Source organism: Salvelinus fontinalis, chromosome 7 (genome assembly GCF_029448725.1).
Source record: "Salvelinus fontinalis isolate EN_2023a chromosome 7, ASM2944872v1, whole genome shotgun sequence".
Lineage (NCBI taxonomy): Eukaryota > Metazoa > Chordata > Actinopteri > Salmoniformes > Salmonidae > Salvelinus > Salvelinus fontinalis.
Window position 1 is genome coordinate 48506035 of NC_074671.1, and position 71670 is coordinate 48577704.

Genomic DNA, 71670 nt, shown 5'->3' on the forward strand with positions numbered 1-71670 from the left:
CACACAGTTGAAGTCGGAAGTTTACATATACTTAGGTTGGAGTCATTAAAACTCGTTTTTCAACCACCACACATTTCTTGTTAACAAACTGTTAATTAGTTAACAAACTGTAAAAAAAAAAAAAAACGCCATAAAAAAGCTAGACTACGGTTTGCAACTGCACATGGGGACAAAGATCGCACTTTTTGGAGAAATGTCCTCTGGTCTGATGAAACAAAAATAGAACAGTTTGGCCATAATGACCATCGTTATGTTTGGAGGAAAAAGGGGGAGGCTTGCATGCCGAAGAACACCCTCCCAACCGTGAAGCACGGGGGTGGCAGCATCATGTTGTGGGGGTGATTTGCTGCAGGAGGGACTAGTGCACTTCACAAAATAGATGGCATCATGAGGGGGGGAAATGATGTAGATATATTGAAGCAATATCTCAAGACACCAGTCAGGAAGTTAAAGCTTGGTTGCAAATGGGTCTTCCAAATGGACAATGACACCAAGCATACTTCCAAAGTTGTGGCAAATTGGCTTAAGGACAACAAAGTCAAGGTATTGGAGTGGCCATCACAAAGCCCTGATCTCAATCCTATAGAACATTTGTGGGCAGAACTGAAAAAGTGTGTGCGAGCAAGGAGGCCTACAAACCTGACTCAGTTACACCAGCTCTGTCAGGAGGAATGGGCCAAAATCCACCCAACTTTTTGTGGGAAGCTTGTGGAAGGCTACCTAAAACGTTTGCCCCAAGTTAAACAATTTAAAGGCAATGCTACCAAATACTAATTGAGTGTATGCAAACTTCTGATCCACTGGGAATGTGATGAAAGAAATAAAAGCTGAAATAAATCATTCTCTACTATTATTCTGACATTTCACATTCTTAAAATAAAGTGCTAATCCTAACTGACCTAAATCAGGGAATTTTTACTAGGATTAAATGTCAGGAATTGTTAAAAACTGAGTTTAAATGTATTTGGCTAAGGTGTATGTAAACTTCCGACTTCAACTGTATATAAGCATAAATGTTAATGCAAAGGTATAACTTATTTCACTATAATTGATGCAGAGGCCTCTTTTATCATGCTCTTCTGTCACGCCCTGACCTTAGAGAGCTGTTTTATTTCTCTATTTGGTTAGGTCAGGGTGTGATTTGGGGTGGGCATTCTGTGTTGTTTGTTTCTATGTTTTGGCCGGCTATGGTTCTCAATCAGGGACAGCTGTCTATCGTTGTCTCTGATTGGGAATCATACTTAGGCAGCCTTTTTTCCTTTGTATTTTGTGGGTAGTTATCTTTGTTAGTGGCACTATAGCCCTAGTGAGCTTCACGGTCGGTTCTTTGTTTCTTGTTTTGTTGGCGACATTTACATAAATAAAGGAAAATGTACGCTCACCACGCTGCACCTTGGTCCGGTCATTTCCACCCTGACGACGATCGTGACATCTTCTTTAAACACATTGGGGCCGATTCCAACCCGAGTTAAGTGCAGGTAAATGGAACGTTCTTCCCTTTGTTTATTCTGACCTTGAACTTAAGCGTGAGAATAGCATGCATGCTATTCACCCGCTATTCGTTTTGGGTGGAGATTGAATAAATAAAGGTGTGGCGGAGGTGTCTACAGATACTCTATATTCTGACCTTGACTTCATTACCTAATTATTCCACCACATTTACGTGTGAGGAAACCATGAATAAGGTCTAGCGAACCTACCAGTTTCAAGTGGGAAAAAGCATCTACTTAATTTCCCCCAATAGAAATAACATTCTCCATGCACTGTAATTTACAACTTGATAAGAGCTATTGATAAGAGCTAGGTAAATTACTAATCTGTGTGGAGAAGGGAATTGTAAATATAAATGACACTTGTTTTAGATCTATTTGACCTTATAAATCGCTGGAGACATGTGAAACCAGTCATATGGCAGCAAACTGAAGCATATTTGGTTAGGAGCCTATAAAACAGCAGCCATCCCCTCTTGCGCCATTATATATTAGCCACTATCAGTATCAACCGTCAGTAGGCCTAATAACCAAACATATTCAACTGCCAGTTTACTGTTAGTTCCCTTCAGTTGGTACAGCGTACATTCATTTGCTTCCTCTGTAAACGCTGTCACTGACGTGTGATTGTTGATGAGGATCATTAGTAAAAGTTGATAGTATAGAGAAAAAACAATGCAGGCTAATGAAAATGAAGCGGAGCGCAGACCAATCTGTGACGGTTTGAACCCGATGCATGGCGGTGTCGTCACACAGTTTCATTGTTAGTGCAGGCAATAGACGAGCGCATATTCTTGCTATTATGATTCTATGTACACTAATTTTCAAACATTACCCTGGGTCGAACTGAATGTCGCATTTTCTTTTTTCCATTTTCAGAATTAATCAAAAAGGCTCTCGTGTGTAACGGCTCTCCGAACTTGTTTTTTATGATTCATTATTACTTTCCTGAACCTAAATAATATACAATATAAGAGTATTTTTTTATCTACCAATTGGTGCTGAAACAAAGACGAATATGCATATATTTAGATGGATTTTTTTCATTGATACCTAATATTCTGAATCCGTTCTCTCGATATGTTCTGGTGAGTCTGTCGACAAAATTCTAGCTAAAAGGTACACCGTATTTAAAGGGATGGCTTAAGATAAATCAATCAATCAATCAATTTTATTTTATATAGCCCTTCGTACATCAGCTAATATCTCGAAGTGCTGTACAGAAACCCAGCCTAAAACCCCAAACAGCTAGTAATGCAGGTGTAGAAGCACGGTGGCTAGGAAAAACTCCCTAGAAAGGCCAAAACCTAGGAAGAAACCTAGAGAGGAACCAGGCTATGAGGGGTGGCCAGTCCTCTTCTGGCTGTGCCGGGTGGAGATTATAACAGAACTATGCCAAGATGTTCAAAAATGTTCATAAGTGACAAGCATGGTCAAATAATAATCATGAATCATTTTCAGTTGGCTTTTCATAGCTGATCATTAAGAGTTGAAAAACAACAGGTCTGGGACAGGTGGCGGTTCCATAACCGCAGGCAGAACAGCTGAAACTGGAATAGCAGCAAGGCCAGGCGGACTGGGGACAGCAAGGAGTCACCACGGGCGGCAGTCCCGACGCATGGTCCCAGGGCCCAGGTCCTCCGAGAGAAAGAAAGAGAGAAGGAGAAAATTAGAGAGAGCCAAGATTTTCAAAATGTTCATAAATGACAAGCATGGTCAAATAATAATCAGGCATAAATCTCAGTTGGCTTTTCATAGCCGATCATTAAGAGTTGAAAACAGCAGGTCTGGGACAGGTAGGGGTTTCGTAACCGCAGGCAGAACAGTTGAAACTGGAATAGCAGCAAGGCCAGGCGGACTGGGGACAGCAAGGTGTCAGCATGCCCGGTAGTCCTGACGTATGGTCCTAGGGCTCAGGTTCTCAGAGAGAAAGAGAGAACGAGAGAATTAGAGAGAGCATACTTAAATTCACACAGGACACTGGATAAGACAGGAGAAGTACTCCAGGTATAACCAACTGACCCTAGCCCCCCGACACATAAACTACTGCAGCATAAATACTGAAGGCTGAGACAGGAGCGGTCAGGAGACACTGTGGCCCCATCCGAAGAAATCCCCGGACAGGGCCAAACAGGAAGGATATAACCCCACCCACTTTGCCAAAGCACAGCCCCCGCACCACTAGAGGGAAATCCTCAACCACCAACTTACAATCCTGAGACAAGGCCGAGTATAGCCCACAAAGGTCTCCACCACAGCACAAACCAAGGGGGGGCGCCAACCCAGACAGGAAGATCACGTCAGTAACTCAACCCACTCAAGTGACGCACCCCTCCTAGGGACGGCATGAAAGAGCACCAGCAAGCCAGTGACTCAGCCCCTGTAACAGGGTTAGAGGCAGAGAATCCCAGTGGAGAGAGGGGAACCGGCCTGGCAGAGACAGCAAGGGCGGTGTCAAAGGCAGCACTAAGGTCTAGTAGCACGAGGACAGATGCAGAGCCTCGGTCTGACGCCATTAAAAGGTCATTTACCACCTTCACAAGTGCAGTCTCAGTGCTATGATGGGGTCTAAAACCAGACTGAAGCATTTCGTATACATTGTTTGTCTTCAGAAAGGCAGTGAGTTGCTGCGCAACAGCTTTTTCCAAAATTTTTGAGAGGAATGGAAGATTCGATATAGGCCGATAGTTTTTTATATTTTCCGGGTCAAGGTCTGGCTTTTTCAAGAGAGGCTTTATCACTGCCACTTTTAGTGAGTTTGGTACACATCCAGTGGATAGAGAGCTGTTTATTATGTTCAACATAGGAGGGCCAAGCACAGGAAGCAGCTCCTTCAGCAGTTTAGTAGGAATAGGATCCAGTATGCAGCTTGAAGGTTTAGAGGCCATGATTATTTTCATCATTGTGTCAAGAGATATAGTACTAAAACACTTAAGTGTCTCTCACGATCCCAGGCCCTCGCAGAGCTGTGCAGATCCAGGACAGCTAAGCCCTGGAGGAATACGCAGATTCAAAGAGGAGTCCGTAATTTGCTTTCTAATGGTCATGATCTTTTCCTCAAAGAAGTTCATGAATTTATTACTGCTGAAGTGAAAGCCATCCTCTCTTGGGGAATGCTGCTTTTTAGTTAGCTTTGCAACAGTATCAAAAAGAAATTTGGGATTGTTCTTATTTTCCTCGATTAAGTTGGAAAAGTAGGATGATCGAGCAGCAGTGAGGGCTCTTCGGTACTGCACGGTACTGTCTTTCCAAGCTAAATGAACTGGAACCACTATTCAATGAAAACTCCATGAGAAAATCTGTTGCCAGCAAGTGGGAGGGTTTTCAGCAGTTGAATTAAAATTATTCAGAACACAAGATAAGAGCTGGTACCACACCTGGTACCACACCTGGTAGCCACACCACACCTGGTAGCCACACCCGTTCTCTCGATATGTTCTAGTGAGTCTGTCGACAGCCACACCAAATACTGAGAAGGGCGTAGGAAAGGCGTATATTACTATATCTGAATTGCCCTCCCAGTGACAGACTGTTACCTATTGGAAACAGGTCACTCATCACTGTCTTGTTAGCATTTGATCTGAGAGCTCCTCTCTCTCCTTTAAGAGAGAGGAGAGAGCGAGAGGAGGAAAGAGAGAAAACGAGAGCGAGGAGTTGGGGTAGGATCCCACCGTACAGACCACCTTATTGGTGGAATGACATGAGATTAGATATGTGATGAGATGATTAATTGCTGCAATACTTTGTGATTGACATTGAAAAGCCTTGTTGGATGTCATTGTCAACACCAGGGGGAACATTGTGGATGATAAACATTTTGAGGTCAGGGCTTAATTGTATGGCTTTGAAAATGGCATTAGGCCAACATAGGTTACACACACACACACAACATCTAACAGCATTTGTCAACATCTAATAGACCACAGGGAGGAAGAGGGTTTTGGTACACTTCAGCTTTCATCAATTTAGCATTCACAGCCTGTTTAAAAGGGCCTGTATTCTGTTCATATGACTCTAGGCTTTCTCCAACACAAGAATGTACTCGGTTGCCCTTTTTAAAAGGGGATTAATCGTAATATGGATAAATGAAAGGTTCAGTTATCAATTGATTGTACCCGTGACTCACTCTACGGGCCGGAATCAATCGTTATCGCGGAAGTATTGCGTAAGATCCGCATTCAAATGTAAAGGTCATTTCCGATGCAGCGTTCACCGTGCAGCATTTACTGTGAATGCAGTCTCCGCAAACGCGGGAACATTGCCTTTAAATTTCAATCGAGCGATACTGATTGGATCTAGCCGTAAAACAAGTTAGGGTACTGCCAGCGATGCAGCTAGCAGATGGTTATTTGATTTTTTTTTTTTTTTTCCATGACTGAAAATACTAATATAATCATTGAAGCCTTTAGCACAAGCTCGTTTGAATAATAAGAACGGTAAGGTAGCTTCAAAACACACAGGGATCTTTCTCCCAACTCTGCTTCATTTTCTGCTTGATTTTAATCGCACTCTTGCACAAATATGATGAATGAATCAATAAAAAGCCTGAATGAATAGCACAGGGTTTAATCAGTCCTATGTTCTCAGTAGGGCTCAAATACAGCCTTGCTCTTGCTGTTTTGTAATTAAAAACATGAATCGGAGCAAATCGCCAACATCCACTCATACACAACAGCCATATTAATAATCATTAACAGCGCCAACAGCCAAACAATACATCAGGACCCCTTTCCTGCAGTCAAATGACCTAGTGGCCTCATGGGTGAAATGTTATTAATATTTATTTTTTTAAACGGCCAAAATCCAGTGTTTCTATGTCAAATGGTTTTGTTATATTTCAGTTTTCTGTGATGTATATAAAGTGTAATATTGGGATGCAAACTCAAAATGAAATACCTTTCAACTCTATATCTGATATGATACAGGTGTCTTCTTTTTTAAGCCCATAACCATGTGTGTGAGGTGTATACTTCTGTTTCAAAGTAGATTTGTTTAAGACTACCAAGAAACACTCTGGGTGACCCTGATTTAGCCCACTGCAGTTAACAGGTTGAGCAATTCATGATAGTCACCACACTCTTTGCAGGTATGTACTGTACAACTTAAACCTTAACCCAACCCTAAATTTACCCCTTACCCTAATCTAGCCACATGGACAATGCATCACCTTTTTTCCCTGGACTTTGATTGAGCAAGAAACCTCACGGTAGAAGCACAGCTCCATGTCCACATCTCAGTTCAACCCTAACCATAGATTCATGTCCACATCTCAGTTCAACCCTAACCATAGATTCATGTCCACATCTCAGTTCAACCCTAACCATAGATTCATGTCCACATCTCGGTTCAACTCTAACCATAGATTCATGTCCACATCTCGGTTCAACCCTAACCCGAGCTCCATGTCCACATCTCGGTTCAACCCTAACCATAGATTCATGTCCACATCTCGGTTCAACCCTAACCATAGATTCATGTCCACATCTCGGTTCAACCCTAACCATAGATTCATGTCCACATCTCGGTTCAACTCTAACCATAGATTCATGTCCACATCTCGGTTCAACCCTAACCCGAGCTCCATGTCCACATCTCGGTTCAACTCTAACCATAGATTCATGTCCACATCTCGGTTCAACCCTAACCATAGATTCATGTCCACATCTCGGTTCAACCCTAACCCGAGCTCCATGTCCACATCTCAGTTCAACCCTAACCATAGATTCATGTCCACATCTCAGTTCAACCCTAACCATAGATTCATGTCCACATCTCAGTTCAACCCTAACCCGAGCTCCATGTCCACATCTCAGTTCAACCCTAACCATAGATTCATGTCCACATCTCGGTTCAACCCTAACCCGAGCTTCATGTCCACATCTCGGTTCAACCCTAACCATAGATTCATGTCCACATCTGTTCAACCCTAACCATAGATTCATGTCCACATCTCAGTTCAACCCTAACCCGAGCTCCATGTCCACATCTCAGTTCAACCCTAACCATAGATTCATGTCCACATCTCGGTTCAACCCTAACCATAGATTCATGTCCACATCTCAGTTCAACCCTAACCATAGATTCATGTCCACATCTCAGTTCAACCCTAACCATAGATTCATGTCCACATCTCAGTTCAACCCTAACCATAGATTCATGTCCACATCTCGGTTCAACCCTAACCATAGATTCATGTCCACATCTCAGTTCAACCCTAACCATAGATTCATGTCCACATCTCAGTTCAACCCTAACCATAGATTCATGTCCACATCTCAGTTCAACCCTAACCATAGATTCATGTCCACATCTCGGTTCAACCCTAACCATAGATTCATGTCCACATCTCGGTTCAACCCTAACCATAGATTCATGTCCACATCTCAGTTCAACCCTAACCATAGATTCATGTCCACATCTCGGTTCAACCCTAACCATAGATTCATGTCCACATCTCAGTTCAACCCTAACCATAGATTCATGTCCACATCTCGGTTCAACCCTAACCATAGATTCATGTCCACATCTCAGTTCAACCCTAACCATAGCTCCATGTCCATATCTCGATTCAACTCTAACCATAGCTCCATGTCCACATCTCGGTTCAACCCTAACCATAGATTCATGTCCACATCTTGGTTCAATTTTAACCATAGATTCATGTCCACATCTCATTTCAACCCTAACCCGAGCTCCATGTCCACATCTCAGTTCAACCCTAACCCGAGCTCCATGTCCACATCTCAGTTCAACCCTAACCCGAGCTCCATGTCCACATCTCAGTTCAACCCTAACCCGAGCTCCATGTCCACATCTCGGTTCAACCCTAACCATAGATTCATGTCCACATCTCGGTTCAACCCTAACCCGAGCTCCATGTCCACATCTCGGTTCAACCCTAACCCGAGCTCCATGTCCACATCTCAGTTCAACCCTAACCATAGATTCATGTCCACATCTCAGTTCAACCCTAACCATAGATTCATGTCCACATCTCAGTTCAACTCTAACCATAGATTCATGTCCACATCTCGGTTCAACCCTAACCATAGATTCATGTCCACATCTCAGTTCAACCCTAACCAGAGATTCATGTCCACATCTTGGTTCAATTCTAACCATAGATTCATGTCCACATCTCGATTCAACTCTAACCATAGATTCATGTCCACATCTCGGTTCAACCCTAACCCGAGCTCCATGTCCACATCTCGGTTCAACCCTAACCCGAGCTCCATGTCCACATCTCGGTTCAACCCTAACCATTGATTCATGTCCACATCTCGGTTCAACCCTAACCCGAGCTCCATGTCCACATCTCGGTTCAACCCTAACCCGAGCTCCATGTCCACATCTCAGTTCAACCCTAACCATAGATTCATGTCCACATCTTGGTTCAATTCTAACCATAGATTCATGTCCACATCTCAGTTCAACCCTAACCATAGATTCATGTCCACATCTTGGTTCAATTCTAACCATAGATTCATGTCCACATCTCAGTTCAACCCTAACCCGAGCTCCATGTCCACATCTCAGTTCAACCCTAACCATAGATTCATGTCCACATCTCAGTTCAACCCTAACCCGAGCTCCATGTCCACATCTTGGTTCAATTCTAACCATAGATTCATGTCCACATCTCAGTTCAACCCTAACCCGAGCTCCATGTCCACATCTCGGTTCAACCCTAACCATAGATTCATGTCCACATCTCAGTTCAACCCTAACCCGAGCTTCATGTCCACATCTCGGTTCAACCCTAACCATAGATTCATGTCCACATCTCGGTTTTAACTCTAACCCTCAACCTTAACTCAAGCCCTACACCAAAAGTGAAATAAGAAAATAACGTCATTCTTAATAAGACATCTGTCTTTCCCCCGCATAATCCTCTGGAGTTGCCAGCTATTTCAACCACGCAATATGAATGAAGCTGACAGAGCCAGATGTGCTTCCCTGTGGCTCTGGCTACATTGCTAATGCTAACTAGCCCCCAGTGCCTAAGCCGTCACTTAACCCCTTTTTACATTTTTAAGCTCTTCTACGGTACAGTTCACAGAGGCAAGTTAACTCTGTGACTGCTAAATAGTTAACTAGGGGACACTCTTTAGGGCCAAACGATTGGTCTCTGTGAATTGGATTTTATCGTTATTCAGATACATACCACATATGTGTATAATCCCTGCGGGACTTGAACCCACAACCTTTTGCGTTGCTAACGCCACACTCTGAGCCACACGGGACCACATGGAGCATATTACCTAGCTGAGGTGCCCCAGGGCCTGGTTTTATCTACGCTGACTAACAGGTCTGCTGGAACGACCGCAGGGAACAAGAGGATGTCCTGTACATATATAACTAGAGATGGCTGACTTCCCCCAAATCACTGCAGTCAAGGAAATGCTATTCAGTACTCACTATATATCACACAGCAACATAGAAACACATCTGAACACGGGGTTAGTGATCTTGCGGCTCTTAATCTTTAGCTATCTGTTTGAGACTGTAATAAATTGCATTGACGCAAAATAAAAGCGCTAGGAAAAGATGCAACCTGATGCAGAGCTAAGGGTGGAAGCGTTGTCTCCGTAACACACGCAAGGGATCACAACGACTTTCTTTTTGCTCAGACCTGATGCAATTCTTTCTTATTAAAAAAAAAAAAAAAGCAGAAGAAAAAGGAAAACATGACGATAATTGACTCTTCATCCTCTGGCCATTGAGACATGGGCTGTGCTGCTGAGGCCGGCCCAGTATACTTTATAGATTCACACTGATAAGACTCTCCTCTCCCAGCATGGATTTATAGAAGAGCCTTACCCAATCTCAGGAATAATATGGAAACAGAGACATGGTAAAAAAAAAATCCTTGTGTAACTCGTGAATAAAACATTGGATTCCCCAATGTGTGTGTGGTCTACTCTACTCATGGTGCCTGAAGAGCACAGTGTTCTAAGTCGTCCACTTTGACACACATTAGGTATGACGCGCTAGCCTGAAGAAGGACAGATTGGTTTGTCAGATGCTTCGAAAAGACTGAGGCCCTGCTTGCAAGCTGTAGGGGTATTACTTCCACACAGTAACATAATAAATGTCATGGCCTGTCCACGACTGTGTGTGTGGGTGTGTGTGCGCGTGCGTGTCCGTGGTTATGAGAGTAACTGGATCCTTCTTACTTACCTAATGCATATATACACAGAATGAGTGTCCTTGAATGAATCATCTCCCATCATTCTGACAGTGCCTGTGTTTGACGTGAACCAGATTCCCCCCCCCCCCCCTTTTGTCAACCATTACGCATTACTGTACACAGTAGATTTAAGATAATAGGCAAAACAAAGCTGTGGATAGCAATTCATTTACAATAGATTTTATTTAGATGTGTGTCCCATGTGGACCTCCTTCTCTATGCTATGAGTGAGGACAACACAGTCACATCTAAGAATCACACAATGACTAGAAACTCAAATGAATAACTACTTCATTATTTAGTACAGTACAACTAAAGAAAACTTGGAAAAGCAAGGCATCGTTCACAGTGATTGTGGTAATACAATGAATAACCTAATTACTTCAGATTAAAATGTCCTACTGAAATGTTTACATCTTGATGTATTATATTTCATGTTTATGTTGTTTGTGTTATTCTTATCTCTTATTTTTAATTTTTTTTATAGATATTTTCTTAACTGCATTGTTGATTAAGGGCTTGTAAGTAAGCATTTCACTGTATTCGGCACATGTGACAAATAACATTTGATTTATGTCTGCCTTTATCCAGCATTAGACTCATAACACATTTTGTATTACAACAAAAGCAGATGGAAGCTTGGAGAAGAGTCCTCTTCTCTTCAACCTTCCTCATTAGTACTCTAAGGAGCATTTGAGTATTGGCACTGTTGTTATTGAATAACTATCGTCTGGGGCATGTACCAAACTGAACCTTACACTGCTTGAGGCATGCATACACATACAGTACTTGAACACAAAACACTTAGACAAAACATTGACGATATCCTGTATGAGAATGTTGACACGCATACTTCAAATGGATTGGAGACACCTAGAAGAAGCACAGTTAGATAATGAAGATGTGCCCATCTTAATTAAAAAGATGTCATAGCAAGTGTTTGTAATTCAAGCGGCCCTCCAACCCGAGCACAAATGTCAAGTAGCACCCAAGTTAGAACTCTCTACACTAGAAACCTCTTATCATGAGAACCACTTAGTCATTTAAAGATTCGGAATCTTCTAGTCAGATGAAAATGGCGAAAACATGAAAATATGATCCATTAACATGTTAACTACTGTTTCAGGACATTTAAAGATGAGCATCATTTTGTTATCACGGTATGGCACAGAGACATCAAAGATCACGACGACATTTCACATCAGTCACAGTGAAGTGGCGATAGCAGGGCAGAACATCCCCTCTGGGCACAGGGAGTCAAACAAGGCAAAGGCATCTACTGTACTATTAGGAAGCTTGCTGTCAGTTTTTTTGTCCTTGATGATTACAACAATAGGGATTGGACACACGCATTAAACGAGGCAAGTGCAAATGAAGCTGGAATAAGGCTAACCAAGTTTGAGTCTCATGGTTGTCATTGTTAGCCCTTCACCAAAGCATATTTGACATTATATTTTTGATCACAGCTATGAGGCGGTACATCTACAGATATATGGTCCAGTCCTTGATGGGAGTTAGGGTTGGACTAGGACCAGGAATTGCCTCTGGCATTATTTTAACGCAACGGCCAATTTCTTTTTCCTTGAGGCCCCCATTATTAAACAGATAAGAAAAAATTTGTTACACAGGCCCACTAGACTAAAAATGGAGCAGCCCATCTGGCATTTACCCGAAATGCCAGATGGCCAGTCCGCCCCTGATGGGAGTCCAAGTAGAAGAAAGAAGAATGGACAGAGGGTCCTATTTTAGGCAGGAAAAAAAGATGGCGCTGGTTCAAAGCGATATTACTAGCTCCGAGGCACTACTAGCTCCGATGTTGATCCTTGTGTCTTTCAATGTTTTGTTATCTGCGATTCCAGAAGAGGGAGCTACAGTACAAAAGCTTCATAAATTTGGCAGCAGAACTGGTATTGCAATATAAAAAACAAATTCCATCACTCAATGTGCAGTTCAGCATGTGTTTAATAGTGCTTGTCGCATGGTAGAATGGATGTCTTCAGAACTGTCTTTGCGGAGGAGAAGATATGATATGCTGGAGAGTTGATTCCAATGCTGATGTGTTATGCAGTACTATGAGGACAGAGGTCAAGAGAGGACAGTTACAGTAGAGGCAACAACCAAAGTTTTTGCTGTAGCTAGATATTGCTAAGTAATCAGGAAGCCTAAGTCCACAGGCTGTTGCTCTATATAGTGCTGGCTGGGGCTGACTTGGGCTGTATCCCGATACTACTAAAGTACGCACTTGTGCTCTCCTCCCTATGAATTTAAAAGCATTGGATTGGTGTCAGCCTAGGCTAGAGGAAGTTGCTACCATATTTCCTATAGCAGTGCTTTAAGATCCATGAAGGGAAGGGAACAAGTGCACACTTAGGGCCGAAGGGAAGGGTTGAGAATTGGGACGCAGCTTGGTTGTTGTTGACGCTGGAGGGAGGTGTCATGCCGTTGATCTTGGCATACTTCTAAGATCATGGTTCCTGGTTCCTCCTCTAGGCCTCCTGAAGACCAACCAGCACACAGCTCTGTTTCCACAGCTCAGCCCTCACGTTGTGATCGTAAGTAATGTCAGCGGATTCAGCTCTCTCCCCGTTATAGAAGTAGCAGCCTCCGACCCCCTCCAGCTGAGACGCAGTGGCAGCCAGGATAGCTGTAGACGCTCCCTCGGCTGGGGTCTGGAGATGACACAGAAATAACACTTTAAAAAAAAGAATGGCAGGGACAGGCATGTTCTTCAGAAACATCGTGGTCCTCTGTTCCATTTTCAAAATTGTAAACAAAGCCCAGTTCTGTCAATCATTCGAAACGGCAACATTAACGCTTTCATAAACAGGACGCAAATACATTTCACAACTGACTTGCTAAGCAGGTTCAGTTAGTTACACCTTGTCCCCAGGCTCAGTTGCTAGAGAGGCGGCTGGGCGGACGAGATTAGAATTAGGCTATTTAGATAAACGACAAACAGTTGTTACAGCAATCTAAGGCGGCTGTGAGCTCTCAGGTGAACTAACACGTCTGTCTGGCAGCAGCAGCCTGTGGTGAGTGATGTGCAGCAGGCCGGGCAGCAGCAGGCAGGTTAAGTGAAAGAGGTTAGAGAGGAGGAAGCAGAGCCAGACTGATCTATTGCAGGCCATGCCTACTGCTCTGGAAAGCCCAGAGCTTATATAAGGCGCATATGGGTGCTCCTAAATGGGCCCACTGCACTGGAGGTGAAACAAATGCCAACACAGAGCATTTAAAACACTACACTCGCTGCCCGTGGGAATCTGAATTCACGCCCCTCGTTTAAACACACAAACACAATCGACAACACACAGAGTGTGAATGTCTTTGCTGATGGGAACTTCGAAGAGTTCAGAAGAATTTGCTCCCCACAATATATTTGGTCTAGAGGTGAGGTTTTTGTAATCCCAATTGTTGTATGGCCAAAAACAGAGTCAATGTGATTAACATTGAGGATGTTCCTTGAATGGAAAATGTGAATGAAGACACTGGCAGACAGGCCCGGCTTGATTTTCGAAACAGCAGATGTGAAATAGCCCCTAATGAAATCCGTCGACAGATGGGCCACAAGACCACCAGTCCAGAAATGTGTACACACGTCTTGGAGAGCACACATAGATGTCTCACTTATAAAAGAAAACACTCGTAGAGAAAGGAAAAGTGACAAACATTGTACAAAACAATATTTCATGCATTTTCATATTTCTTCGGGTGATCACTTGTAATATGGACATAGGATTGAGCAACCATCTGTGGCCAGTGGGCATCACATAGCTGCCCTCCATATTGCAGTCAGTTGGCAATACAAATGCTGCAATACAAAAGGCTGCAATACTTGGCAATCCAAACCTCAGTGGATATGAGACATCTTTCCAAACACACAGAACCCGAACGATCAGACTGATAATGATTCGGCACTAGACCCCAGTTCCAAGATAAAAGCCTCCGAAAGGAAATTATGACTGAGATAAACATCAATATAAACTCTCATTATCTTTGTGGAATATGAGTATTGAGGAAATTAAATTCAGATATTTGTCAGGCTATCTTTATATTGTCACCCTTGAAATACTGTATTTTTTTTTTGAACACTTAAAGCCCAACTAGGTAAGGCTTAATTTCCCAGCACATTTCTCTGTGTTAGAGGACACGGTCATCTTAAACTATTCAGGCAAACAAGCAAATTGGCGACACGACACTGCCCCTATTAGAATGCCCTAATACAGAATCAATCTGTGACCATGTAATGTGACATTTTAGATGCAGATTCAAAGGTGATTTAAATAATTAAGAAATAAAAAAAATAACATTACTGACACATGCATTTCGCTTGCAGCTAAATTGTTGATTGCCCTAAAATTATAAGCAGGTTGAAGTTTATTGGAACGAGTCTTGTCTTTAAGGCAGAATTGAGCGATCTCTGCTAGATGGGCCAGTTGCAAAGTCAAAATTGTTTATTTTTGTTCTTAATTTAAGGATAGGGTAAGGCATTAGGTTGAGCAGTGTGGTTAAGGTTAGGTTTTAGATGACTTGATGATTTTGTTCCAACTAGTGACCACTCTGCAGAGCTGCCTCCAGAACAAGATTCATGACGAGAAATGCTAACCTGCTAATTATAATGGGAATGACTATGTGTCGTTTGCACAGGTTTCTCACAAATTGTGATGTAGTTTTCAGAAATACACACACCCTCTCACCAGTGGAGGCTGGTGAGAGGAGGAAGGCTCATAGTAATGGCTGGAACAGAGCGAATGGAATGGCATCAAACACCTGGTAACCGTGTTTGATGTATTTGATACCATTCCACCTATTCCGCTACAGTCATTACCACGAGCCCGTCCTCCGCAATTACGGTGCCACCAACCTCCTGTGCCTCTCACATGTGGTTATGAATAAATTGACCACCCCATTTAACACACCCTTTAATGTGACTGTAATAGACATGCTTTTCTTATCTCAGAACCCCAAGATTGCAATTATAATCCTTTTTAAAAAACACATGGATTCCGTGGCAATATGACCAACAGAAAAAACTCATTATGAAGCCTGAGCAGTAAAAGGCTGGACCATTCCACATGTGTTGCACCTTCTTAGTATTCTCATCAATCACCGCTGTTAAGCTTTGGTCAAGCGTAGAAGCTTTTCCTATTACCATATCTATCTTTGGTGCATTTATTTCCCCCTCGAGTACGCCAAATTCCTAAGTATTTGTAAAGGTCGTTCACCGTACCCTGAACAGTCGTACAGAACTGTCAGCATAGTTTACGTTCCCCTATAGTGAAGTATAAGACTGTTAGGTGGAGTACTATTACACTGTTGTTAGTTTTGTGAAGGAATAACGCGAAACCTACACTTTAACAGTGACACATCACGTGGCCCATATCTATAGTATATTTCATGCATTTTGTCTCAGGTTCCTAACCCTAAACTGACCTTTAAATATTTGAATGGTCATCTAGATTAAGATTCTACTTTACCCTAAACAGCATTTTGGCAACAGGTTTCTTGGCTGCCTGGGCTGGAATGCAGAGGTTGTTGTACAGGTCAGTGTCCACCATGCCTGGGTCTACTGCGTTGGATGTTACTGGGAACCCTGCTGCTGTTAACTTCTCCTGCAGATGGTATGTGAAGAGAACCAGAGCCAGTTTACTCTGAGAGTAGGCCCCATGCGCACTGTAGCAGGACCTGGAGGGAGGGAGAGAGTGGGATGGAGAGAGGCAGAGCGAGGAATGGAGAAAGAGAGGGCGAGAGAGACCGTTTACCTCGGGTTAAGTCGTGCTTTATAATATGATAATTTGACAGTTTAGTTTGTCCAAAAAAACCTAAGCTAATTAACATACATAACATACTTATTCCGTATGTTGTCTACAACCTTGTTGTTCCCAATCCAATGCCCCTACTAAGCTGTCTGCATGACTAAACCCAATGTCTATTATAGAGTGTCTGTATTGTACTGAATAGATAGACTTATTGTTAACACCATAAACACCGTTCAAAAGCAAATCAACGTGTCTGCACAAACGCACTGTGAAGGTCATAAGAGCATCAGACTGTGAAATACCCAATCTATAATGTGTTTCCCCCCCTGTTTCTTTTTCTTACAGCGTGAGATTGTTTCTGGGGGGAGCACCGTTGCAGCTAGCCGTTTGTAGCCAGCAGCATCACCCACTCGTTTCTCCCAGATGTGACGAAGCCATCTATCGCATCTAAATTCGCAGCCGAGGAAGAGAGACACCGCTGTTCTTGCCCTTGAGGCAAGGAGCCTCTCAGTACAGACTGTATAATAATGGTTTATCACACTATCTGTCATCGCTAACGCTATCTGTCATCAAAACTAATAATTTTGGTCCTGGTAAGAACGTTTTCGAAAACGTTAATGTTTTTTTATTGAGGTAAATATTTTAAGAGTATCAAAAAGGGAATCGAAAGGCTTTGTCGGTCAATGAGATTCATTGGATATAGCTTGTATCTTGAATTGAGAATGACATTCACTCGTAGCCAACAGATAAATACTACTACCACATTGGTAATGGTTTTAAATGTGCTACTTGACTGTCCATCAACCATGACTAATACCAACGAGATTACGATACCATGTCGGGATTTTTATTTCGAGAGATTGATTCAATTTCAGCACTCAATTGGACACCTGAGAACAATGTTGGAAGCCCTATACCAAATAATCTGGGTCTGTATTCATAAAGCGTCTCAGGGTAGGAGTACTGATCTAAAAGAATTCTGAGATGCTCTGTGAATACAGGCCCGGGTCCTGGTCCCTACCTGCCCTGTAGGTCTTCCATATTGAGTCTTCCAACGTAGTGTGTGGCGGAGGACATGGTGACGACGCGGGAGCAGGCGTCGTGTCTCCCAGACCTCTTCAGTTTGTCCAGGAGGAGGTTTGTCAACAGGAAGTGTCCCAGATAGTTCAGACCAAAGTGCAGCTCGAAACCGTCCTCTGTCTTTCCCTCTGGAACCAGCATGATGCCGGCTGTGAAGGACAAGCAATATGACATTTCAATCTAAGTGCTTTACAGATACCCAGCCTAAAACCCCAAAGAGCGAGAAATGCAGAGGCAGAAGCAGAGTGGCTAGGATAAACTCCCTAGGAATGTTCAATCAATATGTCAATAAGATAAAACAGCTGTCTATGCCGATATACAGTAACTGATACTTCTGTTGAGTGATTGTGAAAGGATAAATACATGGAACTGCTAAGGTCGTGGGTTCAATCCTCAATTCAAGTAAGACTTACAGTACAGTGAGTGCATACATTTTTAATTTGTGTAGGCCTAAATTCCTTTGGATAGAACTGTCTGCTAAATGGCATATATTCTTATTACGTGATCATTAAAAACGCTCCCTTTATAGACGACTGACCTCTAGGTGCGCTGTAACACTTACAGACGATGGTCAACGAGACCTGTCTGCAGATCAGTCTATGGTCTCTCAAGCAGACACCTTCCCCTAATGCAGGTTGAAACAGCTCATTACTCGAACCTCAACACCATTGGCTACATGGTAATGGAGGTTACGACGATGTGTTTGTCAATAACACTATTGGACATGCCATTAGACGGCTAAAGTGAAAGAGAGATAAGGTGACATTAGGCCTTGCTTAGCTTACTAAAGCATAGGGCATAGACAGAAAACTCACGGCGTGACAAATGGCACCGTATTTTCCGTATTTAGTGCAGAACATTTGACCAGAGCCCTACGGGTCCTGGTCAAAAGTAGCACACTATATAGAGAATAGGGTGCCGTTTGGGATGCGTCCGGGGTCTGTGTAGCGATGACCTTTCCCCTATCATTACTCTCTCAATGGGACGACACTAACATCTGCCCTACGTCCTTCCTCCGGCATCTACTATCCATTATCCATCAGCCGGGTGTGATATGTGATGTTAGCTGCCGAGAGCATCTGGCAGACCGGTGAATTATTAATTCAGTCTGTTTGTGGGCAGAGAGTGGGTGACTGTTACCCCAAGCCAGTCAGTACTGGAGTCTCCAAAGACCTTCTCTCAATAAAAGCCATTTTGTTCAAACAAACTGCCCTGGAGGACTACACAATAGGGCTTCGCCTTAAATGCCACCATAATTCCTATGGCAGAGCACTACCTCATAGTGCTATGATCAAAAGCGGTGCACTAAAGGGAATAGGGTACCATTTCGGAGGCCCCCAAGGACCACGAGACACTATTTTCAAGGGTTGACGACAACCAGGGTTTGCTTGATTTTTCAGATGAAATAACTATGCTATGACTCTCTTCAGAAGTGAATATTGTGGTGTATTGAATGAAGAGGTTGTTTGGTGTATAAGTACCATTGTTCACAAGGACGTGAAGTGGTAGAGCCCTGGCTTTAAACCTTTGGACAAACTGCCGTACCGACTTTAGGGAACACAGGTCCAGGAACAGAAACTCCACTGTGAACAGAACACAAAAACAACATGAACATTCTTCTATGCCTAAATATACCGGCATCTAGCTTATAGCATCAACAAATCACAAACAAACATTACAATTTTCCTATGCTATAATACATAGTACTACTGTAGCTAATCAGACATCTAACACAGGTCAGGACAAGACATCATCCTTTCATTTAGTTTTACATCAACCATTAACAGACAGTACAGTGATCACACCAGTCCATAAACTGCAAGACAGATTATTGCAAAGGCTTTCAATGAGTAGAAGTACATTTAAAAAAGCAGCACAACATTGCTTAGAATCAAGGGCAATGGTGACATCATCGAGGACCTTTAAGGTTGCAGTGACACATCCATAACCTGAGCGGAAACCAGATTGCGCACCAGAGAGAATACTATAGACATCAAGAAAGCCAGTGAGTTGAGTATTGACAAGTTTTTCCAACACTTTTGATAAACAGGGCAAAATAGAAATAGGCCTATAACAGTTACGATCAGCTTGATCTCCCCCTTTAAATAAAGGACGAACCGTGGCTGCCTTCCCGAGCAACGGAAACCTCCCCAGAGAGGAGAGAGTGATTAAAAAGGCCAGAGAAAGGCTTGGCGATGATAGGGGCAGCAACCTTAAAGAAGAAAGGGTCTAAACCATCTGAGCCAGATGTTTTTTTGGGGGTTAAGTTTAAGGAGCTCCTTTAGCACCTCAGACTCAGTGACCATCTGCAGGGGGAAAGTTTGCAGCGAGGGGAATGAAGAGGGTCCTCTCCTTGCTTTTAATATCTCAGGAATCCTAATTATACAAATCCTAATCTTTTACTTCCTTTCCACCTGAAGGATAAAGCAGCTGTATGATAAGCCATGGTCTCATTCAGTAGTACACTATAAACCGTGAGACAAAAACTAAACTCAAGGTAGAATACATTATGGCAATACACTCAGTGACCTAGCATGAATTAAACATGATCTCATCAGCAGGTGAATAAAAGAGCACAAAGCACGAGTAGATGTATATCTAGTATTCTCTGGTATGGAAACTATAACCGACGAAACATTGTTACAAAGAAACGGTGGAGAGTCAATTGTGTATGCAGGAATCATTCTTATGGGCCAAATGATAGCGTGTTTATTTATCACCACAGGAAGCGACAGAGTGGACAGAGTGCTTCACTGAACTTTACTCATCTGCATAACAGTGCAAGGGAAATAAATACAGCTCTTGATCACGGCTCCAACATAAAAAGGGCCACATTATATCCTAATTAAATGAAGTCAAAGCATTTTAAAAAGGCAACGCTATAATGAGACAGGAACAAGAATGTCATGACTGAAGCTAGCTCTACGGCTAGGACTCCAGGGTTTTACACAATACTATTGAGTAATGACATTAGCCAGCCCCCCCTGCCACACACACACACACATCAGAATGTCATATCTCTGAACCACTTGGCACAGCTTGTGGCGTCCCTGAACTGAGTGCTCAAGCACATAATTAAACAAATTATTGTCCCATAATTAGGTAAATTACTCTGCATTACACTAATCACGGGACTCTTCCCCACTGAGTGTAAAGAGTGAACAGTGTTTCAAGCATTGTTGAGCTGCCATATAAATGGCTCCAGAAAATAAGAGTAGAGAAAGCTCGAGAAATCCGCTATAAATGTATGTAGATGTTCTATTGGGAAGGAGAACTACAGATGAAAAGATATTCAGCAACTCTTGGTAGGAAAATGGAAGTTTGCTTCAAAAATCAACCTTTTATTGTTAAAACCATTCTGAAAATAGCTTCATTAGGGTACTAGGAAAGACCCATAGGCGATATGTGTGTGTGTGTGTGTGTGTGTGTGTGTGTGTGTGTGTGTGTGTGTGTGTGTGTGTGTGTGTGTGTGTGTGTGTATGCTAACAACCCATAACTGTAATGTACAAATTTGTGTAAAGCGAGGGGTCAAAGAGATCAATTGACAGCCCTGTAGCTGTAGAAAGGAGAGGACAGAGGACATCTCTCTGTAATAAGCAGTGTGTTGTGTGAGTCACAGTGAGTCAACAAAGGCCTTGCTAGCTAATGATCTTGTATCTTAAGTGGGAGATAACAAAACATGCCCCCGGCTAATGGCTTGTGTAAGGTCATCCCAAGAGACCGTGATTTACAAAGAGTAGAAAGTGGAGAGAGGCTGTTCTTTGTCCCTTGTATGAGTAAGCTAACTATATGGTGGTTATAGGCTTCAGAAATCATTGCAGTGGAATTAATCTAATACCGTACAAATATCCCAACAAATGCATATTTATTCTCTTTCTCCTCCGTCCTTTCTTCCTCTCGAACACTTCAACTCTCGAAAATACCAAGCTTTTAGGATTTTACGGTGAATTTATCCTCCGAAAATGAACATATCCATAAAAAATAAAATAACTTCACTGAGAATGTGTGATCCCCAATAAGCTATCTCTATTCTAATCACTGCCCAATATTGACCAATATTTGCAGAGATTCCAATAATTAATTGGAAAAAATATCCATACTGTCGTAAATATTCTTCCAATCCATCTCTAGTGCCAGAGATTGTCACGGTGCCAGAGCTGTCATGAAGGAAAGAAGGATATCCTCTAGACTAGTCACAGTGCCAAAGAGCCAGCTGGAGGACACAGACTAGAAGGCGTCGTGCCACCTGGAATACCAACAAAGATGTCTCATCCAAAGACGTGTTGAAATACTGCCATCTTCCTGAATTACATTCTCTCCCTGACCAGTTCTGACCGCTGCTGTACATAGACAACTGACCAGCTGCTGCCCAATAGCAGGACAGAGGACTGGAAACAGGCTGGCTGCTAGTTTGACCGTCCAGCTGCAACTCTGATAAGAGATTGATCGTCCACAATTATTTATAGGAGATTATAGGATAGATTGATGCTGCTCCGGAAAAGGAGGAGGAGAAGGCCGATTGGATGGTAAATCAGCAGGATGTCTATTGGCATGAGATTCACTCTCCGTTGCAGAAAGGAGGTATGGAAGTCAGGAAGTCGTTAAAGGAGATGAATGCAGGAACTGGTGTCGCAAACTAAACCGGTGGGCTTTCTGACACACAAAAAAAAAAATGTCAATAACTTTTATTGCTGAGACACGGCATTGATCATAAAATACCAGCAGATACAGCACGTTTCTAGATGACCGTAAATAACAGGTTGATTGTACAGTGGTTGCGGTCTCACAGTATTACACCCACATGTGTCATATGGACTAGGCTCAGACACCGCGACGACAAACAGCGGTGGCTGTCCTGTCTTTTGCCCACATCGCGGTGTGTTATAGCGTTCACCTGCTGGGTTTTCAACGAGCTATGGCTGTTTTTGACGTTTTGTAGAATCATCGGGAAATTGACTGCTGATATTCTGGTCAGAGGCGCGCGGCCGTCCATAGTTCTGGGCCCGGCTTCCCAAAACCATTGAGGTTAAATTCATTGTTAGAACTTTGTCGGAGCTTCTTTAAATCTCGGGACTGTTTCACAAATCCGTCGTCACTACAGTTGCCCTTGAAAACGCGTGTTATTTATTGGGCACAGACAACAGCACAAAGGGCAAGAAGGTAGAGACAACAATACATCATGCAAAGCAGCCACAACTGTCAGTAAGTGTCCATGATTGAGTCTTTGAATGAAGAGATTGAGATAAAACTGTCCAGTTTGAGTGTTTGTTTCAGCTCGTTCCAGTCGCTAGCTGCTGCGAACTGAAAAGACGAGCGGCCCAGGGATGTGTGTGCTTTGGGGATCTTTACCAGAATGTGACTGGCAGAATGGGTGTTATATGTGGAGGATGAGGGCTGCAGTAGATATCTCAGACAGGGGGGAGTGGGGCCTAAGAGGGTTTTATAAATAAGCATCAACCGGTGGGTCTTGCGACGGGTACAGAGATGACCAGTTTACAGAGGAGTATAGAGTGCAGTGATGTGTCCTATAAGGAGCATTGGTGGTAAATCTAATAGCCAAATGGTAATGAACCGCTCGGGAGCACCCTTACCTGCCGATCTATAAATTACATCTCCGTAATCTAGCATGGGTAGGTAGGTCATCTGAATCAGGGTTAGTTTGGCAGCTGGGGTGAAAGAGGAGCGAATTACAATAGAGAAAACCAAGTCTAGATTGAACCTTCGCCTGCAGCTGAGAGAAGGCCAGTGTACCGTCTAGCCATACTCCCAAGTATTTGTATGGAGGTGACTACCTCAAGCTCTAAACCCTCAGAGGTAGTAATCACACCTGTGGAGAGAGTGGAATTCTTCTTACCAAACCACATGACCTTTGTTTTGGAGGTGTTCAGAACAAGGTTAAGGGCAGAGAAAGCTTGTTGAATACTAAGAAAGCTTTGTTGTAGAGCGTTTAACACAAAATCCGGGGAGGGGCCTGCTGAGTATAAGACTATCATCTGCATATAAATGGATGAGAGAGCTTCCTACTGCCTGAGCTATGTTGTTGATGTAAATTGAGAAGAGCGTGGGGCCTAGGATCGAGCCTTGGGGTACACCCTTGGTGACAGGCAGTGGCTGAGACAGCAGATGTTCTGACTTTATACACTGCACTCTTAGAGAAAGGTAGTTAGCAAACCATGCCAAAGACCCATCAGAGACATCAAAACTCCTTAGCTGGCCCACAAGAATGGAATGGTCTACCCTATCAAAAGCTTTGGCCAAGTCAATAAATATAGCAGCACAACATTGCTTAGAATCAAGGACAATGGTCACATCATTGAGGACCTTTAACGTTGCAGTGACGCATCCATAACCTGAGCGGAGACTTTGCATACCAGAGAGAATACTATAGACATCAAGAAAGCCAGTGAGTTGATTATTGACAAGTTTTTCCAACACTTTTGATAAACAGGGCAAAATAGAAATAGGCCTATAACAGTTACGATCAGCTTGATCTCTCCCTTTAAATAAAGGACAAACCGTGACTGCCTTTCCGAGCAATGGAAACCTCCCCAGAGAGGAGAGAGAGTGATTAACAAGGTCAGAGATATGCTTGGCGATGATAGGTACAGCAACCTTAAAGAAGAAAGGGTCTAAATGGTTGTTTGGGGTTAAGTTTAAGGAGCTCCTTAAGCACCTCGGACTCAGTGACCGTCTGCAGGGGGGAACTTTGTAGCGGGGGAAAAAAAGAGGGTGGAGCATTGGGGCTAGTCGCATTAGAAGGGGTGGTAGATGAGAAAATGTTGGAAGGGCAAGGATGCATGGCTGAGTCAAATAGGAATCCTGACTTAATATATTGGTGATTAAAGAGCTCAGCCATGTGCTTGTCAGTAACAACCACATCATCAACTTTAAAGGACACGGGCAGCTGTGAGGAGGAGGGTTTATTCTCCAGGTCTTTAACCGTTTTCCAGAACTTCTTGGGGTTAGACCCACAGAGAGAACTGCTCCTTAAAGTAACTAACTTTGGCCTTCTGGATAGCCTGAGTGCACTTATTTCTAATTTTCCTGAACGAGAGCCAGTCAGCCTGAGTATGCGTGTGCCGAGCCTTTCACCAAATGCAATTTTTGAGGTGGAGTATCTCTGCATAGATTACATAGGGTAAGCCGGCTAAATATTTGTAGCTATAGGTCAGGGATCAACTAGATTTTTTCTTGAGTGGATGGTCGTAGGCCAGAACATAATTACAAATCATTTGAAGGCTGAAGGAGCCCAAACAGATATATTTGACTAAACATAATAATTTCAAACCTTGCTTACATCACGTGTCTCTCTATTATGCGTGGGAATACTTGGGAAAAGATTTTCAAAATTAAAATCACCTGGAGCTGATTTCCTGGTGTTTTTAGTAATTTATTTATTTGTTTGCTCATAAATGAAAGCCCCCTCTGTGCGAATGCCAGTTGGGGAACCCTGCTATAGGTTGTATTTCATAGGCTGTGATCAAATGTCAGTATTGTGGAATAATTCTAAAGTTAAGGTAAGATTTAAAAGGGAGAAAACTGATCCGAGAGCAGCGCTGCATTTCTTTTGATCCTATCAGTATCGACCGTTCTCTCTGCGTGGGGTTTTGGGAAACACATGTTACATCGAGTGGCGCAGCGGTTAAAGGCACTGCATCTCAGAGCTAGAGGCGTCCTGGTTCGAATCCAGGCTGTATCACAACCGGCCGTGATTGGGAGTCCCATAGGGAGGCGCACAATTGGCCCGGGGTCGTCCGGGTTTGGCTGGTGTAGGCCATCATTGTAAATAAGAATTTGTTCTTAACTGACTCGCCTAGTTTAAATAAAGGTTAAATACGTTCCATCACTACGGGAAACCGGGCCCTGGTGCGTTTCCCCTCTTATGCAGAGACGTCTTTAAAGCAGACAGTCTTGAATAAGGAACGGGGTTAAACTGTTGAGGGGGCAGAATAAATGAGGCTTTATAGGACCTGAAGCTACTGTCTCTAAGCATCGTCTTGCCTGGTTGGTGATTTAGCAAACACATTCTGACAACACACACATCTGTTCTATTGTCTCCGTATGCTGCTGATGAAGCGAGGTTAGACATTCTGGCCCTACAAAGGTCAGAGGAGGATTCCTGGTGACATGCCACACAAACATTTTCTCAACCATCCGATCTTAGACAGCAAACACAGTGATATGGATTGTATGTTGGGTGACGAGGACAAACTCCGACATATAGAGCTAATACCAAACGTGCTCAGATATCGGAGGGCATGAAATACACATATACAAAAAATGAGCTCAGAAATGCATCTCTGTGGCAGACATTGTTATTGGCTCTCAGGCCTACCAGTACACACTATATAAGACAATCAGATATCCTGTTCATGTAGGAACTCTTACCATTTTGCCTCCCACACAACTTGTTAGAGGCTTGCTAAACACCGCTTGCCTGACAGTGCATGCTAGGGCTGGGGCGGAGCGGGGGGATTCAATGCACCAGGGGGACATTTCCTGTTTTTAATACAAACAAGCCCATTTCTCATTTCCACGTGTGTCATCATTACTCTGTGGAGCAGGGCGTACGTGACAATGATGTTACCCTGGTTGACTGGAGCTGTGCTATGATCATTGTCATCTCGGCACCAGAGAGGAAGGGAAGAGAGAAGCTGCCTGCTTGGGATCAAAAGATGCCGTCTTCCCTTCTTTCCAAACAGCCTCTTTAAATCACATCTGCATGACAATGAAACTGAGACTGGTTGGCAGCAGTTCGCTTTCCTCCCCATACTCATCAAACACAAGCACAGACAAACATCTCCCTCGCCTTTCCCCTGCTCCCACTCGTGACACGACTTTGATTTTATCAAAATAAATGTAAAAAGTAAATTTAAGGGAAGGGACCGGGGAAGAAAATGGGAATTGAAGAGAAAACCTGCTGCCTTTAGATAATTGCTTTTGGAATGGACTCTGGCGTCCAAGCCGCCTCTGACAAGGTGCAGGTGTACAGACATCCTCCCTCTGTTACAAAGCAGGAGAAGTGGTTTACTCTTACCAGCACGAACCCACATTTTTACCCCGGAAAACACAGTTAAAAGTCAGGGCACTCATGTACATAGGCCTATGTCTGAATAGCTTACTCCCTGTGTATAGAAGCAGACCTATTTGAGAGGTAGCCTATTTATTCTGCAATGGCTGTGTGGAAACGATAGAGAGACAGAGGGAGAGAGATAGAGCGGGAGAGAGAGGCTATAAGGGAAATAGTCCTGAGAAAATTACCTTTCCCCTCGCTGCCCTCTTCGTGGATCTTCTTCACAGCTCGCAGGCCTTCCTCTTCAGAGTTCCCAGCTGGAGGAGAGGGGAATGATTAGGGAAAAAAAAGAGGATGGATGGAGGAATGAATGAATGGGGTACTCTGGAGCAGCAGGTATCCTCCCCTCATCATAGAGACCAGGGAGAGCCAAGTGAAAGACTAAACCTACACTTCTGATTTGGGTTTCACTGAAGCAGTGCCACTATTACCTTAATAATGATTTCTTTGCAAAACCCTATTAAATTTGATTGATGAGTCACATTTGATTAGGTTAGGAAATAACTGCCTTAGGCAGGGATGTGTTAGCAACGTATCAAAGATTCCCTTAGATTCCCTACGTGCTGTAGTGAAGATCAGCGCGACAGCATTCCTTAGGCTACAATTCAACAAAACATTAACCTAAGGATGTTAGCCCACAGGCTTCAACTATGTTGGACTGAGCAATTTAGAATGATTTGGAAGATTACTGAGTCATGACCAAAGGGTGTGTGTACAATACCTATAACCACATGCATGCCAAGGTTTGCCAGGTGTCTTGCAGTCTCATAACCCATTCCTCGGGCACCCCCCGTCACTATGGCAACCCTTCCATTTTGTTTGGGCAAAACTGTGTGAGGAAGAAAAAGAAAACTAAGGTCCATACGTTACCATTGCCTTACAATACAATGGAAAATCTATGGGTTGATACAAACAGGCGTATTTATTCCATCCACTCCAACATATCACTGAGAACAACTCAATTACGGGCTATCAAAACATAATTCCGCTGACTCAATTTTGTTTTGCCCATTATAAAAAACACACAGTACTTCCATTTTGGGGCAATTTGTGTTGGGTCAGAGAAATTACATTGGGCTGTAATCTGCAGCTATCGAAGTGTACGGTGTGGAGTCGGACTGAAGTTGAGCGAGTCACAGGTAAATAAATCCGTAACGACCTCTAGTCCTGAAACACGCAGGGAGGAAGAGCCCTTCATTATCGATGCCACATAGATCCATTTTGCTTGACAAAAACAGTTCCTGCCCCTGAAGATAAAATGACTTTGTGCAACAAGCACACAATGCACAGCCTGCACAGGACAGGCCAGACAGTTTAGCATGACTAATAGCATGACTAAAATTAGAGTCGCAGTGCTTATCTATGCACTGAGGATGATCAGGATGGTTGAGATTTCAACTCTATTACATTTCTCCAAATCACATTTGCATCACATTTGCAGTGGCGGCTGGTGAGTGGTTAAATGGGCAGTTCATTGCTCATTTAGTTTCCAAAACAACTGTAACACTGAGGAGAAGCCTATAAATGCAATTTGATACCTTTGTAGTACCATCAGGACTCATCTGAGGAAGTTGTATTGGACACACTGAACACAAAATGAACACGAGCAAGCAGAGATTCAAGTTATATAGGATATACTTTATGTTCTTCTGAGAGTTCAGTACAGATAACAAAGCTTGGCACATCAAAGCTAATCTAAAACGTACTGTAAAGACATCTTAAACAGTCTAAGGACTTCAAAGAGCAAAGCAAACAATGACTCAGAAATGACTTGAACATTGGGACAATAAAAGCCATTTAGTCCTACATCAAATAGTTAATCAAATTAAATCGCAGCACGATCAGAAACAAAAAATTCACCAGATGTTACACTCACATAAATCCTTTTTACTAGTTAACAACTAAATGCCCTCTTTATATATTCCTTTGTTAAGTATTTCCTTTAGGATTAGGGTATTGTAACAGTTTGGTAGTGGGCAGTGGCCTGCCCAGTTATTCCATGGCCTGACCCAGAGTCCTGCTCCTGTCCCAAGCCCCATTCCCCTGAGTCATCCTCAATAGGTTCAGCCTCATTGCAGCGCCGTGAGTTTTCATAGAGAAACACCTGTTGGTCTACATGTGCCGGGGTGAGGCGGTTCCTCTTACCACAGAAGAAAGTCCCTGAGGAACTGAACAGTCTGTGGGAGGGGACACTAGTGGCGGGGACACACCAGTACTTCTGGAGTACCTTGGGGAGAGTAGGGAATAAGCCCATACGGTCTGACCACCAATGGAGAGGGTCTTCGTTGAGACCCAGGATCTTCTGGGATTTGAAGTTGCTCAGCTCTTCCACGACCTGAGCGTGTAGCTCCTCTTGGTTCTCGTCATTGCCTGACTGGCAAAATATCACAGCCAAAGGGTTGCCTGCATTGCTACATGAAGGAGAGGGTTTGTCAAGAGTCTGTTTTTTGTTGGGTGGCTCATCAGAAAGAGGAGCCAATTCATCTGTGACCACATTCTCATTCCTCTGCTTCTCAAGAATGGCTTTGGCCTCCTCAATGACTTTACTCTCCACTTGGGAGCGGTCGTGGGGGGACAGGAAAGGAAGCCTCTTGTAACGGGGATCCAGGAAAGTGGCGACGTTGAGAAACGTTGCAATCTCAGACGTCTGCGGGTAGGTGCTGGACAACACCTTGGAGATGACCTCTTTGGCCATGCCAACCTCTTTTGCGTCCCCTTCTTTGGCCTTGAGGGTTGTGTTCAGCAGCATGTGAAGGACAGGCCTCACCATACTAATGGTCGGATACCTACAGTCTGTTATCATGTCAGCTACCAGTTTGAAAGGTTGCAGAACTCCAATCAAGCCCTCGACCATGTTCCATTCACTGTCCTTGAAACTCAGCTGATGGTTGTCACTGTCCTCCATGAGTACCACACTGATAATGGCCTGCTGCTCTTTCAGGCGCTGGAGCATAGTCAGTGTGGTCACCCAGGATCGGACCCTGTCTCTGATGAGTACACACTGGGCTAGGCCTTGCTGCCTCTGCTTCTCTCGCAGCAAATACATAGCCATCACGGACTGTTGGAAATAATCAACAAGTTTGCGGCAACGTCCCAAAAAGCAGTCAATTCTGGGCAGCTGAAAGGCCTCATCCATCCCTCGATTTATAGTGTGGCCAAGGCAAGGCATCTGCACGGATAGATCCAGAAGAGAGCAAGCTTTCACAATGTCCAATGAACCGTTAGTGGTGGCACCGTTGACTTTGTGAGTTATCCCCCATTCGACAAAGGCTTCGTACAATGCTCTGGTAATATTCTCAGCTGTATTGTCCTCTGGAACTTCAAAAGTTTTCAGGCATTTGGAACTCATGGAGAAACCAGAACCTAGTCCGTTTTGGTTCAGAGAGTGCATGGACAGGGAGATGTAAGTCCTGTTCTGGGTTTGGCTTTGCCAAAGGTCAGTTGAGACACCGCAGTTCACCACCCCTGCCACCTCACCCAGCACTGCATCTCGGATCTGATTGTACCTCTGTGGTAGGGCCTTCATTGCCACGTCGATTCTGCTAGGGGGCAAGTATCTTGGATCTGCAGTCCGTAAAAGGGCCTGAAAGGTGGGTTCTTCCACCACAGACACAGGGTACATCCCTTCACAGACAAAGCTGACGATCGCAGACGTCAGATCATTATGCCGTCGGTTGATATTTTCAAACGCTGGGCTCTGCTTCAGGATGGCTTCCTGACATTGCTGCTGCATAGGTTCAGTCTTTATCTTGGAGTAGGCCGTTGCGACCGCCTCACGCATCTGCTCCGTGTTGCTCTTCACAAACTCACAGAACTCAACTGGGTGGTTCTTCTCCAGGTGGTACGAGAGATTGGAGGTGTTCCCGGAATATGCTATTTGAGTCATACATATGCGACAGTAGATCCTCCTCCAGTGTAGTATACACCCGTCTGCATCGGTGTCAAAGCCGAAATACCTCCATACTTTACTTTTTGCCCTTGGATGTGCAACAAGGTGGAGATTAGATGAGGAAGCACCTTTGGCCTCCATTTTGTTCCTTTGACAATTATCCTTTTAGGTGCCTTCACTCATTACTGAGTACCTACCAAAGGCAGTGAGATAAAGGTAGCATGAGATAACAAAAGGTCAACAACAGGAAAAGAACATGTCAGATAGGGGCTTTTACCCCAGTAATTAATAGGCTATAACTACGTTTTTTCTTATTTGTAATTCAACCTATTCTCTAAATAAAATATTCTAAGAGCCAGTACAGAATGAGCTTGCCTCTCACCTGCTGTGGAGGACATTGCGTCACCTTAAACATAAATCTAGGGGACACAACGCAATCTGCTTTGAGTATTGACAATTTTGTTGATCCAATGATCTCTCTAATTACTAGCCGGTCTTATCTTGATTGAAATACTGAAAATTGCCTGACCCGATCTCTCACCATAAAGCCTAGGGTCCAATTACACAAGCATCTTTTGCCAAGGCTAAAACTAACTTCAGTTCAGTACAGTACAGCTTAGGCCCTAAATGACACAACTGGATTCTTTGCATGCTTAGGTATGTTTAAGAGGTTTAGACTAATTGGTCTTTTTGATAACAAGACAGAATACAACACTGCTATTGTGTCAGTACAGGCTAGGCTACAAGTTCACATGAGGATTTCGACATTCTGATGAGATGTGAATAAGAGGGAATCTGGGCTAAAGGTCATTGATTTTCCCTATCCTTCCAAAAGCACTATAGTTCACACAATGGCAATGAAGATATGTAGTGAGATTATCATGACGTGTGATTCACCTTACAAGGCATGGTATTATGGCACACTATGAATTTTGAAAATGTTTATAGGAATATATCAAAAACCCATTCCAGACCTAGACTACTATTTTTGTAGAATCAGTGAGCATACAAACACTATACTCAAATGTAGGGTTAAAGTAGCCTAAGTCTGGGGTTGTGTGCATTTGTGAAATGGAATGCTGATATATAATTAATATTTTGTGCTGGAAAATACTGGTTATGGAAAGCAGATCATATGTCCTAACAACATAAAGGCTATAGGTAAGTTACAGTAGCAGTCAACTACCGCATAACACTTGCAGCTTAATTTTATGACAGCCAGTTATATCAATTCCTCAACAATTTGTTAAACAGTGGTTGCATTTCGATATTAATTCGTTCGCTAGTCAATTTTCAGTCAAATTGGCTATTGTTGTTGAAAGCCTTCACTAGCTAGCTAAGTAGCTAACGTTAACAGGCAGCTCTAGCCAGCAGCTAACGTTATAGGATAGGATAAGTGATCATCACAGCTGCATTCAATATCTTCAATGAATACGGGAATGAACAGAAAAGTCTAACCTGGTAACGTAAAAGACTTGTTGAACAGTTGATACAGAAGAACTTTAACTCCCACTAAATACAGCCTCAAAATTGGTAAAATGAAAGACAGTAGCCACATATCTGTGCCAGGTCTCTTCGTGTGTTTCAGTCCTTGGGTTCCGTGCTACTCTGCACACTTGTGCTTCGCTAAGTTCCTCCTGCTCTGTGAGGGCGCCGAAGCGCGCTCCGCCCCTTGACATTAGTTCTGCCCCCTCAAATCTGTATCACGAGTAGGGCACGCAACTGGCAGGAGGCGTAGAGATGTGAGGAGAGAAAAGAAAAGGCCTACCCTTATTAATCTCATTTCACGGTCTGTACAGTGCATCAAATATAATATCGTCAGTATTTTTTAAATTTAGACTTCTTACTTCCCAAATCCAGTTATAAAATATTAGCCTGATACATTTTTATAAATAATTTTAAATTAAGCATTGGCCTTGATTGTAAGGCTTTGACTAGTGGAAAATAGTTGAGGCTCACTTCTGTTATAGGGGAGAGTGGGGTAAATTGAGCCAAGGGGGAAATTGACCCGCCCTTGCTTCTAGGAAACCATACACAAAATTAATAATTTGACCAAATATTAAGGAAGAGGTCATCATTTCATGGAGTCTGCGAAGGAAGAAACCACATGAAACTTTTTTTTTTTATCCAAGTCAAATGAATGTATTGTGTTAGAGGTTTCATGATGCTTGTACTGTATCTAAACCAAATTAGATAATTGTAAGATTGTTCTATACATCAGGTGGGGTCTCTATAAGCTTCTATATGAGGTCCTAAACCTAACATGAAAGTGCATCCTTGTAGCTGTGTGGGCTAATATAGTCAAAATGAGCCAATGGTTGAGCCAATGGCAAATTGAGCAAATTTAAGTGTTTTCTTCCTAAGCGTAATGCAAGGCATTATCGCTAGGATATGAGGTAACAACAGGGCCTGGCCTATGTTGAAAGTGTTAAAAAAAAGTACAAAGTGTTTGTTAGGTGTTAAGCCTGGTAAATTGTACCAAGAGACCACTTTTTTTGTACAAGCTATGTTTTCAAAACTGTTATGTTTACATTAATTCTGATTATATCCAGTGATACATAACATCCTGAAATATATGTAGATATCTTTGTTAGAAAGAATACTATGTTTCCCTTGGCGGTGTGATGCTGAATGCAAAAAATGGCTCAATTTACCGCACTATCATCTAAGGAAGGTTTAATGTACATAATATTGCCTAAGGCCCATGGCGTTGTGGCAACTCCAAGATTTAAGCTTTTGCTCAGTCCAACAAAGTCCTGAGTTAAGCAAACGACCCAGACTGATAGAACCTGTCGGTTTGCCGAGATCACACAGGAGTCTATCAGTTTATCTCAGCGTTTCCCAAACTAAGGGTCGCGATTTGCCTGATTTGAAAATGGGGTTGCGAGAGAAACTCTAAAATAAATGTTTTAAACATTGCGCATGGTTCATAGAACCGGTGTTACGTCAGTAACCTCTGGTAGCCACTAGATGCAGTTGTCATAAACAGAGCGGTTTCTGCTTTCTTCCTACAGTACAAATGTGGCTCTATCTTATGTGTCTTCTGTTTCCCTCTACAATGCCCACAATCTGAGCAGGACTAACTAGAACAGAGTGGACAAGACCAGGCACCAAATCAGACTGGGGAAAAAAGTACTTTATCAATGATGACGTCCCTTTCTACAAAGAAGGTCATACAAAATAATTATCTTCTGAACTTCCCAATACCATTCTGATGCATTTCAGTCACTTCAACCCCATACTTCCTTCAGATTGAAATCATGTCAAGAGTATAGTCAGACTGATTTGTAATAGACTGTTGATTACATTGGCCGTTGATTACATCACTTTTTTTTACATGGTGGGTCTTGAAAACATTTTGATTTCAAAATGGGGTCATGGGCCCAAAAAGTTTGGGTACCTCTAGTTTATCCCTTTCAGTAGAGATGAAAAACCACAAACTGTAGCATTCCACCAACTTTTCTTTCCGCCAACTGACCTAGTGATGATTGCGGCAGTGGCGTGTATACATGGACGCCAAGTGAAGCGGGGCTAACAAAACATACAAAATAATTTATTGTTCGTCTCTCTGTGTTTCATAAATTTCCTTCAATTCGCAAGAGGCTGAATGTATCTCATCGGAGAAAGCATTCGGCCCGAATGAAACAGCCTCCCTCTGTCTCAGTATGTGCAGAGTATCTGTCTGATGCTGTAAGGTCAGAAAGAGTATGACGTTGTTGCCGCCCGTAGCATTGAATTCAAGGGAAGTCAGCGAGCATTATGCATAGTCACTTTAATTACTCTACCTACATATATTACCTCAATTACCTCGACTAACTGGTGCCCCCGCACATTGACTCTGTACCGGTACCCCCTGTATATAGCCTCGCTATTGTTATTGTACTGCTGCTATTTAATTATTTGTTGCTTTAATTTCTTACTTTTTCAGGTATTTTCTTAAAACTGCATTGTTGGTTAAGGGCTTGTAAGTAAGCATTTCACTGTAAGGTCTATTGTACCTGTTGTATTCGGCGCATGTGACAAATTCAATTGATTTGACTTGATAAAAATAAAAAAAATCATAGCCAATCAGCGTTGAGCTAAACTGAGTGAGTACAGCTGTGAATGGTCCTGGTGCACCCCAAAAAAAGTGTCAAGGGAAGCCAGTTTGGATTTGGCTTCAGGCCAATCACATCACAAGCCAAACATCATTACTGACAGAGAAAACATGAATTGTTGCATCTCGTTGTGTTGTTGTCCTCTGGTGGCTAGCTAGCTAGATAAAATTGTCCCTTTCTGAAATTAGCCAAGGATTATTTCTCCGTACTGGTCAATGATTATAACGGTGATTCTGATCCAACCCTAAATTCATATATTGTGCCCCTGGCCTGAGAGAATGGATGTTCAGCATATAGCTAGATGTAGTATGCTAATGTTACCTAGCTGGACTGGCGTATCGTTGCCCATGAAAGGAAGTTAGGCTAGTGAGCACGTATTCTAGCCAGGTAGCCTAGGACAACAAAAACTAAAAGCGTGAAAAATATAACAAGAGTCATAGACTGTTCAGACAACATGAAAGAGGAGGATGGTGTTGGCATTTCTCTACAAGTGGGGTGAGTCAACATGTTTTTTTCTACTTGCACGCACACACACATGCCTAACACGCACACACACACAGAGAAATCAATACCATGGATAGCCACATCATATTTAGCTTACGTTGATTGGACTAATGAGGTGATTATATGATGTTGAAATGGTGATGGAATAGTGGAGGCAGCTCCTGTTTTCTTTGCGACTCTCTGTGATTCTAAAGAAACAGTTGTTTAGTAGTCTGAAAATGTTGGAAACATTACCTTGCTTGACCATGCTGTAGGTCGTGTAGGTTTGTGACATGCAATATGTTTTGTGGACTTCACTGGACAGACGTTGCTCTCCGGTAAAAAAAATAAACAAATGTGTGGTTAAATTTATTCTGCCACTGTGTATTCTTATTGTCTCGGCCTTAGGCCTATATATCACAAGGCATATGAACTAAAAGGTTATAGAGCAAACAATGCAATTATCACAACACATAGGTTGTAATATGGCAGTGATTTTACCCATGTACCACTACTGGATTGTCGTAATGCATTTAAAAGTCCTCAGTATAAATGTTGCTTTTCATCTTACTGTCTTTGGCACGCATTCAATCGCGAACATTCTATTGTTGTTGTCCAACATCAAACTTGTCCTTGTCATTATAAAAAATTAGAAACACAAAAACGGCAGTCTGCATGACATCGCAACAGCCTGGTCCAAATAGCAACGTTACTCGCACATTTTTTGTCACCAAAATAAACGTGTTTAAAAAGGTATTGAGAATATCTTAGTAGCAAGCCAGGCAACTAAAATCTACTTTCAAGACAATGTGTTGGTTTGTTGCTAGCTTGGTAGCTATCTACCGTTAGCTGGCTAGCCAGCTCATTCAAATACGAGAACCACGGCCATAGCTACATAAGAGGACACCGACGTCTGGACATCTGTAATTTTTATTTTATTTTAGGAACTCACTCAAGGTCTTAGTGTTGAGAGTTAGAATAATAGAATACACAAGGTGCAATTTCGAAAATTGGTTGTGCATTAGCAGTTGTTGTTACTTGTTACTCACTGACAGTCACTCAATTAGCCATGACAGTCACTCAATTAGCCAATACCAGTAATTGTTTTTGAGTAGTTAATTAGTCTAGTTAGTCTAGCCAGCTATCTAAACTTGTAGTAATTATGGCCGGATTACTGACCGGGCACAATTGTTTTATTTTACCTTTATTTAAGTAGGCAAGTCAGTTAAGAACAAATTCTTTACTTACAATGATGGACCCGGACGTAGCTGGGCCAATTGTGCACCGCCTTATGGGACTCCCAATCACAGCCAGTTGTGATACAGCCTGGAATTGAACCAGGGTCTGTAGTGATGCCTCTAGAACTGAGATGCGGTGCCTTTGACTGCTGCGCCACTCAGGAGCACGTGCCCAGGGGCTATGACCTCCAGGGGGCCCCAATTGATTTTGTTAGTTACTTTCACTCAGATAACATATTAACATGGCATAAGTAATGGCAAAATGTGTAGAATTGCAGGAAATTAGCTGTACAACTGCACAAACTTTTTTTCTGTAAAGCAAAGGTATTTGTTTAGCTTTTGTTTTTTTAAATACTTTTTTTGCTGAGAGATCCTTCTGTATTAAATTATAGTTTTTAATCCGGGTGCTGAGTTAATGTGGGTTAATGTGTATGGGCTAATTGTATAGCTAATAGACTATGTATTTGTAGATCGACTGAATGAAGCTACAGCAGCCAAGGTGATAATGGCTGGGGTCATTTTTGCTTGTTTTTACTGTTCTCCAAATAGCATTTATAGTGACTGACTCGCCGGTGTCATAGTGATAGAATGCATCAGATTTGGGTTATTAAACACTGTCCTTGAAAAGTTACAAGACAGCATCACTGGCAGACAGTCTACAGTCAAATCAAGTCAACCCATTGTTGTGTGTTTCGATGACGTTGTTTACACTGTCAGGAAAGTGCACAGTCTTTGTGTTCTGTCAAACAGCAGGGAGCTCATTCCATGAAGGCCCCCTGAGGGATTGACAAACTTCAGGTTTACCTTTACTGGAACTATAGAGCAGTAGGCTATGCTAGAACAGAGCAGGTGGGTAAGCTCCAACTTCAAAGTGTTATGAAAACACATTTCTCTCTATTTAGAGGTCTCCTATTTAGAGGTCTCTTCTCCTCTGCGTCCCAAATTGCACCCTATTCCCTACATAATGCACTACTTTTGACCTGGGCCCAAGAGTCAGTTCTATCCCAAATTGCATCCTATTCCCTACAGAACGCTCTGGTCAAAAGTAGAGCACTACATAGGGAATAGGGTGCCATTTCGGATGCAACCAGTCAGTTCAGACTGCACTACTAAAAATAAAAGGTGCATGTTGGAACCAAATAAGGTTTTTGAGAGCGAAGCCATAAGAAAACCATTTTAGGGTCTTTGAAGAACCATAAATGAGACGGTTCTTTGAAAAAAAAAGAAGAAATGGCTCGGCCCTCCAGGACCATAATTAAATAGCCCTGCTGTATGGTTTTAAGCCTGATCTGCATATTTCCCATGGTGCCTTTAAAGGGATTTTTTTTGCTAATGACAGAGACGTAGTTGTTGCATTCTTTCATATTAAGTCCTGTGGCCTTCATAAAGTGAGATCACAACTCCATATTAATGCCCATAATTTTGGAATGAGATGTTTGACGAGAAGGTGTCCACATACTTTTGGTCCTGTATTGCATGGTTTTGGTTCAACTCTGGTTATTAACACCAACACTGGGGTTCTTTTACACAGCTGAGTGTTCCTTTAACTCTCATTTAAATGTATGCAGGCTTCCATTTATTCCAAGAAGCTTTTAGAATTCTGAAGAACCGTAGATCCACATCAAGAACCCCACGCTTAAGTAAACTGTTCTTTATCAAGGCAAGAGTTATCCAAGGAACCTTAAAAGCTGAGGAAGAACCATTTAAGAACCTTATTTTTTTTCAGCACGAGTGGGAAGTTCAGACTGAGTGGGATTATTAAATCATATATTTGTATGTATTGTAGAATAGACTACTGGGGGCAGTAGGCCTAAATTGTTATCCAACAATATGAATAGGCTATATGCTGAGTATCTGCATCAAAAAGCTTTCTCTTTGATTTCAATGCCAATATGTATAGAGATGGTTGGGATTTTGTTATTGCAATGTTATTACATCTAATGTTGGATACACAGGACACGATATAAGGTCAAATGAACTAAAATAAAAAAGCAGAGCTGTTTTAAAGGTAAGCATTTACAGGACATTCTGCAGAATTGAAATATTCATAGAATAAAATTAATCCCGTCTATTCCCATCACACTTTCCAATTGTGGATGAACCAGAATCAGAACCAGAATGATTCAATAGAATTTCAAATGTTATTGATGCCTCCTCATGCAACACGTCTCTATGAATTGTCAACGGTGTTTTTGTTGGATGACCAAGAACGGGACATTTGCAAGCGAGGGGGATAAGGGTGACACGGATGCTTCAAAAACGTGTAGCCTGAACCACCTTCCCGCCTTCTTTGTCACACGGTAGCAGCTTTTCCACTAATATACGTTTTACTGAATTATACAATTTTACTATGAATACTAATAGAAATCAAGGGAAACATTTCCCCTGCTTTGCAATAGCCTACCTCATGCTAACACGAATGTGGCGCAACACGTTGGAGATCAAATTGAATAGGGTATTCAGCCTACACGATAAACATAAAAGGAACTGCACATATTGTACTCAACATCACCAATATATACAAACGAATTCCATGTTACCGTTGGTTAAATGATGCACCTTGAGCTCATGGTCAGAGCGGTCAAGACGCGCCTGTGGACTTACCAAAGGGTCACCCTGGCGCGTCTCCGTATAAGCCAAAGTCAGGGTATCGTCTGCTTTTCTCACGACAAGCGTCAGATACCGTGGTCACAATCCACGTCTCGGCATATATACCATAGTATTACATAAAGAATGAGTAAGATGGCAAAAATAAACAAAGCCACTAAGATCGCCTTGTTAAATGGAGACAAGAAGGACTGCATGTCAGCAGCGAAGAAAAAGAGGATGAATAAGCGGGCTCTGTTGCTCCGGCTCTTATGAATGAAATGATGGACACGTTATCTGCACTCTAAAGCACCCGAACTAGTCCTCATTGGAATCTGCATTGATGCGTGCCAACTTGAAGAGTCAGACTCGCTGGCATCCACTGGCCTATGCATTTGTCTTTAGAGACCTCAACATTCACGGAAGCAACACAAATATGATTATACATCATTATATATAGACAACACTGACCACGATTCCATAATCCTCAGATGTTGATAAACAGAGACGATTTCAAATCTCATTATTATAATTTTTTAAATAAGAAGGCAAACATTATTTCAATATCGTGCTCTGTTATTCGATGTTGGTCATTTTCCTATTATAGACTATGCATTACATCGATTAGGCCATAGCCTACTACACACTATTTTACAAGATGAGAGTTTGTAGTATAGCTGCCAATTACATTATTTCTCATTACCATTTTCACCATGGCCAATTGCCACATTTTCTTCGCTTTTACGCACACCGCACAGTCTGAAAAGGCACGTTACAAATTAAAATGAAAACCATGACGTCTCGCTAGATGGCACAATCGCCCCGTTCATATAGACAATGTGTTATGGGAGTACCAAACATTTGCATCTGCTGAGGAGTATTTGAGAAATAATTGAACGTAGGTGTCTGCAGTGTTCTATTATTTTACATCATAAACCATGAAATTGATGCAAAATAGCTTTTGTGTAGCCTATACGCATATGCTGATAAAATAATACTTTCCCTTGAATAGAGACAGTTCATATAGCGTTTGAGTAAGGATAATTACATTAATTTTCAATCAATTGATGGTGATAGGCAACAAGAGTAATGTCAATTTAGGCTTATGCCCCTCACTTCTCTCAGCTTGTGACCTGATGCGCGGCATGGGTAACGCCTTTATTTAATGAAGTTACTTGCAGCACACCCACCCTGACTGCTCTTTCATTCTGTTGGAAAGTTGACTGCCACTCTGTAACTGGAGAACACTCGAGCGCTGGTAGGCACGTTGACACACCCTAAAGTTACCGATTTAATTTTGACAAAGAACTCCGAGCAAGGGATTAGTTAAAATAGCCATATCGATCCAGCATCGGATAATTCAGGAAAACTTTTGTTTTCTTTCCTATTCAGCAGACATGAAATCTTGCTTATGGATTGCCTTGTTTGTAACTCTTGCTGTAGGGACGAAAACAGAAGGTAAGGTTTTTTTCCCCCACCCAGGATACATAACCAAGCCATTATTAGGACTATTATGAATAGCTATTATGATAATGATAATAATATGAGGATCATTGCTATTAGTGTTGTTGTTTACTTGTTGTTTTTGTTGTTATGTTGATGGTAACGTAGGCCTATTTAAAGGTATACTTCTTGCTTAGGCCCATCCTTTGGATAAGGTAGACACAAGATTGGCCTAAAAGTAGTAGAAATACGTTTATAGATTTAGGCAAGAAAATAGACTGGGAAATTCCATGTCTGCGCCCCCCTATGTGTTATGTCTATTTGTGTTAGGGCACGCGCCTGTTGCATGCATTTGTTTCGCACCCCACTCACCCATGCAGTCTTTAGTTGAACAGCTAAGAATGACATGCATTTACCTTAATAAGGATCGGCCCCTTTTTTTCCATTTTCAACTAAAATGACATACTCAAATCTAACTGCCTGTAGCTCAGGCCCTGAAGCAAGGATATGCATTGTCTTGGTTCCATTTGAAAGGAAACACTTTGAAGTTTGTGGAAATGTGAAAGGAATGTAGGAGAATATAACACATTAGATTTGTTTAAAGATAATGCAAAGAAAAAAACAACCATTTTTTGTTTTTTGTTTCATCATCTTTAAAATGCAAGAGAAAGGCCATAATATATTATTCCAGCCCAGGTGCAATTACGATTTTGGCAACTAGGTGGTGTGCAAAGTTTTAGACTGATCCAATGAACCATTGTATTTCTGTTAAAACTCTTGTATCAAGACTGCTCAAATGTGCCTAATTTGTTTATTAAGAACTTTTCATGTTCAAAACTGTGCACTCTCCTCAAACAATATCATGGTATTATTCACTGTAATAGCTACTGTAAATTGGACAGTGCAGTTAAATCAACAAGAATTTAAGCTTTCTGCCAATATCAGATATGTCTATGTCCTGGGAAATTGTCTTGTTACTTACAACCTCATGCTAATCGCATTAGCCTACGTTAGCTCAACCGTCCCACGGGGGACCTACTGATCCTGAAGAAGTTTTTAACAGCAAGGCAGTATAACACTTTCAAATGTGTAGGCTACTACAACACTTGTGTACTTCTTGTACAGTTTTATAATCCTTGCTCTCAGAAGAGTTCTGACTCATCTTAGTGTGGTAGTATATGACTCAAGGGTGTGTCTAGTCTGCCCTTTATAATCAGGGTAGTGTCTTTGGCTCATAGGGAAGCACATGTGTGTGCAATACTAACTTGCACAACTGGGCACAACTTTGAAAAACAAGTCTGAAATGCACAGAGAGAGTTTTGTTTTCTAGCAGGATTTAATTACTGAAAGGTAAGGGAGGTTTGCAGAACACAGTTCCCTGTACTGCATACTAACAACTCTCTCGCTGAAGTTTTTCTTCTTTCGAGACACTTTCAAGCTAAGCTACCTTGTTTTTTTTGTAGGCTCTCTGTACTTGTGTGTCAGTTGAAAAATATACAGATAGAAAGTAGCTCCAACAAACTTAGTTGGCAATACATTTGCTAGTTGCTAGTTTTTAATCAGATACTATCAGATACTGTTGCTCTCACCCCAATGTTTCAGATCTTCTTTCCCACAATGCAATGTTTGTAAAAAAAATATAGGTTTAGGATCTTAATTTGATCACCCTGTTGCAGGGAAAATTTACAAGATATTGGACTTTGAAAGACTTTTCAGCCTTATAGCTCCTCTGTGAGTTATACTCAGCACCCAATGAACGTAACATTCAAAATATATTTCCCATCCTGTTAATGGCTGTGTCTCTTGGCTTCCTGTGTGAGGCTGCTCCAGGATTGGCTAGAGTTGACAACAGGCATGCAGCCCCAAACCCCTACCCAGATGGGCACGCTGTCTTCATGATGACACATGTGATGCCTAGATTTAAAAAACAGACTGAACTGAAGAAAGACTGTTTTATACTACCCCATCATTGCCTCAAGTGTCCAGTACACAGTGAAATAATTAGTACAAGTGGGTTATATTTAGTTAGTTGATACAGTTAATAGCTTGTTGGTCTTTCTTCTGAAAGTACACTGTAAAACCATGAAACATGTGACACGTTTATACCTCAAATATCAGTGTTTAAATCTTAAACAATAGGCATTTAAATTAGCCAATAAAGGTTATCATCTTAATCAAAGGCATTTAGATTGCAAGATTAAACCTGATACTCAGCTTTTTCCAGTCAGTTTCCAACCAAGAGAACGCATATATCTCTTAAGTATTATGTTTTATAACACTACTGTTTACTTTCCCATCATCCTGTTTAGAGTGCATTTAGTCATTAGAAATTGATGTGACTTCCCATGCCTTATTCAGATCAGTGTTAGGAATGTCTGTCACCTAACTGGACAGGACATTTGATTCAAGAAATCTTTTTAATCGCATGGTGTTGTTGTTACTTGGCTGTGTTGAGTTCATTTCTGGTAACTCTCTCAGAGTGAAAAAGACATGGGAGGGGCCCTCATTATCATGTTTCCCAGCATGCTTTGTTGCAGGTTGATTTGTAGAATAGTTTTTTTTTTAAATCTATGTTTCCTCATACACATTGATTGATTAATTGATGTTATACTATACAAAGATAAATAACTTCATAAAACAAAAAACGAATCCAATCTGTGAGGGGTTGGATTTATTGCACCCGTTACTGAGATGGTTGTTTTACTTTAAAAGGTTTAGGTCAGTGGTTTACATCTTTCTGAAGTTACTGTACCACCAACAGAATTTACTCTGCCGGAGTACCCCTGATTTACCCCCTCATGAGTATGTTATTAGTAGGCCTATGTTCTCATGAGTATTCTCAAGTACCACTTGTGGCTAGGCCAAGTAGCCCCGGGGGTCCTATTATCCCTGGTTGGGAACCACTGGTTCAGGTTGTCTTGTTTATTAAGTCATTCACCATAGCAGTCATTCTGACTGCAGGTTGTGGGTGATACAATTTTCAAATTCTTGGATATCCTCCCTCATTCTGATAGGAATTACTAATCACATCATAAACCAGCGTCCTGTGACTTGAAGGTCTGATGTGGCACATAAGCCAAGATTTTCAGACTACGATGTCGAGGCCTTATGAAATGTACACTGAGTGTACAAAACATTAGGAGGACCTACCTAATATTGAGTTGCACCCCCTTTTGCCCTCAGAACAGCCTAAATTTGTTGGGGCATGGACTCTACAAGGTCTCAAAAGCATTCTACAGGGATGCTCCCCCATGTTGACTCCAATGCTTCCCACCATTCTTGATACACACGGGAAACTGTTGAGCGGCAAAAACCCAGCAGCGTTGCAGTTCACCTACTACCATACCCCGTTCGAAAGGCACCTTAATATTTTGACTTGCCCATTCAACCTCTGAATGGCACACATACACAATCCACATCTCAATTGTTTGAAGGCTTAAAAACCCTTGAACCATACTCCTCCCATTCATCTACACTGATTGAAGTAAATTTAACAAGTGACTTCAATAATGGATCATAGCTTTCACCTGGTCAGTCTATGTCATGGAAAGAGCAGGTGTTCCCAATGTTTATACACTCAATGTATAATATGTGGTCATAAAGGGTTACAGATTAATTTAGGTAGTTACTTGGACTGAATTTATTACAACAACCATCTCTCTGTCACTAACAAACACAGTCTTGGGTTGGCATTGCTCACATTCACTCAAGAGGCATGCTGGGAAATGTGTTCAAGCAACACCCCCAGTGTTTAGTTTTTAAAACCTAAACGCCTTGTGCTGAATAAACGTGTGCATGTGGTTAACAAGTGTCACAGCCTAAATACTGTGATGTGTTTTCATTTCAATTCTAAATGCCTTGATGCGTGTTAAAAAGTGTCTCAGAAAGTGTTAGTTTAGGTATGTGTTCAGATCCTAAACACTTGGTTTTACAGTGTAAGAAGCAACTATCTGACTTTTCTGCTCAGTTTCACTTGAGACCGTATTCTTATACAGTGGAAGGTTCGGACGCAGTAAGAAAATGTATTCAAACTGGGAGGCCTCTATTTTAAGTGGGTTGGCTAATTAGGTAATTAGTTAGTGTGCTAGTTCAGTCTTAGCCTGGTTCATTCCTAAAGGTTTAACTACAGCCAAGGCAGAGTAGAGAAAGTAGAGTGTTCAAGGAGGCTCTCCGGTTTCAGCTGCCTATGAGTCATTCAAACCGCAACTGACTGTAGTGGAAACAGACTGCATGCCAGGCAAGGCCAGTTCCCCCATAACAAAACCTCACCAGGCAACCAATACAGGATGTCCTACCTGCTGTTAAGTAGCACAAACACTGTCACGATATCAGACACGCACATAGCAACTGGTGGTTCCATGGAACTTTTTTAGCACACAGTTAAAAAAGCTAGTTGAGTTAGTTGAGTAGAAAGTGGTGCTAACTAAGATGCGTAGACAGCCAGTGTTGTGGGCGTTTTCTTGGACATTGTGGCTGACCAATAGTATTTCATCTTTGTCCCACAGACTTTGATCTTGCTGATGCCTTAGATTATGGTAAGTTTCTTGATCTTTTTACTTTATTTTGATGTCTGTTGATAGGTAAGCCAACTGTAGATGTAGTTCATACGGACGAAACAGGTGTAATGGCTGTTCCTCACCGTGTTCAGGTGGTACGTCTTCCTCCTCTGCCTATCTGTAGCACTGCTCACAGCGCTGTCTGGCTCTGATCCAGTTGAATACATTTTGCATAATGCAAATTGGTTAGTTAGTTATTACTGAACAGGATTTCAGGTCCAAATATAATGTAGGCCTTCTGAAAATCTTTTATATATGATTAGAAATGACAATTTTAATTCTTAATACTCATAACACATGATGATCCTGTTATTATAGTACAGATTTTTGTTTCGTTAACATTTCTAGCCATATAGATTTATACAGATGTATAGATGAAATGTGATTAAAGATTTAATGAAAGGCAAAAAAACCCACTCTCTTTGTTTAGATAACCCGAAGCCAACTGCTATTCCAAAACAGCCAAAGAAACCTGCAAAGGATCCCAGTCCAGGTAGGGAAACCTATCACATAATATAACACTGACTGTGGGATGAAACAAACTCTGGAAGTCAACAAAAGTCACAAGCAAGGGAAGATAGACATCTCATTAGTCACGACTCATATGACTCAACATGAGTAACCACTTTAAAGAAACAGAATATGAGCACAGCATGTGACTGTAGGGTGGCCCAGCCCCCCGAAGGGACTCTTATCAACTCTATGCAAGGATTTCCTTTTGTCACGATCGTCGTAATGAGGCAGAGTGAACCAAGGCGCAGCGTGATAGAACGGAATCTTCTTTTTATTTTGAAGACGAACAAACAAACAAAAACCACAAACAGACGACTGTGAAGCTATTCAAACAAATAGTGCTGACACTAAACACTACACATAGACAATTACCCACAATAACCTAATGCCTATGGCTGCCTTAAATATGGCTCCCAATCAGAGGCAACAATAAACAGCTGTCTCTGATTGAGAACCAAACCAGGCAACCATAGACTTTCCTAAACCTCTATACTGAACACAACCCCATACACTCAACAAAACCCCCTATCCAATACAACCACCCAAGACGAGACAAATACGTACAAACATCCCCCCTGTCACACCCTGACCTAACCAAAATATTACAGAAAACAAAGAATACTAAGGCCAGGGCGTGACAGTACCCCCCCCCCCCCCCCCCCCCCCCAAAGGTGCGGACTCCGGCCGCAAAACCTGACACAGAAGGGGAGGGTCCGGGTGGGCCAATCCTACGGCGGCGGCTCGGGTGCGGGACGTGGCCCCCACTCCACCATAGTTAATACCCGCTTTGGTGGCTCTGGCAGATCCTGGCTGACTGGCGGCTCTGGCAGATCCTGGCTGGCTGGCGGCTCTGGCAGATCCTGGCTGGCTGGCGGCTCTGGCAGAACCTGGCTGGCTGGCGGCTCTGGCAGATCCTGGCTGGCTGGCGGCTCTGGCAGATCCTGGCTGATTGGCGGCTCTGGCAGGTCCTGGCTGGCTGACGGCTCTGGCTGGTCATGGCTGGCGGACGGCTCTGGCTGGTCATGGCTGGCGGACGGCTCTGGCTGGTCATGGCTGGCGGACGGCTCTGGCTGGTCATGGCTGGCGGACGGCTCTGGCTGGTCATGTCTGGCGGACGGCTCTGGCTCTGGCTGTCTGGCGGACGGCTCTGGCTGCTCCTGTCTGGCGGACGGCTCTGGCTGCTCCTGTCTGGCGGACGGCTCTGGTTGCTCCTGTCTGGCGGACGGCTCTGGCTGCTCCTGTCTGGCGGACGGCTCTGGCTGCTCCTGTCTGGCGGACGGCCCTGGCTGCTCCTGTCTGGCGGAGGGCTCTGGCTGGTCGGGACAGACGGGCGGCTCTGACGGCTCGGGACAGACGGGCGGCTCTGACGGCTCGGGACAGACGGTCGGCTCTGACGGCTCGGGACAGACGGGCGGCTCTGACGGCTCTGGGCAGACGGACAGTGCAGGCGGCACTGGGCAGACGGCAGACTCTGGCCGGCTGAGGCGCACAGTAGGCCTGGTGCGTGGTACCGGAACTGGAGGTACCGGGCTAAGGACACGCACCTCAAGGCTAGTGCGGGGAGCAGCAACAGGACGCACAGGACTCTGGAGACGCACAGGAGGCTTGGTGCGTGGTGCCGGAACTGGTGGTACCAGGCTGGAGACACGCACCATAGGGCGAGTGCGTGGAGGAGGAACAGGGCTCTGGGGACACACTGGAAGCCTGGTGCGTGGTGTTGGCACTGGTGGTGCTGGGCTGGGGCGGGGAGGTGGTGCCGGATATACCGGACCATGCAGGCGTACTGGCTCCCTTGAACACTGAGCCTGCCCAACCTTACCTGGTTGTATGCTCCCCGTCGCCCGACCAGTGCGGGGAGGTGGAATAACCCGCACTGGGCTGTGTAGGCGAACCGGGGACACCATGCGTAAGGCTGGTGCCATGTATGCCGGCCCGAGGAGACGCACTGGAGACCAGACGGCTTCATGGCACCTGGCTCAATACTCAATCTAGCCCTGCCAGTGCGGGGAGGTGGAATAACCCGCACCGGGCTATGCACACGTACAGGAGACACCATGCGCTCTACCGCATAACACGGTGTCTGCCCGTACTTTCGCACTCCACGGTAAGCATAGGGAGTTGGCGCAGGTCTCCTACCTGACTTTGCCACACTCCGTTGTAGCCCCCGCCCAAGAAATATTTGGGTTTTACTCGCGGGCTTCCAGCCTTGCTTCCGTGCTGCCTCCTCATATCGCCTCCTCTCGGCTTTAGCTGCCTCCAGCTCTTCACGAGGGAGGCGATATTCTCCCGGTTGTGCCCAAGGTCCCTTACCTTCCAGTATCTCCTCCCAAGTCCAAGAGTCCTGTATGCGCTGCTCCTGCTGCTGCTTAAAACGCTGCTTGGTCCGAGTTTGGTGGGTAATTCTGTCACGATCGTCGTAATGAGGCAGATTGGACCAAGGCGCAGCGTGATAGAACGACATCTTCTTTTTATTTTGAAGACGAACAAACGAACAAAAACAACAAACAGACGACCGTGAAGCTATTCAAACAAATAGTGCTGACACTAAACACTACACATAGACAATTACCCACAATAACCTAATGCCTATGGCTGCCTTAAATATGGTTCCCAATCAGAGACAACAATAAACAGCTGTCTCTGATTGAGAACCAAACCAGGCAACCATAGACTTTCCTAAACCTCTATACTGAACACAACCCCATACACTCAACAAAACCCCCTATACAATACAACCACCCAAGACGAGACAAATACATACAAACATCCCCCCTGTCACACCCTGACCTAACCAAAATATTACAGAAAACAAAGAATACTAAGGAATACTAAGGCGTGACACCTTTGTGTTGTCACACTTCTTCAAATACCCCTCTACATGACCAGATTCTTCTGTGTTGACAGTGTTATAATCATGCTAAATGCATAAATAAATGTCATTATATTTCTTCATCTCCAGGAGGAGGATTTGATCTATTCGATGCTCTAGGTCCAGATGGTAAAGTGACACAATAATAGGTGTAGATGGCTCCCTCTTTGTCTAAGCTGGTGTTGGTTTTCCTCTTGGAACTTTTCTATATATCAGACTTACATTTGGTTACCCTTCCCATTCAACAGACTTACTCTCACCAGCTCGTTGGTGCTGGGATAATAAGATTGGATCATTCCTTGTCTCTGATTTCTTTTTCAATGATTTGCTTTTAAGGGTTCATCCAGTTTGCGATTTGGGTGATAGATTTATAACTGCATCAAAGTGTATAGTTATACTGTTGTGGTATTCAGTTATATTCAACCAGTAATAACTGGCTAAATTAAACACCCATCCCTTTCAGCAAATCCCAGCCTGGATCACCTTATTTTATTATGCTATAATTCTAATAAGTTTTCCTTTCCTGGCTTTAAAATGGTAAAACTCAAAGGTGAAAATCCTGGGAATTATGGTTTAAAGTTGAGGCTTTTTTTAATCCATTTTCCTTTATTCACCTTTCCTCTTCTTAGATCCTGGTAAACCAGCTGGGATCCCTCCTAAAGAAGGTGGAACTAGTAAGGCATCTATGGCCAACACATGTCAAATGAATGGATAGCTCACATGTATTTCAACTAAGATTTTCTTTCTGTTCTCAGATGATTTAGATTTTATGGATACGTCAATGTGTTTATTTAATGTGTTCTTAACTAAATATGTTGTCCAATCATTTGTCCAATCATTTTCCAAATGTGGAATACAATGCTCTTATAGTTGATCTACTTGATGCCTTTTCCAGATCCCAAACCTGCCCCTCCTCCCGCACCTGTAGATCCCAAAAAACCATTTGATGGTAAGTAAATTAACTCAACCAGCTGAAGTAACACCCATCACTTGTAATTACAGTATCCATCCTATTTGATCAGGATTCTAGCTCTAAGATTATTGAATACAGGAAGACATTCTGATCAGTGCATAAAATTAACATCCACCACCCGCCAAATGCGGGTAGATTTAGGTATTGGCGGGTAAGAATGTCTATTTCACCAGCCACGGTGTTCAATTTGCAGGTCTCTACAGTGCGAGCATTACATTTGTGAATAAAATAGTCAAAAGTGCGAGTGGCAATTTATTGCAGAAAAATGCTGCAGTAGCTGTTTTCAAAGTATTTCTGCTGTTTTGTTTCACAGCTGCTATTCGCACAATGAAATATGAATCCTATATCCCAATATACCACATTACTTCTTACTAATACATTTCTTGTTTTAGAAACATTACAAAGCATGGTCATCCGTAAAACAAAAAAAAAAAGTGTAATGTTTTGGCTGGTAAAAAATCTGAGTGGCGAGTACCTGCCACAGTGGCTGCAGACCAAACAGTTAATTTTAGGCCCGGCTTCTGATTCCTAAAGCAAACCTAGTATTGACCTCAAGATGGGAGATGTCATCCATTGTAAATGATGCAATCATAGAATGTTTTCTGTTATATTTTCTCTTCATAGATGGGATGGGTTTTGACTTGACTGATGCCTTGGGTCCAGGTAAAGTCAAAGTTATTGTTAGTTTCTCAGTCTAGGGAAGAAGTCTTTCTATTTGGTGCAGGTCTATATTGGGGATTCTCCCTTTGTCCCTCCCTCCCTGTTTCCTTAACCCAATCGACAAACAAACAATTCATCAATCATTGAATCAAGCAATCAACCGGGCTTGTGATGAATCACACCCACTGCTATCTGTGATTAAGCTTTTCCTCAACAGCCTTTACATACCCAGCAATCACCTTTTGCCTTGAGACGTCTTGAGATGTCTTGAGACATGGTGATGGCTGGGTATGTAAAGGAGATTCCCTCTGCTTTGCGTCCAGTGACTCTCACACTCTCACCTCTCTTGATAAGAAGCTGGGCCTCTTGAGCTTTCAAAACCTGCTTAACCACACTGTCACTTTCACTTAAGATCTTAAGTGATTGTAGGTGCTGATTTTTTCCACATCTAATGTCGGAGGAAATGGTATGAGGGACTAGTGGCATGCTTCCCAGTGTGAAGACCTATTATAATGTTATTATAACATGTTATAATGTAATATAACTTCCCACTCCTCTCCCTTGTACTGTAATGTCTATCATCCATAGATCCCGTACCGGATAAACCAGCTGTTGTTCCACCTAAAGATGGAGGCACCGGTACTAAGCATTGGATATATTCATTTATTTCCTCAGTTTGATGATCATATACTAAGTGTGTGCTACTGTCTATTGTTATTATGGACTCCCAGGAAAACAAGGCTAATTGTTACTGACTCACTGTTGCTATACTGTTTTCATCTGGAAGGTGGCGGGTCCTTCGGCGACAGCGACCTGTTTGATGTGAGCGATAACGGTGGCTACAAGCCTGATCCCGGCAAGGGAGGTGGAGGAGGAGGTGGAGGAGGAGGTAGGACATTTAAGTTTAGAAGCAGTGTCGCAGGCAAGACAAAGGGTGTTGCTCAAACAAATTAGTTCATGGGTTTTGACTTCCAACAGTAGGCCTGCAATCTTACTGTTGAGGGAGAGTAGTTTCTACTCAGACTAGCATACGTCAAAATACGCACAATAGAGTATGTCGGGGAGGCTGGGGACCCGACAGAAATGGTCCATTGTTGTCATATTAAAATGAATTGCAGTGCTAAATTCACTGTGGACTAAAACAGAAGTGTTCTGTCTTAAAACTGTATACGCATTTCCTTTCTCTTTTTCCTCTAAGTCACTTAGAATGGAAGTAATTACTTGTTCTTTACAAAAGAGAGAAAAAAAAGCAGAAATAGGGAATAGGAAAACCCCTCATGGTTACCAATGTAATTAGTGCCATATGCCTGTTCGTCTGATGCTATCCTGCATGATACTTTGGAGAGTCCAGAGGAGCTGGAAACAAACTGAAATTAACTGTCATTGAACTCGGTGTAAGGGGAAGATCTCAGCCCTCACAGTAATGACTAGAGAGCCCCTTTGGAAGAGAGCTTTAGAAAGCTAAAGACGACATGTTGAAAGGAATCTGGAAATATTTGACCAACTAAATTAAGTCTTTATGTAATACATCTCTGAAGTCTTCATGAACATTTGCACATATGTGTAAATAGCACACACAGGCCTATCTAGCTACTTCTATGTACAGTATGTCTAGAAGTATATACTACAGATTCTAAGAGGGAGTAGAAGTGCATCTACTCCCTCTTTAGAATCTATAGCATGTGCCGCTGACCCAGCCCCCTCAGATCCCAATGGTACGCCATTTATTGCACTTTCGGTTCGCCTGAAGTTTGTCTGAAGTTCTTGTGTGCTGCTAGTAAAACTGATTCAAAACAGTAATACTGAAAAATGTAAGTACACAAACATGGATTTATTGCTTACTTTCTCGCTTTCTTTGTCCCTCTTCAGGAGGAGGTGGTGCTCCTGCAGATCAACCTCAAGGTAAAACAATCAATCCATTTATTTCCACAATAAATAAGGTTAATTATCAAGCGTCTCAGAGGAGGAATTACATGGGGTGCCGTTTGTCAAGTTGAATGGCTATTTCTCTGGCTATTTCGCTCCAGATTTAGGTGGAATCTTTAGAGTCCGTATTCACCCACTGTACCCACACCCAGTCCTTTCATTTAACTCTTACCACTCATCTTTACCATGTCAAAGGCCTGCAGTATTAAGAATCTCAGTGACAATGAATTCTTCCCACACCTCTTGAGGGACTAATATGATATGGCTTTTATAGTCATATCCGTTTCCTGTCTCAGAGGAAGTTGGCTGATTGTTTCCCTGGTTTTAGTGTGTGCTCCTCACGGTCGGATTATGTTGTTCTATACTCCCTGTTTCAATCCAAACACAGCACAGATACTGAAAATGAATAAGAAAACAAATAAAAGGGCTGCGCTGAGCGGATGAGGTCTATCAAACTAAATGTGTTGAAACATGCTTTGAGGATTCCCTGATCAAATAGTGCAAGTGGAGGCTTGAGGATGGCAATTGTTTCCTAAGTAGCAAGAAATATAGTTTAACTTCTGGGTAAATAATTACAGTAAGCTTTATGGGACCATTGGGAACTATTGGTTTGGAATACAAAGGGGAATTAACTCTGATTGGCTTGATTGGGTGCACACTATTGGCCATAGCCTAAAACCCAGGTACGATTCTGTGTCGTTGCAGATCTAGACCTACTGTGGGGCCAATTCCTGAAGATGCTAGATGCTAACATGCCAGAGGGCGTCCATGTTTGGATATCCAACATAAAGCAAGCAGTGTTGCCTCTGTTAGAGAAGGCCATGGAGCTTTTGGATGTGGGCCAATGAATGAGCCTCCAGTGACTTTCAGGAATCAGGAAGTCATCTATCCACCTATGTTCTGATTGGTGCTCAGATATGAGGGAGTGTTCTGATTAGTTGTTTACATGGTGTTAAAGGTTTGAGGTGCTTTAAAACACCTCTCAGGGCTGATCAATGGTTTGTATACTTAGAAAAAATGGTTACAAAAGGTTTATTTGGCTGTCCCTATAGGATAACCCCTTTGGGTTCCATGTAGAACTCTCTTTGGTTCCACCTGGAACCAAATGGGATTCTCCTATAGGACAGCCGAATAACTATTTTAGGTTCTAGAGAGATCCTTTTTTTCTGAGTGTAGGCTCCAGTTTTCACTGGGTTAAAGCTAGGGTTAGTACAAAGTTCAGAGGTTTTATCCCTTAAGGAGTGGGTGTGCTCTCCATCCCCTCTTTGACACCCCGCCCTTCTCTTACTTTCTGAAGTCACAGTTTCTGAATCATCCCTGTGTGTTGAGCTTATGGGATTCTGTTTTGTAAAATGTTACAGCTATAAGCCTAAAGATAGCGGTTACTGATATTATTATCAATATTTGGCCACTTGCCAGTGGAAACCACATTTTCCACGGTTAGTGTGGTTTTTCAGGCGTTCTTATGCATTGCATGTAGTTGTTTCATATGTGCGTTCCTTCTTGTGTGATAGTCTTTCCAGATGACATGTCAATTAATGCAAAAATAATGAAGATATAAAAATGCTAGAGAAGCCCTCTATGTTTACAATTTTTGACAATTATGGGTCATAGTCCAGATGTCTTGGAAGGTCTTTGTTGAAATGTTTTTTCCTATGTCGCATCCTGTCCTAACATGCCCATCATTACTGTACCCTAAGCCTGTTACTTACTAAGGCTTTTGCAGCCTAGCCCTAACAGCCCAACAGAGGCCTAGTCAGCACACATTCCTAGCATAGCCAAACTTCACAGCACTCGGGTTGAAAGATCCAACACTTTTTTTTGTGCTAATGTGTTCTAGAACATCCTGACATGCAGTTCTCTCATATTCCAACATTTCTAATACATTTGCTAAGCCAGAAGAGGTTATACAATCTTGTGCGTTTACAAGTGATTTATGTATCATGGTGAATGTTCCTGTAAGGTTGAAGGATGTCTTTCATTGGGGGTATGTTTCTTTGGCCACTTGCATTCTAACACAAAATATTGTTTCCATTACACCGTGTCTTACCATGTTAGAAGTGCTACCTCTTTTTTTCTTGTGTGTGTTACAGCGGAGAGGTTAGCTATCAACACATTGCTATTGTCGTCTCTTTGTCTGTTGTTGTATTCCTTCAGATGTTAATAAAGCCTGCTGAACAGTATTCTGATTGATGGTGTTCTGGTATAACACGTAGCGTGGTTTCTGTTGATGGAATCCATGCACCCGGCTCTTGAAGAATATAGCTTCCATGTGTGACTGTGAGCGAAGGTTATTGGACTGAACTGTACGATTGTAGCCACAGGCGGTAGGTTGAATTCTCCAGCAGTAAGTCACCATTTGTTGGGGTGTCACCCAGTTTTTACCCTGGACACCGCCCTGTTTCAATGCTTGATACACTATTACTCACAGCGGTTCTCTATGGGGAAAAACCAGTTTTGACTTGTATGTAAGGTTTATTCATCAAAAGTTCAAGTGTTTGTTCACTTTAATCCCATTGTGTATTTCTTTGTTTGTTACTTTCTGTGTCCTTGGAGTTGGGTTCGTGTTATGTCCTTCACTGTATCACTGGGTTGTGACTTTCTCTGAGGTTCCATGGTTTCATGTTTTTTTGTTTGTTGTCGAGATAGTTTTAAAGATGTTTTTAAAGAGAAACTCTGGAATATTTGTGTTTCAGCCCCCGTAGTGTTCTGTTGTTGCACTATTTTCTACCCAGAAAGACTTTGCCAGCACATTACAACCAGATGCCTTCATAAAAAGGCTCTCGACCACCACCTTGTGGAATTGTGGTATAGTTCCTAATGTTTTCCATTGGTGTGCAACTAGATTAGATCCTTATGTTTTTGAGAAAGAAAGGCAAGTTATGCAACATGAATAATAGCCTCACTCACTCACACTTTCTTTAATAGACTTTAACCCTCCTGTTTCATGTTAATTAATGCTGTGTTCCCGGTCCAAAATTACTGCCCCATTACAGCTGATTATAAATCCATAATAATACATATATTATCACCTAATGTGGTGTTAGATCTTTTTATCAACTTCAGTTCTTGTGAACATTACAAGTTTTGAACTTCCATTTGCTATTTATGGCCTGTAGGCCTCATTGACCTGAGCTCATACAACACGTTTTTGAGTAAAAAAAAGCATAATGTATGGATTATTTACAGATGAATTATGGATTAATACTCAGATGAAACATATTGTGCTATTTATTACAGACTAATTTGTGTCAAAGTTTAACAAGGACTCTTTCCTCCTCACCAGTGTCATGATAAAAGATATGATTAAGAGCCTCAGTATATCGTTTGGTCATTGTGCTGCCATGGAATGAATTGTGAGAAAGGCCTCAAAAAAGCTTTATATACCAGAGCTGTGAGAAAAGTTCTTTATATTATTGAAACAATGTTGCGATTGTTTGTGAGAATGCCAACAGGTGTGGTTCCTGTTGGGGAAAGATTCTATTGGGTAAAGGTTCCTGTGGGGGTTGCCATGGAAGCCAAGAATGGGAGTGAGGTGTGTGTGTGTGTGTGTGTGTGTGTGTGTGTGTGTGTGTGTGTGTGTGTGTGTGTGTGTGTGTGTGTGTGTGTGTGTGTGTGTGTGTGTGTGTGTGTGTGTGTGTGCTCAAACACACATGCATTTGGGGGTCTGGGAGAGGAAGTGTGTCCATCTGATGAATGGGCATGTGCCTGAACGCAATTTTATACACTAATTGTAGTCTCACCCATTCATTTCTAATGACCGGTCATTTTTGACCGTGTACAAAAGTTAAATAAAACATCAAAAATCATCCAAATGTATTTTGTGTATTCAGATGCCCTGTGTGGACAAAGTCATGGAACCTTATGACAATCAGATTAAATGAACTACAATTTTCAGAGATAAAACTTGTAAATCGCTCCAATTCGACCGGGGGAAAAAAAGCAGGAGGGTTAATAACAATCAATCAGGAGAGAAAACAACCGTATCAACTAAACAACAACGACAATGGATCTTTTTGTTGTGTAGATGTAGAAGCTGCACCCGGTCAGATCGCTGGCGTAGTGAGTGCAATAGGAGTGGCCCTCCTTGGCGCTGCCTCCAGCTACTTTGCCTACCAGAAGAAGAAACTGTGTTTCAAGATTCAGGGAGGTGAGTGAATGGGATTGGAATACGTACAGTACGGCATGTGTAGTAGTGGATAAAAGGTTGCCCTGGCTGTAGATCCCTGTATGGCATCTAATACAAGTCTACAGCCATGTCTCAAGGCAAGATACAAGGGTCTAGAGGTCCCACTATAAAGTTGTCTGTGGCACATAACATGTTCTTCGATGTAAATGCTTATGTATTTCTCCATTCAGGTGTAGACCCAGAAATGGGAAAGAACGCACATGGAGGTCGGTCTGGTCCCCAATGTAAGCACTAGTTATTACACGATCTCACTAGTCTCTCTCTCTCTCCCTCTCCTACAATATACTACCCACTACTCCAATATACTACCTACACTATCTACTACCTTCCTAAATACTCCCTACTCCCTAATACTAGATCTCATTCTAGTATTCCTGTTCTGTTTTCCTGCCTTTTCTCTGGGTGGGTCTTGCTTCTCCTCTGTTTCTTTACTTCTCTCTGCCCTCCTTTTCTTTCCTACAGATTAGGGCAAAGGAACCCTCCGGAAAAGGTCTGCTGAGAAGGGTTTTAAGTTCTTTTCAATTCCAATGTATTCTTTTTTTTGTTTTGTGAACATAACATAACCATTATTTCTGTGCTTCTTCTGATTCCAGTGATGAGCAACTTGCTCAAGTCCTATTAACTTCGATCAGGTCATCGTAGAGGAACCTCACCTGTAGCAAAGGAACACCTTCTTCCATCAGCAGGTATCAACTGTCTGCTGGAGACGTCAGTGGGCAAAAAAATACAATAAAATCTATATATATTTTTTCATTTGTCTTTCGTGCGGAATTTAACTTTTGGAGAATGTTAGTTACATGTTTTCTTTTTTGTGTGCGCCTTATCTAGCTGTGTAAAGACACTTGGATAGATTTACAACTTGAATACTGTTTTTTTTGCAGTGAAGATGTATCGATCATTTTCATTGTATGTCGTTCAGTACCAAACAATTGTCTTTCAACATGCAGATTTTTCATCACTTTTCATTTCATTTTCATTTCCTACTTTAGGAGGCCTAGCTAGTATCCACGACGACATTTGACATTTGACTGTGTTTACATTGCACATAGCTTTCATGTTTGTTTTACTTGAACTGTCTCCACATATATCACATTCTGATTGGCAGTAGGATCTCTCTTTTCCTCAAATGACAGCGCTTGTTTTAAAATGTAACCCAGGCGAGTATGTAGTTACACATCAAAACAAACCATGCACACAAAGCATACTTTTACAACATGGCACACTCATGTAATTATTAATTGGATTCCATTTTAATAGAAGGATTTAGAAATGTTTGTATAGATGAAGGTATAATGAAAAAAAGTGCCTTAGAGAAAGGGAATATTTTGGTGGATATAAATAGAATGTGTAGGGTACTATTTGGGATGAGGATTGGTTTCAAGCTCAACTTAAAAGCCGCATCACTTTTTGTCTTCTAGTAAGTCAATTGTTTGGGGTGCAAGCCACTCGTTAGTGTTTATGTGAGGAAAGATACCATAAATGCACATGGTAATAAAAAAAATGCATTGTGCATGTTTATTTACAAAACAACATTTATACTGAGAAGTGGTTATTTTTAAGTTATACTTGTTTAAGATTTGTATGTATGATTGCTTGATTTCTGATGCAATACAGATACGAATAGAAATTGATACCTGGGGTTGATACCAAACTGGTAAACCAGCATATTCTACCATGCCACTTGTGCTGTAAATGCTAATGAAGAATGCATATAAAAGCGCTGCTGTTTTTTTGCTGTGTGATATATGCCATTTTTGTTCTCCTTTAACTTTCAGCACATGTAATTAAAACCTATCATGTAACTAACTGAAGAAGTGTTACTGCTTATTCTTTACCAATACAGGAAATCATTTGTTGACTTAGTTGAGTGTAGGTAGTTCTTTTGTGTGTTTTGAGGGAAGTTTGATTCCTTCTCTGAAAGACAATGGAGAGCTGTCGATAATGTACCTTATTGTTGTCAATAAAGTTCACTTTTTACAATTGATTGGTATTTTTATTTAATGTTGTTTTCCATCAAGTTTCAACATCAGTGTTGTTGTCCATAGTACCATTCATTTGTATATCATGAAGATTGACCAACGGTTCTACAGTGAATTGAATGCACCTGCACATAGTACTATGCACTTAGTTCCAGGGGTTGGCCTACTGAGTACAGTTGTTGAAGGTCCTGCTTACACCCTGCAGGTTTTCATTTTAGTCAAATGACCAGTGACACATGACCGAGAACTCAAATAGACTCACTCTGATTTGCGCTTGCTCTAAAAACATCAGATGTATTTGTGTAGCTACCAGGTGTAATGGTATTCGTCCTCCTCATCTGACGAGGAGTTAGAAAGGTCGGACCAATATGCAGCGTGATGATTATCCATTTTAATGAACACGAATAATCCAACAAACACGAGAACGAAACAAAACGAAACGAAACGGTCCTGAAACAGTGAACATACACAAACACAGGAACAGGAACAATCACCCACAAAACACAATACAAAACAGGCTACCTAAATATGGCTCCCAATCAGAGACAACGACTAACACCTGCCTCTGATTGAGAACCATATCAGGCCAAACGAAAACCCCACATAGAAACACAAAACATAGATAACCCACCCAACTCACGCCCTGACCAAACTAAAACAAAGAAAATACAAAAGAACTAAGGTCAGAACGTGACACCAGGGTTATACTCCCTGGCTTTAGGTAAACTCTCATAGTACATCTACAAATATCGAAATGGCTATAAAGCCAATCTAAATGACTGTAAAAAAAAAAATCCATTACTTTATACTGATCATTCTGTATCTATTGTTTGTGGGACAGTTACTACTGCTGGACTCACTGGACTGTCAGACTACAGTATCATCAACATATTGGAGTTTCATTTTAGGGGAAACCAGTGCATTTTCTGCCAAGTCCTCTCTGCCAGTGGTGCGGGACCTGATCGATCACTTTGACACTTTTATAACCATTTATCACTTTTACCTCTGCCTCAAGTTGTTAATTCATTTAGAGGAGTCACTGTCACACACCATGCCAGGTAAGTTCTCATCATTATATCATAACCATTTTAATATAACCTGTCAGTGTCAAATTGATTGACATCACTCTCTTGCACTCTCTAACTTAACGCAAGAGGAAAAGAGGAAGTGCTTGACTCTCGAGAAGAACTTGAGAAATTAACTACTTTTAACTCGTAAAGAACATAATGCTGATGGCACTATAAAACTGTGAAACTCCCCTGCTGGGTGTTAGTCATCTATTTCTATAAATAACACCTCCCACTCTTTCTTCCTGTGCCACCAGCAAACCAGGCCGTTGTCTTCCTGTGCCACCAGCGAACCAGGCCTTTGTCTTCCTGTGCCACCAGCGAATCAGGCCTTTGTCTTCCTGTGCCACCAGCGAATCAGGCCTTTGTCTTCCTGTGCCACCAGCGAACCAGGCCTTTGTCTTCCTGTGCCACCAGCGAATCAGGCCTTTGTCTTCCTGTGCCACCAGCGAATCAGGCCTTTGTCTTCCTGTGCCACCAGCGAACCAGGCCTTTGTCTTCCTGTGCCACCAGTGAATCAGGCCTTTGTCTTCCTGTGCCACCAGCAAACCAGGCCTTTGTCTTCCTGTGTAACCAGCAAACCAGGCCTTTGTCTTCATGTGCCACCAGTGAACCAGGCCTTTGTCTTCCTGTGCCACCAGTGAATCAGGCCTTTGTCTTCCTGTGCCAGCAGCGAACCAGGCCTTTGTCTTCCTGGCTACCACAGACTGCTACTGCATGGGGGCTCTGGTGGTAGGACAGTGTTTACGACGACACAGGACCACACGCCAGACTGTTGTGATGGTCTCCACTAATGTCTCTAGCCAGGCACGGTGAGAGAAGTCCCTGCATCTCGGACAGAAATATAATATGATATCGCTGAGTCATGGAGAGTGATGCAAGACCTATTCGAATTTGAATGAAAGTTGTGTCTGTGACAGAGGTCCTTGTAAAATCAGACAAATGCAATATTTTGTCTCTCATCAGTTAAGGGGGTATTAGATTCACTGGATGGAGTCTTTTGCAATCCTGAGTGCACTGCGGACCTAGTGTATTTTTTGTGTATTGAAGTCATGTGAAATCGGATTGTAGTTGTAGTAAATCCCGTGTTCTCTCCCCATAGGGCTGCCCTGGGCCATGTGTTTGACCAGGTCCTTGTAGTGGACGTGCTGGACAGCGGAGACCAAGCACATCTATCTTGGCTGGGACAACCAGAACTGGGGGTCACTTTCACCAAGCTCCACTGTTGGACCCTCACCCAATACAGCAAATGTGTGTTCCTGGATGCAGACACACTCGTGAGTGTACTGAAATCTCCCGAGACACCACTTGTCTCTAATATAAACACGCACTCAATAATACATTTGTTTTAAAGCCAAGGAACCAATCTTACTATGTCAAAGCTTGATCTTTGACAGCAAATCAATTTTAATGTTTGATTTAAAGTAGTAGTTCAACTGCATAGTTGAACTACAAGGTACATCCTGTAAAGAACGTGTGTGTTTTTCCCCCCATGTCTGTTGTTCTTACGCAAGATTACCACACAGAGAGATGAGAGTCCAGTACTCTTGTCCCCCTACTCTTCTCCTCTCTACACACCTCTACCAATGTGCCTTAGGTGGTTCTCAACAGTACACACCGTCACACCTCTTTCACAGAGCCAGGGGAGAGAAGAAGAGAAGACAAAAGGGCAGAGAAGAAGAGAAGCCAAAGGGGAGAGGAGAAGCCAAAGGGGAGAGGAGAAGCCAAAGGTTAGAGAAGCTACAGTGTCGTTGATAGAGAACCTCACAGAATCATTACTCCGAGAAGTCACTCTGCTCACAGAGAAAAGGGAGAAGAGGCCCGATTACCCACAAAGCCAAGAGAAATGGTTAGTATTTAACAAAACGTGATATTGAGCTTTTGCCTATGCATTATCTATTCATTATGATTATTAATTAGTTACGACTTAGGTGTCTGAGGGATTTTGGAAGTGGTAAGTATTAGTTGTTCATTCTGATATCTCTTTAACCTGGTTACGAATTCCGATCAGCTTCAGGGATTTTGCTCAACGGGTAAGAATTGAGAGAATTTAAGGTTATCGCACTGGCACAACTAAGGTTGTGATTCAAGAGGCTGTGCACGCCCTGTCAATGTCAATGCGTCATAGGAAGGAACAGTGTGAGAAAGTGACTAAAATGCTTTCTCAACCCCTATTGAAATCTGAATCAGGGACCTATATGATTGAGGCCATTTTAGTCAATACTTGCAACCTGGTGTAAACCAGTTAGTGGGTAATAATTACCCACTCTAGGGGAGGAGCTGGAGACCCACGTGGACCCAGTGAGGAGGAGTCAGAGGTCACTGACACAGCTTTCAACCCCATGGAGGATCCTGCCACTGAACCTGTACGTCACCTGTCTACACTAACATATACTGAGTGTACAAAACATTAGGAACACCTGCTCTTGACATAGATTGACCAGGTCAATCCAGGTGAAAGCTATAATCCCTTATTGATGTCACTCGTTAAATCCACTTCAACCAGTTATGAAGGGGAGGAGACAGGTTAAAGACAACTGAGACATGGGTTGTGTATGTGTGCCGTTTAGAGGGTGAGTGTGCAAGACAAAATATTCAAGTGCCTTTGAACGGGCTATGGTAATAAGTGTCTGGCGCACTGGTTTGAGTGTGTCAAGAACTGCAACGCTGCTGGATTTTTCACGTTTAACAGTTTCACATGTCAAGAATGGTCCACGCCCTAGAGGACATCTAGCCAACTTGACACAACTGTGGGAAGCATTGGAGACAACATGGGCCAGCATCCCTGTGGAATGCTTCCAACACCTTGTCGAGTCCATGCCCCAATGAATTGAGGTTGTTCTTGCAAATCAATATTAGGAAGGTGTTCCGAATGTTTTGTACACTCAGTGTATATTTAAAACCTACTATTAGGAACTGATTTAAGAAATGATCGATCTATCTTCCATGTCTAAATGGTAAACATTACAGAAATTGTTGGCAAAATACACATTCTACTGTCGTAACACCCTCTGCTGGTGCACAACGGTTAACATAATTGACCTCACAACATAATATCACACATGGTATTGCGTCAAGGCCTCCCGGTAACCATTCCTTAGTGGTTTATTTTAATGTCCCTCATGTCTCCATCTTTCATTACTCTTCTGACTGATGGTGAATGGAATGGCTGCCTAATCTGTTTTAGTTATCATCTTGGTTATTTCTAACATAATTTATCATCTTGGTTCCTAATCTATTATATAATCTTGGTTTTGAACATCTAGGTTATTTCCTTGTAGACTGCTGCAGAGACAGAGGAGGATGATCTGGAGCAGTGCTGGCTGTGGGAGGAGGGCCAGGCTGACTACCTGGGCAAAGATGCCTTCGACAACATCCAGCAAAAACTGGACCGATTCTTAGATTAGAAGCTTGTTTTGTGTGGCAAGATACTGTAGAAATAGTACTGTATACTCATGTTCATGTTTATGTGTGGTAGTGTAGGCCACCACTCTAATAGTTTAAAAAAATAAGAAATTGGAATCAAGTTTGTCCATAAATAAAAAATAATAAACATGATTCCAATTACATTAAAAAAATGTGGCCATTGAATTCAAGTTGAAAGGCATTCCTTATTTTGATGTTATGCTGGAAATATCTGGAAGATTTTAAATTGTGTTTATGTTGCCACTAGAGGGCACTGTGGCTTTTTAAATAAAGCACTTTTCCTGGTCAAAGTTAAAGTCACACTCAACTCCAACAGCCCTATAGGGGTCATGCTAGTCTTGCATAGACTCCAGAGACTAGGGAAGCTAGGGAAAGAAGAAGTAATATTGGCCTCAGGGATCCTATTCATAGATGTTGTTGGAGCAATATTCATCTATAGGCTTGTACACCCCTACTGTCCTATGAGAGAATGGTAGACCTCACTGTGAGGGTCTGGGAAGGGCTGTGTAGGCCTACCAAGGCTAAGGAGATATAAGGTAAGTACAGAACTGTTAACGCGATCCTGAAAGACTAAACACAACCTCTAACTAAATAGAATAACAACTTCTTCCAAAATGTATATAAGCTACTTACAGTAACAAGCCCACCCATTCCACCTTCCAGCTCACTATCTCTCTTGTCCAGTCTGTTCCAGTCCTTCATCTTCCCACTTGGAGAACAGCAACAGCCTTACATAACTTAAAGCTGCACTAAAATTGACTAATCAGTGGGGCCAGCTGGCTGTATTCTCTACCAGTTATTCAATAGCATTGACATCACAATAACACTCCCAAAGAGTTTCAGTACTGCCCGAGTCTATTTGCTTTGACAATCTCTTTCATTTGACACCCAGATGTTTTCTCAGAATTCCATTGCTTTGCTGTCAGGTACATTAACTGTGCTATCCACCTAGCCAGGTTGAAACTCGAGCAAACTGCATGCACCGTTAAAAACAGGAGCTTCAGGCAATAACTTAGAGGGTGGAGGCGTGAGGAGAGAAACATATATATTTCAGTTTGTTTCCTTTTGTTTACTCCCCCTTAAATATATTTCAGTGCTAGACACTCTTCGTCCCGAATGGCACCCTATTCACTATGTAGTGCACTACTTCTACTGGCTCTGGTCAAAATTAGCGCACTATATAGGGAATAGGGTGACATTTGGGATGCATACTGGTGCCTCACAGGAAGAAACTGAGGTTATCATCTCTTGGCTCTTTCAGAAGATGGGGACAAGGTTTTCTTTTGGTTGCCTGATATTCTCCCAAGAAGAAAGTGCTCTAAACTGTCTGCTTTTAGTAATAAAGCATTAATAAAGTTTAGAGGACAATCACGTAGGCCTAGATTGTGTATTTAAATGTGTGTGTTTTGTGTGTGTGTGTGGGACGCCTTGATTGCATTGAAATGAAATATGATAAGTGCCATGAACCCCTATAAGCACCTCCATATGTTTCTGGTTAACTTTGAAGCTGACTTTGAGCCTAACCTCAGAGGGACCGTCCTAAATGGCCCCCTATTCCCTTTATAGTGCACTACATAGAGAATAGGGTGCCATTTGGGACACATCCAGACTGTGACTGTGTGGCAGTGGTTGCATGACCATTTGGATTTTGCTAGCAGTGCAAATTTGGTCTGCTAATTTGATCTGTGGTCTGACCGATAGGGTATGATTCTATTAGTGCACAATCCCTCCCATAAGGCTAATTGAGAATAGATTGCAGAAGTAATCATATTCAGATGAGGAGAGAGACCACAGGAAGCAGATCTAAGAAGGGTAGTACGCCAAAGGTTAAGGGAACGCTATGGATTTTTTAAAGTACGTTTTCAGACAGGGACCAGACACAACATTGTCTGAGGTAATACCGACAATGATATTTTAACTATAGCACAGTTAATCACCATAAAATAAAAACCATAAGGAACTATAATGACTGCATGTTGCAATTAGCGTGTTTGCAGTCTCTCACGACAGACTGTTGAGATAACCAGCATACACGCCAGATTTGATTCTGGGTCCCCGAGATTATGTAGCAATAAATACAACAACACTTGACTTATTGCTGTAGAATACTATTGTATGGTACTGCAATGATTGTCATAAAAAAATACAAAAGTATCTGTTGCTGTGTTTCTCTTCAGGTTTACTATTAGATTAGCCTAGACTCATCCCCTTGACCAATCTCCTGGTAGAGTGTGGGTGTATCTCAGTATGCATTCTGCACAGTAGTGATGGCCTCCTTGGATAGGGGGCCCAGTTTCTCATCTCCTCCCATGGAAGGCAGAATTAAGGACTGTTACGCTATAAACATAATGCACTCAATGCTACTGTGACATCATAATCAGTGACTTTGACAATCTGATGAATCAGAACCCTCTATGAAGATGGCTTCATCTAGATGGCTCTAGAAGAGGGGTTTTCAACCTTTTCTTGCCCAGAGACCCCCTCCCAGGCAAATTAGCGTTAGCAAATTAGCGTTAGCAAAAATAAAAAGTCACATCTTGTTAGGTGAATGATAATGTAAAGGACAAGTAATCAACATTTTGAAATGAATAGATTTGGTTGATAGTTTTTCATTATTTTGACCTCCCAAAAATAAACACTATTTTTACAAAAGTATGTGGACACCCTTCAAATTAGTGGTTTTGGCTATTTCAGCCACACCCATTGCTGACAGGTGTATGAAATCGAGCACACAACCAAGCAATCTCCATTGACAAACGTTGGCAGTAGAATGGCCTTACTGAGAAGCTCAGTGACTTTCAATGTGCCACCTTTCCAACAAGTCAGTTCGTCAAAAATCTGCTCTACTAGACCTTCCCCGGTCAACTATAAGTGCTGTTATTGTGAAGTAGAAACGTCTAGGAGCAACAGCGGCTCAGCTGCAAAGTGGTAGGCCACACAAGCTCACAGAACAGGACAGCCGAGTGCTGAAGCGCGTAGCACGTAGAAATTGCTTGTCCTCGGTTGCAACACTCACTACTGAGTTCCAAACTGCCTCTGGAAGCAACGTCAGCACAATAACTGTTCGTCAGGAGCTTCATGAAATGGATTTCCATGGCTGAGCAGCCGCACACAAGCCTAAGATCACCATGCGCAATGCCAAGCGGTGTCGGCTGGAGTGGTGTAAAGCTTGCCACCATTAGACTCTGGAGCAGTGGAAACGAGTTCTCTGGAGTGATGAATCATGCTTTACCATCTGGCAGTTTGACTGAAAAATCAGGGTTTGGCAGAAGCCAGGAGAACGCTACCTGCACCAATGCATAATTCCAACTGTAAAGTTTGGTGGAGGAGGAATAATGGTCTGGTGCTGTTTGTCATGGTTCGGGTTAGGCCTCTTAGTTCTAGTGAACGGAAATCTTAACGCTACAGCATACAATGACGTTCTAAACGATTCTGTGCTTCCAACTTTGTGACAACAGTTTGGGGAAGGCCCTTTCCTGTTTCAGCATGAAAATGCCCCCATGCACAAAGCGAGGTCCATACAGAAATGGTTTGTTGAGATCGGTGTGGAAGAACTTGACTGGCCTGAACTTGACTGGCCTGCAGATCCCTGACCTCAACCCCATCGAACACCTTTGGGATGAATTGGAATGCCGACTGCGAGCAAGGCCTAATCGCCCAACATCAGTGCCCAACCTCACTAATGGAAGCAAGTCCCTGCAGCAATGTTCCAATGTCTAGTGGAAAGCCTTCCCAGAAGAGTGGAGGCTGTTATAGGATCAAAGGGGGGACCAACTCCATTTTAATGCCCATGATTTTGGAATGAGATGTTCGAGGAGGAGGTGTCTACATACTTTTGGTCATGTAGTGGATGTCATTTTCTTTACCCATCTAGTGACTAAATAACAGCATAGGTTTCAAGTATCATGCTAGCTAGTCTTCGGTGTAAGCCTGGGAGAAGTTACAGGAGAGACGGGTGAGACGAAAGTAACATAATGTAAACTGATGACCTGGAATAAAATAAAATACATTTTAAACACAGGTCATTGTCTCCTCTAGTTCATATTGCTTTTATAATGTTATCAAAATATCAACAAGTGACTGAATGTTTGAAAATTATATATGACATCATTAGAATTATGCCTTAATCAATTGGCTTGATGGATCAGCTTCTCACATAAGCTTTTATCAACAGGTTAGTGGTTAAAAATATATATCTTTATGATTCTGGGGGTCAATAACCTTGTATCAAGCCATGGAAATATGATAAGCATGGTGAGTTTGCCTTTTTAGAAGAGAATAAAGACATTTATTCTATCAAGACACGAGGAGCGCGCATGACAAGGACAACTGGAGCATAGCATGACTAGTAATTGAAAATTGTGAAAAACATATTCTACTACATTCTCATTCAAGTGAGATTAGAAAATTATGCTTAATAGAGGTATGTGATCCATTTTAGTCCGATTCATATTGTAAGGCAAACTATTGTGGCTTCGCAACATTGCGATGTTGACGCATGGTTAATTTTCATAAATGTTGAACCTATAGCATTACTTATTCAAATTGGCACAAATATGAAATTATGGCTGATAGTACATTGGTTGAAATTAACGAGCATTGTGCACTTCTCGCCAACTGTTACTTCTGTTCCAAGGCCGTGTTACTCCCGCCCCACCGGCAGGTACAAAAGTAACATTGCGGTAGTTCTGTTCTCGGTCTATTTAATTTCAACTAATTTACCATAGAAATGAAATTACAGTTGCTAATGGTAGAGGACACATAAGTTGTTTGTCATACAGTATGGTGTATCTAGCTCTATCGATCTCTGAGTAATTAGAAACAAAAACAAAAGTGTTACTTTCGTCCCAGTTCTCCCCTATGTAATTGCCAGCTGAGAAATAAAGTTGACATCATTAGAAATAAGATATTGTCCTATTTCCTACTGTAGGTATGTAATTCAAAATGTGTTTATTCTGTTGTTGCTAGCAATACTAATTAAAAAAATATATGTATCGACTTTTTTGTTGCTGTATTGATATATTTTTGCTGACCACTAGAGGGCTAGCAGGCTCCAGGTTGAATACCCCTGCTCTAGAATGAGGTTTTTCACAGATGAGGTCACAATTAGAGAGGGGACAAGGGTTAAATCCATGTGCATTCAGTTACAGTATGCTTACCTCACTCTGTGAAAAAGATAAATTAGTCATAATTTACCACAGGTAAGATTCTGTACAATTTGATAGAGTAATCTACAGTATCTACATTGAATTTACCAAACTCCAGCTGTTTTATGCTGCATGTATAGACACATTCTCCATTGACCACAAGTTCCACCTTGTTCCAATCAGACATTTTCTCCATAACACTTTGATGTCCATACTCTTCCAATGCAGCTAGGAAAGTTAGAAGAAGTGGATAAGTGATATTATCGGGAAAACGAAAGGTAGGCTACTAGCTGCTCACTTATATAAAACTAAAAAGGCACTTTATGACGCTGCAATAGGCACACTTATTTGAATGTAGCCAAGGATTCTATCTACCTTGGAGGCCAATCAGACGAAACGTTCTGTGGTCCACGATTCCACACGATTTATATGGGCCGTAGCGCACGATAACTACTTCATTTTGAGGCATTGTAACTATTGCTGATAACACCTTTTACCAACTAAACCTCATCAATGTCCTGGATTAATTGTTGGCCTGTATTGCGCACAGCGGTGTCCCTAACGACGGAGCGAGACCGGCATCTCCAAGGAATTAATTTGCTGGTTTGGTGTGACTTCACTGTGAAGCCCTTTTGTGGAGAAGTTGCCGCTCGACGTTATGCCACGTTTATTTGCCGGTCAAAATTAGGAAACTCTGAAATGTCAAGACTTGCTTACTGGTTGTAGTTATACACGTGCCGCATTCATTCATTTAGCTTGTCGGAAATGTACGGGTTTCCTAGATAAGACTAGCACATGAACTGGGCATAACACATGCTGCCTGCAAGATAAATACAGTGTGAGTTATTATAAAATCATAGTTTAGTTTATGCGCAGACCGCAGAGTTTAACGCATATATGACAGCATAGTGGCTGTACGTCTTAATCAACAACATTATCATGGATCTTGCTGTCCTCTTTTGAAATACCCTTTACCGAGTCTTTGGTTAAACATTTCAATTTGGTTAAATTACCTTATGCTATTGGCTGCCAGCCATTGTACTGTTGCGAGGGCTCTTCAGTTTGAACTGTTGAAACTAACCTTCACTCAACAAAGCCCTAGCAGCTATTCCCCAGACATTGTTTCCTATGTATGGTTAAAGGATTACATTTTACACTGAAGAGGTTTTTGCGTTTACAGGTGCTACATTTCCCTGTGGTACTAAAGTAATCTATGGGCCATATGTTATCCTGCAAGCTCAGAGACTGTTCAGTTATAAAGGTGCACTGGTCACACCTCAACACGGAACACACCACACTCCCAAACATCTCCGGCTCTAGCCATAGGAGAAAATGACATCACCGCCCAGGCAGTCTTTTGAGTTGACTTTGGGTTTGTCTGTGGGTGAGGCAGGCAACTGCATCATGGGGAAACGTTTGAGGGATGCTGCTTGTCCTGAGATTGAGTTGATTGAATACCATGTAATTGGAGACCTTTGGCTCGATTTCATGAATTAGCATTACTGACTGGACAGACTGAGGCATACATCTCATACACACATAGGCCTACATGAATCACACACAAACACACACACACACACACACACACACACACACACACACACACACACACACACACACACACACACACACACACACACACACACACACACACACACACACACACACACACACACACACACACAATACATCTAACAGCAGTTGTCAACATCTAAGAGACCACAGGGAGAAAGAGAGTTTTAGTACACTCCAGCTTTCATCATTGTGGAATTTAGCATTCACAGACTGTTCCAAAGGGCCTGTATTCTGTTCCCATGACTCTGGAACACATGACACTGAGGGTGATTGTCTCCTGTGATTAGAGTTGTTCTGAACACAGACTATTACTTGGAATCTCTTTCAAATGAAGTCACATTTATGATTCTACAAACACAACACAGCAAAACGACCACATTTTGTAAATATGTTGCTGATTTTGTCTTTCAGATTTAGGAACCTCTAACACTAGTCTTCCCTATTCATTATCTAAAATCACGTGTATCTAATAAAATATTTGATTGATAAGCATAGGGAAATGCAGGTAAATAAACCTATTAAAAGTGACACGTAATTTCCTCACTCAACTCAGTTAATCTTTCCACAATGTGTTCCACATTTTTTTGTGTTTAATCAGATCATGGAAAGGCCTTCCTCAATCACCATCCACTTGATTCTGTAACATCAACATAATCTGGGTAATAGCTGCCTCTGGAATACCAATGATCTGTATAGCTTCTCTCCCATCTCTCGCTCTCGCTCACTCTCTCTCTCAGTTCAATTTCAATTCAATTTAAGGGCTTTATTGGCACTGGAAACATATGTTTACATTGCCAAAGCAAGTGAAATTAATAATCAACTAAATTGAAATAAACAATAAAAAATGAACAGTAAACATTACACTCACAAAAGTTCCAAAGGAATAAAGACATTTCAAATGTCAAATTATGTATACATACAGTGTTGTAATGATGTGCAAATAGTTAAAGTACAAAAGGGAAAATAAATAAACATAGTGGTATTTACAATGCTGTTTGTTCACTGTTTTCCCTTTTATTTTTTAAACAGGTTACAAATCTTGCTGCTGCAATTGCACACTGTGGTATTTCACCCAATATATATGGGAGTTTATCAAAACTGGATTTGTGTTCGAATTCTTTCATACATTTGGCAGGAGATTAGGAAGTGCAGCTCAGTTTCCACCTAATTTTGTTGGCAGTGTACACATAGACTGTCTTTTCTTGAGAGCCAGGTCTGCTTTCGGTGGCCTTTCTCAATAGCAAGGCTATGCTCACTGAGTCTGTATATAGTCAAATATTTCTTTAATTTTGGGTCAGTCACAGTGGTCAGGGGAATTATTTCCAATGTGTCAAGTAATTATATTTTTGTTTTCTCATGATTTCGTTGGGTCTGATTGTGTTGCTGTCCTGGGGCTCTGTGGGTTCTGTTTGTGTTTGTGAACAGAGCCCCAGGACCGGCTTGCTTTGGGGGCTCTTCTTCAGGTTAATTTCACTGTCGTGATGGCTTTGTTATGGACGGTTTGGGAATCCCTTCCTTTTAGGTGGTTGTAAGGTGGTTCTCTTTTTGGATTTGGATTATTAGCGGCTATCGGCCTAATTCTGCCCTGCATGCATTATTTGGTGTTTTACGTTGTACACAGAGGATATTTTTGCAGAATTCTGCATGCAGAGTCTCAATTTGTTGTTTTTCCCATTTTGTGAATTTCTTGGTTGGTGAATGGACCCCAGACCTCACAACCAAAAAGGGCAATGGGTTCTATAACTGATTCAAGTATTTTTTAGCCAGATCCTAATTGGTATGTCAAATGTTATGTTCCTTTTGATGGCATACAAGGCCCTTCTTGGGTTGTCTCTCAGATCGTTCACAGCTTTGTGGAAGTTACCTGTGGTGCTGATGTTTAGGCCGAGGTATGAATAGTTTTTGTGTGCTCTATGGCAACTGTGTCTAGAACTGTGTCTGGAACTTATATTCGTGGTCCTGGCAACAGGACCTTTTTTGAAACACCATTTTTTTGTCTTACTGAGATTTACTGTCAAGGCCCAGGTCTGACAGAATCTGTGCAGAAGATTTAGGTGCTTCTGTAGGCCCTCCTTGGTTGGGGACAGAAGCACCAGATCATCAGCAAACAGTAGACATGTAACAGTCCTGACCTATTTATGTTAGTTTTTATGTGTTTTTGGTCAGGGCATGTGTTTTGGGTGGGCAGTCTATGTTATTCGTTTCTATGTTGGTTTTGGTTTGCCTAGTATGGCTCTTGATTAGAGGCAGGTGGTTTGCATTTTCCTCTAATCAAGAGTCATATTTAGGTAGGGCATTCACACTGTTTGTTTGTGGGTGGTTGTCTCCTGTGTCCGTGTCAATGTTTGCACCATACGGGACTGTATACGGTTTGTTCATTTCATGTAGTCTGTTCCTGTTCATTTCGTTCTTCACGTTGTATGTAAGTTCGTCGTTCAGGTCTGTCTACTTTCGTTTTGTTA

General features: G+C 42.2%; 4 protein-coding genes across 8 annotated transcripts; 1 reads left to right on the forward strand and 3 right to left on the reverse strand.

Annotated features, from left to right (window-relative positions):
- Nucleotides 1–10847: 10847 nt before the first annotated feature.
- Nucleotides 10848–38994, reverse strand: LOC129859574 (dehydrogenase/reductase SDR family member on chromosome X-like). Of its 2 annotated transcripts, none has more exons than XM_055929500.1 (7): nucleotides 38904–38994; nucleotides 27314–27421; nucleotides 26781–26849; nucleotides 19001–19102; nucleotides 17461–17668; nucleotides 16158–16365; nucleotides 10848–13352 (listed from the first exon to the last, which is right to left on the reverse strand). In XM_055929500.1, exons 2-7 carry the CDS (start codon nucleotides 27366–27368, stop codon nucleotides 13170–13172), a joined length of 825 nt encoding a protein of 274 aa, XP_055785475.1. In that variant the 5' UTR covers nucleotides 27369–27421; nucleotides 38904–38994; the 3' UTR covers nucleotides 10848–13169. The 2 variants fall into 2 exon arrangements, with proteins under 2 accessions (XP_055785475.1, XP_055785474.1); XM_055929499.1 differs by lacking the exon at nucleotides 38904–38994 and adding an exon at nucleotides 31940–32152.
- Nucleotides 28210–35404, reverse strand: LOC129859573 (E3 SUMO-protein ligase ZBED1-like). 2 transcript variants are annotated; one of them, XM_055929497.1, is made up of 2 exons: nucleotides 35317–35404; nucleotides 28210–30674 (listed from the first exon to the last, which is right to left on the reverse strand). In XM_055929497.1, exon 2 carries the CDS (start codon nucleotides 30620–30622, stop codon nucleotides 28541–28543), a length of 2082 nt encoding a protein of 693 aa, XP_055785472.1. In that variant the 5' UTR covers nucleotides 30623–30674; nucleotides 35317–35404; the 3' UTR covers nucleotides 28210–28540. The 2 variants fall into 2 exon arrangements, with proteins under 2 accessions (XP_055785472.1, XP_055785471.1); XM_055929496.1 differs by lacking the exon at nucleotides 35317–35404 and adding an exon at nucleotides 31940–32028.
- A 1050-nt stretch (nucleotides 38995–40044) lies between the features above and the next one.
- Nucleotides 40045–57998, forward strand: LOC129859575 (CD99 antigen-like protein 2). 3 transcript variants are annotated; one of them, XM_055929501.1, is made up of 14 exons: nucleotides 40045–40143; nucleotides 40281–40343; nucleotides 44834–44863; nucleotides 45315–45377; nucleotides 48357–48395; nucleotides 48896–48940; nucleotides 49162–49215; nucleotides 49864–49902; nucleotides 50488–50538; nucleotides 50687–50788; nucleotides 51769–51801; nucleotides 55853–55975; nucleotides 56185–56238; nucleotides 56608–57998. In XM_055929501.1, exons 2-14 carry the CDS (start codon nucleotides 40283–40285, stop codon nucleotides 56634–56636), a joined length of 723 nt encoding a protein of 240 aa, XP_055785476.1. In that variant the 5' UTR covers nucleotides 40045–40143; nucleotides 40281–40282; the 3' UTR covers nucleotides 56637–57998. The 3 variants fall into 3 exon arrangements, with proteins under 3 accessions (XP_055785476.1, XP_055785478.1, XP_055785477.1); XM_055929502.1 differs by lacking the exon at nucleotides 48357–48395 and having other exon boundaries at nucleotides 40070–40343; XM_055929503.1 differs by lacking the exons at nucleotides 55853–55975; nucleotides 56185–56238; nucleotides 56608–57998 and adding an exon at nucleotides 52531–54008 and having other exon boundaries at nucleotides 40068–40343.
- A 6730-nt stretch (nucleotides 57999–64728) lies between these two features.
- LOC129858847 (UPF0728 protein C10orf53 homolog) lies at nucleotides 64729–68102 on the reverse strand. Its single transcript, XM_055928083.1, has 4 exons — nucleotides 68009–68102; nucleotides 67742–67861; nucleotides 64965–64967; nucleotides 64729–64790 (listed from the first exon to the last, which is right to left on the reverse strand). Exons 1-4 carry the CDS (start codon nucleotides 68100–68102, stop codon nucleotides 64729–64731), a joined length of 279 nt encoding a protein of 92 aa, XP_055784058.1.
- Between the last annotated feature and the right edge of the window lie 3568 nt (nucleotides 68103–71670).

Coding starts and splice junctions, on each gene's coding strand:
- LOC129859573 (XM_055929497.1), bottom strand. CDS start 30,622: ATGGAGGCCAAAGGTGCTTCCTCATCTAATCTCCACCTTGTTGCACAT.
- LOC129859574 (XM_055929499.1), bottom strand. CDS start 32,039: ATGTGGCTACTGTCTTTCATTTTACCAATTTTGAGGCTGTATTTAGTG. Junction 27,422..31,939: donor CAAGTCTTTTACGTTACCAG/GTTAGACTTTTC, acceptor TTCCTCACACAG/TTTTGCCCAAACAAAATGGA. Junction 26,850..27,313: donor TGGCATGCATGTGGTTATAG/GTATTGTACACA, acceptor CCTCTCCTCCAG/CTGGGAACTCTGAAGAGGAA.
- LOC129859575 (XM_055929501.1), top strand. CDS start 40,283: ATGAAATCTTGCTTATGGATTGCCTTGTTTGTAACTCTTGCTGTAGGG. Junction 49,216..49,863: donor TCCCAAAAAACCATTTGATG/GTAAGTAAATTA, acceptor TTCTCTTCATAG/ATGGGATGGGTTTTGACTTG. Junction 56,239..56,607: donor AGGTCGGTCTGGTCCCCAAT/GTAAGCACTAGT, acceptor TTCTGATTCCAG/TGATGAGCAACTTGCTCAAG.
- LOC129858847 (XM_055928083.1), bottom strand. CDS start 68,102: ATGCCTCAAAATGAAGTAGTTATCGTGCGCTACGGCCCATATAAATCG. Junction 67,862..68,008: donor TCGTCTGATTGGCCTCCAAG/GTAGATAGAATC, acceptor TAACTTTCCTAG/CTGCATTGGAAGAGTATGGA.